Source organism: Elephas maximus, chromosome 21, assembly GCF_024166365.1.
Source record: "Elephas maximus indicus isolate mEleMax1 chromosome 21, mEleMax1 primary haplotype, whole genome shotgun sequence".
NCBI classification, from domain to species: domain Eukaryota; kingdom Metazoa; phylum Chordata; class Mammalia; order Proboscidea; family Elephantidae; genus Elephas; species Elephas maximus.
Window position 1 is genome coordinate 43,507,286 of NC_064839.1, and position 72,089 is coordinate 43,579,374.

General features: G+C 41.6%; 1 protein-coding gene across 2 annotated transcripts; it reads left to right on the forward strand.

Moving 5' to 3' along the window:
- The first annotated feature begins 27,125 nt into the window (after positions 1-27,125).
- On the forward strand, positions 27,126-46,096 carry NUDT7 (nudix hydrolase 7). 2 transcript variants are annotated; one of them, XM_049863959.1, is made up of 4 exons: positions 27,164-27,243; positions 28,178-28,331; positions 35,551-35,709; positions 42,922-46,095. In XM_049863959.1, exons 1-4 carry the CDS (start codon positions 27,206-27,208, stop codon positions 43,288-43,290), a joined length of 720 nt encoding a protein of 239 aa, XP_049719916.1. In that variant the 5' UTR covers positions 27,164-27,205; the 3' UTR covers positions 43,291-46,095. The 2 variants fall into 2 exon arrangements, with proteins under 2 accessions (XP_049719917.1, XP_049719916.1); XM_049863960.1 differs by lacking the exon at positions 28,178-28,331 and having other exon boundaries at positions 27,126-27,243; positions 42,922-46,096.
- Positions 46,097-72,089: the final 25,993 nt, after the last annotated feature.

Consider the following 72,089-nt stretch of genomic DNA (forward strand, 5'->3'; position numbering starts at 1 on the left):
ATAACTGAAAACAACAATGATATACTGAATTTGTTTGTTTTAATGATATACTGTTGTTATGTGCTGTCAAGTTGATTCCGACTCACAGTGACTCTATAGGACAGAGTGGGACTGCCCATGGATTTCCAACAATCGGTTCGAATCCACCAGCTCTGAGGGAGAAAGATGTGGCAGTCTGCTCCTGTAAAGACTAAAAAAAAAAAAATTTTTTTTTTTTACAGCCTAGGAAACCCTATGGGACAGTTCTGCTCTGTCCTATAGGGTTGCTATGAGTCAAAATTGACAGGATACCACACAACAACAATCTTTATGGGGGCAGACGGCTAGGTCTTTTAACCCTCGGAGCAGCTGGCAGGTTCTAACCACCGAAGTTTTTTAGCAGCCAAGGACTTAACCGTTGTACCACCAGGGCTCCTTTAATGATGTACTGATTCCTGCTATTGTGTATGTTCCACAGAGACGCAGAGAAATTCAGTAACTTACTCACACTGGCTCTCCTAGTCAGTCAGAGACAGACTCAGGATTAGACTCCAGGCATTTAGATACCACAGCCTTGGCTCACAACATTACTTTAAACCAGTAGTTCTCAAAAAAATTCAGGAAGGAGGATAATTTTGCCCCTCACCCCCCACCCAGGGGACATCTGCCATTGTCTGGAGATATTTTGGTTGTCACACCTGGAGGGTGCTACTGGCATCCAGTGGGTAGAGGCCAGAGATGCTACTCAACATCCTACAATGCATAGAACAGCCCCTCACTAAACAGAATTATGTGGCTCAGAATGTCAATAGGGTCAAGGTTGAGAAACCCTGCTCTATGCCACTTTTGTACCCTTTCACTAGGTGCCTTTTCTACCTACGCTCACAGCTTTAAGTTCAACCTATACACTGAATACAGTACTCCAGAATTTAGCACCGACCTCTCCTTTGGCTTTTACAACTTTCCTACAGATGGATATACAACTTGGCATTTCCATTATGTCCAGAACTGAACTCATGAACTTTCCCCTGCATATGTCCTTCTCAGGGCTCCTGGTCTCTGCAAAGACCCCACCATCCAACCAACTGCACAAATCTGGCTCTTGTCTTACTAAGCATCTCTCCCCTAACTGCCTTTCCAACTCCAGAATCTTCTCCCTTGCAACTTTTCTCCACACTGTTGCTAGATAAATTTGTCAAAACATAGCTCTTGCATATTGCTCCCTTGCTAAAAAACTCTCTGCTACCTTTGGCAAAAGAGGACAAATGCATTAGCAGGGCATTCAAGATCCTGTACAATCAGGCATCAGTCTCTGTCCTGAGCAGTGCAAGTCAACTTGGGGGGTATATATCCTCTAGATAAGCTCACACCTGCTGGGCCTGCAGATGTGAGAAACTCATGTCTGGATTCTGTGAGGGCTTCATCTTGAGACATTCACTCACTTATGCGTTCACGCATTTCTTCAGTAGAGGGAAGGTTAGAGTAGGGTTAGCAGCATGGACTTAGAATCAAGTTGACCTCCCAGTCCTGTTACCTACTTGCTTGTGTGACCTGAGTCATCTTAACCTCCTCAGGCTCAGTTTTCTCAACTGTAAAATGAGGATGGTAATTGTGTCTACCTTAGGGGTAGATGTGTGTATGTGATTTTTATCATGCTTAACACTGTACCTGGCACTTAGTAAGCACTTAATAAATTAAAAACAAAATGACCAAAAGACCTCAGGTATATGTCAAGCAGTTACTAAGCACCAGGCCCTATGCCGAGTGTTGGAACTACATTGGTGAAAAAGACAAGCATTGTCCCTGGTACCAGAGACCTTACAGTCAAAGCCTTTTCTGATCATGAACCAAACATCTCCCCAAAGAAACTGTTCCAACACGGAAGTTATTCTACTTATTCGTGGTAGTCAGGGTACCACCAGCCCTACACTGATCATCTCCAGAGAAGAGTGTCTCTGGGTCCTCTCTCTTTTACCTTAATTCTTACACTAATTCTTCTCACTTATACTGACGTTTAAAAGGAATGATATTTACAATTTTCATTTTTTATTTATCCCCTCCAGGATTGAACGCGTGGCCAGAGACATTGTGCAGGGTATGAAAAATCGATGCTTTTGTTGCACAAGTGTCGTCAGAGGGGGTTAAGCTCCCTGCATTGATTTACTGGACCATGTTAAATTCTAAAGCAAAATACTAACAAACCTTTGCTCGTTGTTATGGATTTTATCAGGCTAAAGGGCTATTTTGTAAGTTTTCTGCTATAATAAAATTCTGCAGCCTGCAAGAGCTTCTGGTTTCAGACGACCAAAAGAATTTCATTTGAATAAACCCACTATAAGATGCTCCAGAGAGTAATTGATTTATGACTGAATGACTTCCCAAACACAGTATGTTCTAAGACAAATCATCTTCAGAGAACATGTTGTAGTTGAGTACAGAGAAAAGTTGTGTTAAGGATTATTAGTGCCTGTTCTTGATGCCAGGAAGCCCTGGTTGCATAGTGGTTAGGTGCTATGGCTGCTAACCAAAGGGTCAGCAGTTCGAATCTGCCAGGCACTCCTTGGAAACTCTGTGGGGCAGTTCTATAGGGTGTCCTATAGGGTCACTATGAGTCGGAATCCACTCAACGGCACTGGGTTTGGCTTTTTTGGTAGTTCTTGTTTCCAGAAATAGTGTAATTGCTAAGCACTTAAATATGACCCTCGGCACTTGATTGCAGAAATGTCTCCGGTATTCATATTTCGCTGCATATAGCTTAAATTTAAGGATGTTGCTTGCTTTCAATGCAAAGTCAAAATGGCTAGAAAGAGTATAACTAAAGGGAAAGCATGGTGGAATAGGTGTAGAAATAAATTGAAAATCAGGAGACCTGGCTTCAATCCACAAATACTTTCATTCACTATCTAAAGTACACACGGATGTCACCTTTCTCCTCAGCATCCTCACCTGCAAAATGAAGTGGTTGGACTAGATCAGAAATATAAATTGGCAGCCAATTGGCAGGGTTTGGTTTGCAAACATGTTTATTTTGGCCTGCACATTAAAAAAATAATAACTAAGATTTTAAAGTCACAAGATTTCCAATCAAAATCCAGGATTCCAGGTTCTCTTGAAAAATTGGATTTGACCATATGTACATACATTCCTCATGGACCGCTGTTAGTGCTGTATAGCTACTACCCATTTTAGATGGGGTCCTAGCTCTTCAATCTGCCAATTCACTATGTCCAGAACTGAACTTGTGAACTTTCCCCTGCACATATCCTCCTCAGGATTCCTGATCTCAGCAAAGACCCCACCATCCAACCAATTGTACAAATCTAGCTCTTGTCTTAATGAGTATCTCTCCCCTAACTCCCCCTATTGGTCCCTGATATTAGAACAGAAGCTATTTTTCATGTATATTCATATTGTTCTGTTGTTCTCTTGTAATAGACAACCATTTCACTTTGTAACTAGTGATAGAAAAAAATATGTATTAGTGAAGATAGACTGCGAAAGTCACATGCATCAATAAAAGTGAGGAAGGGATATGTTTTCATGGAACTAAAGACTATTTGACCTTGATCATATTCCACCTGAATTTGGAGACATCTAAAAATAAATTTGATGGACTGAACACTAATGACCAAAGACCAGATGAGCTAAGGGATGACATCAAGGACACTATACATGAAGAAAACAAAAGGTTATTAACACAGACAAGAAAGAAAGAAAAGAGTGAATGGATATCAGAAGAGACTCTCAAACTTGCTCTTGAATGTAGAGTAGCTAAATTGAATGGAAGAAATGATGAAGTAAAAGATCTGAACAGAGGATTTCAAAAAGCAGCTCAAGAAGACAAACTAAAGTATTATAATGAAATGTGCAAAGACGTGGAGTTAGAAAACCAAAAGAGAAGAACGTGCTTGGCATTTTTCAAGCTGAAAGAACTGAATAAAAAATTCAAGACTTGAGTTGCAATATTGAAGGATTCTATGGGCAAAACATTGAATGATGCAGGGAGTATCAAAAGAAGATGGAAGGAATACACAGAGTCACCGTACCAAAAAGAATTGGTTGATGTTCCACCATTTCAGGAGGTAACACATGATCAAAAACCGATGGTACTGAAGAAAGAAGTCCAAGCTGCATTGAAGGCATTGGCCAAAAACAAGGCTCCAGGAATTGACAGAATATCAACTGAGATGTTTCAACAAGTGGACGCAGTGCTAGAGGCACGCACTCATCCATCCCGTGAAATCTGGATGACTGGAAGGGGTCCATATTTGTGCCCATTCCAAAGAAAGGTGATCCAGTGGAATGCGGAAATTATCAATATCGTTAATATCATGCACAAGTAAAATGTTGCTGAAGATAGCTCAAAAACGGTTGCAGCAATACATCAACAGGGAATTGCCAGAAATTCAAGCCAGATTCAGAAGAGGATGTAGAATGAGGAATATTTTTGCTGATGTTCAGTGGATCTTGGCTGAAAGCAGAGAATATCAGAAAGATGTTTACCTGTGTTTTATTGACTATGCAAAGGCATGCAACTGTGTGGATCATAATAAATTATGGATAATATTGTGAAGAATGAGAATTCCAGAACACTTAATTGTACTCATGCAGAACCTGTACATAGACCAAGAGGCAGTCATTTGAACAGAATGAGGGCACACTGCATAGTTTAAAATCGGGAAACATGTGTGTCAAGGTTGTATCCTGCTGAGCAAATAATCCAAGAAGCTGAACTATGAAGAAGACCGAGGCATCAGGACTGGTGGAAGATGTGTTAACAACCTCCAATATGCAGATGACAAAACCTTGCTTGCTGAAAGTGAAGAGGACTTGAAGCACTTACTGATGAAGATCAAAGACTACAGCCTTCAGTATGATATGTTGAGCAACATAAAGAAAACAAAAATCCTTACAACTGGACCAATAAACAGCATCATGATAAATGGAGAAAATATCGAAGTTGTCAATGATTTCAATTTACTTGGATCTATAATCAAAGTCCATGGAAGCAGTAGTCAAGAAATCAAAGGATATCTTGCATTGGGCAAATCTGCTGCAAAAGACCTCTTAAAAGTGTTGAAAAGCAAAGATGTCACCTTGAGGATTCAGGTGCACCTGACCCTAGTCATATTTTCAATCACCTCATATGCATGGGAAAGCTTGACAATGAATAAGGAAGACCAAAGACTTGATGCCTTTGAATTATGGTGTTGGCGAAGAACATTGAATATACCACGGACTGTCAGAAGAACGAACAAGTCTGTCTTGGAAGAAGGACAGCCAGAGTGCATCTTGGAAGCAAGGATGGCAAGACTTTGTCTCATGTGCTTTGGACGTGTTTTCAGGAGGGACCAGTCCCTGGAGAAGGACATCATGCTTGGTAAGGTAGAGGGTCAGCAAAAAAAAAAGGAAGACCCTCAATGAGATGGATTGACACAGTGGCTGCAACAATGGGCTCAAACTTAACAATGATTGTGAGGATGCTGCAGGACTGGGCAGTGTTTTGTTCCGTTGTACACAGGGCCACTGTGAGTCAGAACTGACTCAACAGCACCTAACAGCAACAATAACAAGAACTATTTTAATTTAAATATATATATATATCACTCTTCTTTTAAAGAGCAACTCACCTACCAAGAAAATTGGTACCTTTGGGTAAGAGGTTTTTACCCTATTCAACAGAAACATTTGCCCCTTGTCTAAATGGAGTACTGGCTATGTTCAGAACACATACAAGTTCATCCATACACATCCTACCTCCATGGGTAAAAATCACCTATGCTTTTCAGTAGAGGCAGAGATGAAATTGCCAGAATGCTGGGTAGCATATTGATAAACTGTAGACAGAGATACAGTGCATTTCTATATGTGTACATCAACATCCATCATCCAGGGAAGGAGTTGTTAATCTGGAGTCCAAGAATCCTACTAGGCCCTAAAATGAAATGGGCCTAAGAGAGTCTCTAAAACTCCCTAGAAAAATGCAAATGTTTGCATTTCTATGCACATGTGCATTTTTCTGATTTATAACTTTCACCACATTCTCAAAAGACCCATGACATTCCTCGCCCTACATACACACAAAGGTTAAGAACCACTGAGATACACAGAGCATCAACTAAGCAAATTGTTTATGTGTTCTTGCTGGGGCATAATTCCAACGATCATATTTTTTAAAACCAAAAGTTGGGATACCAATTTGAGCACATAGCTGGACACCAAGACAAAATATTGAAATAAGGATCATTCCAGAAAATGTAGGACATAAGGTCACTTTGTAAATACGTGATCTGGATCCAGCTGTGGTCAGGGAAATGGAGTTTATGAGAGGTTGTGACAAACAAGTTAGAACAAGTTGTCCTGGAGACCATAGTGTCACAGGCAAAAGCAGGGCTGCCACCAAGGTCTCTAACTTATCTCCCTTTGCCATGATATTTCTATAACTCTGCCTCCTTGGATTTATTCTAGCACCATCCCCATCCCCTACAGACACACACACCTACACACAGACATAAACACCTCTTGTTCTGTCCTCATGGGAGAAATCCTAGCAAAACACCTCCAAGTGTGGCCTCCCACCTCTGGCTCTTCTCCTAGGCCAAGACAACATGTTTCCGTAGCAAGTGTAGAGCCTAGATTTTTTTTTTTTTTTAGCAGCTGTGATTTCAAAGATCCTTTTCTGACATTAAACTTTGTTTAAAACCTCACAACCCAAATTTTGACCAGTCAATGAGGCTGTAGCAGTGTGTCAATACAGAAAAGTGGAAGGAAAAAGGAAAATCTCTCAGACTTTAAGTTCTTATTTGTCAATCAACCCATGAAAGACTCTTCAGTTCCTTGCTCTTGAACTAAAGTAACTCAAAATGTTGTCCCAGAACCAGAAGCAACTGCACCACCTGGGAACTAGCCAGAAATGCAGAGTAGCAGGCCCTCCCTCAGACTTACTGGATGAGAATCCGCATTTCACAGGACCCCAGTGTGATTTGCATGGACATTACAGTTTCAGACACTCTGCACTTAAGGCAGGCACCTATCTGGTTATTAGAGCGCCCCCACTGGCCAAATGTTGTTATCGCAGTCATTTTAGCCTCATTGCTATTGTTCGCCCTCCAGCAGATTCTGAGATTAGAGAATCCCAACACAATCAAACATGCGAAGTGTGAATTAGCCATACAAATCACAGGCATGTTCTTTTTTCCTCCATAAAGTGCCCATCATGCTCCCTCTCCAGCACGTGTAATGAAGCATGATGGATGAGCAAAAGGAGCGCTAGTCTGAAAGTCCAAAACCTGGTTCCAGTTGCAGCCTTGCCACAAACCATATGGGTCACTTTATTTCTCTAATCCTTGATTTCCTCTGCTACAAAATGGAGTGAATATTACTTTCCTGTCCAGAGACAGCATTTCTGTAGATGTGAAATGGAAGCGAGTGCAGTATCATGGTTAAGAACGTGGACTCTGGCGCTAAACAGACCAGAAACCAAATTCTATTTCTAGTGCTTCTTAGCTGAATAACCTTAGGTAAGTAGCTCCCCTCTGTAATAACAGTACCACTCCCATAAAGTAGTTGTGAAGATTAAACGGTATCACATTTAAAAAGGAAACAACACTCTCTAGACATTGTTGATGGCTGCCGTCAAGTCAGCACAAAGTTGTGACTTAAAAGGTTTCCATCAGCTAATTTTTGGAAGTAGATTGCCAGGCCTTTCTCCCTAATCTGTCTTAGCCTGGGCGCTCCACTGAAACCTGTTCAGCATCCTAACAACACGCAAGCCTCCACTGACAGACGAGTGGTGGCTGCGCTTAGAGTGCATTGGCTAGGAATTGAATCCAGGTCTTCCACATAGAAGACAAGAATTCTACCCCTAAGCCACCATTCCCCTCTACACAGATATACACGTTTGTCAAACCTCATCGAACTGACCACAACACACATATAAGCAATTTATAAGCACAATCACCTGTGTGTGGAGTCCCTCAGCTGTGAACCAGAAGGTTGGAGGTTCAAGTCCACCCAGAGATGCCTCAGGAGAAAGGCCTGGTAATCTACTTCTGAAAAATCAGCCACTGAAAATCCTATGGAGCTCAGTTCTACTTGTGACACAAATGGGGTCACCCAAGCAAGAGCTGATTCGGTGGCAACTAGTATCCCTAGCATTTTGTAAGCTATGAGGAGCTCTACAGATGTGGGAATTGACTCATTGCAGGCAGGCATACAAGGCTATTAGTCCCATATGGGAATTAAAGATATTGCCCACAGCTCACTAAGGAAATTCCCAGACCTCAGTCCCAGTAGCCCCAACTCATATAGTCACCACAACCTAACTTGTTTTCACAGAAACACAAGGGTTCTTCACTACTCTCAGGTAAGTCCCAGGGCTCCCTGTAAAAACCTACAAAATGGTATCTAATTGTGAGTATCTGCACCCATTTTATGCTCACAAGTGTTAAGTGCTGTTGCTATTTTATTTTTAGTTCTACAGAGAATTGTCTTGTGATAAACCAAGAAAACCAAACCCACTGCCATCGAGTCAATTCCGACGACCCTATAGGACAGAGTAGAACTGCCCCATAGAGTTTCCAAGGAGCGCCTGGTGGATTTGAACTGCTGACCTCGTGGTTAGCAGCTGTAGCACCTAACCACTACGCCACCAGGGTTTCCTATCTTGTGACAGATTCCAATAAACACAAGAGGTAGAGGGTCACCAGAGGGTTCATAGAATTTCCTCAATTTTCCACACGTGATTTTATAAAATTCATTTTGTGCAAATTAAAGAAAGAAACCCATTTTGCAAAGCGTTTGGTGATCACTGAAGTGCTTTGCACGCATATTCCCATTTTATTCTCACAATAATCCTTGAGTTAGGTACTGGTAACATCCTCATTTTACAGACAGTGAAGCTGAGACCCAGGGAGACAAAAAGATTTGCCCAACTGGTAGCCGGCGATAAAGCCAGGACTCTGGTCTGTGGAATTCCAAAACTACTGCTCTTTCTTTCTTTCACATGAGACGGCCTCACTCTATTGTTTGTTTTCAGCTGATGCCCAGTTCACTGAATATCCAAGAGAAAGGAGTGTGAGAATCCCCAGGGAGATCGGCCTGTTGCATAGCAACCCTTTGCTTGAGCCTGGTGAGCAGAGATAGCCTCCTTAAGTTTTTAAATCACCATCACTAAAAATAGCCTGAGATATGACAGCTGAGCGTGAGGTCTCATCTGAGAAGAAAAACTGCCTTGGCACAACTGAATGTCTTTGCTATGCTGTCCTTGAGAAAAGCACGTGAAATTATGGGAGACTGGTGGGCTGCAGGTTTCTCAGGAAACACACTACTTCATTCTACTCTTAGCTGAGGGTGCCTCCATTTGTATGGTACTCATATAATATCTATCTCCACGTTTTTCCCACTCGGATGCTAGAATTCAATCCAGGTTGTCTTAGTAGTCAAGGCAAGCGCTCCCTACTTGATTGCAAAATATGACCTTCAGCTTCCCTGTATTAATCTCCCAGAAATTAATCACCTTGGTTGGAATCACCTAGGTCCAAGCATTTATAATGCCTACATTTGTCACTCTGGGAGATATCAGGCCAATTACAGTGACACCAACTATAAATCTAATGCCTTCCAAAGACTATTAGATATTTAATTAGATCTTGAAAACCCTCTTCACCTGGCACCTCAAGGGTCTACAGGTCCTCTGTTGGGCTAATAATTAAAAGAAAGACTCATCTCTGAGCCCTTCCTACCCTTTTGAGAATCAAAGTGCCCATCAAAGTAATTACAAAACCTGAATACTGGCATAAGAAGCAACAAAAGAAATGTAAATACAGCCATTTGACCACAAAGAACTTCCTAGATGGTTGGACATTTATTTATTCAAAGATTCCATAAATATTTATTAAGGCAGAATAATCATCCCCCAAAGATGTCCAAGTCCTACTCCCCAGGACCTGTGAATACGTTAAGTTGCATGACAAAAGGGGAATTAAGGTTGCTAATCTGCTGACCTTAAAATAGGGAGAGTAGCCTGGATTATCCAGGTGGCCCTAAGGTAATCACAAGTGTTCTTCAAAGTGGAAGAGAGTGGCAGAGGAAGATGTGACTAGGAAAGAAAGGCAAAGACAGATGCAACTTTGCTGGCTTTAAAGATGGAGAAAGGAGGCCATGAGCCAAGAAGTGCAGGCGGCCTCTAGAAGGTGGAAAGGACAAGGAAGTAGATTCTCCCCTAGAGACTTCAGAAAAGACCACAGCCTTGCCAACACCTTGATTTTAGCCCAGTGAAACTCATGTCAGACTTCTGACCTCCAGCACTGTAAAATAATAAACTTGTGTTGTTTTAAGTCACTGAGTTTATAGCAATTTGTTATATCAGCCATAGAAAACTAGCATACTTAGTGCTTAATTAATAGCTTAGTGCTCAGTCTTGGCAACACAAGGAACAAGACAGCCATTGCCTCTGTCCTCCCAGAGCTTACACTCTAGCGGTGCAGACAAGAGTAGAAAACAAATAATCATAGCCTGTAATACATGCAGTGAAGGAAAACAAAAGAGGGGTTGGCAGAGGGACTAACAGGTATCGCTTCAGTTAGATGGGGGTGGTGGAAGGTATCTCTGCAGAGACCACATATCACCCTAAAGGAAGAAAAGGAGCTGAGGGGAGAGAATTCCAGGTTGAGGGGACAGCATATGCAGACACTGAGGTGGAAAAGAGTTTGGCCAGCTGCAGGCACTAATGGAAATCCACTGTGGCCGAAGCACAATAAGTAAGCACAAGAGAAGTATGAGATGACATTAAGAGCAAAGCAAGGACACGCCATGCTAGGCCTTGTGGCCTCCACTCCAGTTTGGATTATATGCTAAGTGTTTTAGGTTTTAAGTGGAAGAATAACAAGGATGCAATACAAATTTAGGAGAATTCTTTGGCTGCTTTGTGGAGGAATGGATTGAAATGGAGGGAAGCAGAGACACCATTAAAAAGGCTTTGACCTTTCTCACCTGCAGAGATGAGATGGTTTAGATTTAGACGGTAGCTATGGAGATGGTCAGGCCCAAGATGTATTTTGGAAACAGAACAGACTCTCTGATGGGCTGCCTGTGAAAAATTAAGCTTCAGGAACCTATGGCACTTGTTTGTTTGTTGTTTTTATTGCTACTGCTGCTGTTTTCTTAAGCAAGAGGGAGACAAGATGTAGAATGTCATCTTCCTCTTATGTACTAGTCAATTCTTTCATGTATGTTCATTTAACAACTGCTTATTGAGTATTTACAATGAACAGTTTCAGGCACTGTTTTAATTCAGATGCTGAGGATATAGCAGTAAACTCTATATAGGCTCTCTTCCCAAGGTGCTTATATTCTAGTCGATGAGCTTGACAATGAACAAATGAATGCATAATAAAATTTCAAGTAGTCATAAGCTATGAAGAAAAATAAATCAGGGGACTGCTATTTTAGACAGGATAGAAATCCTGGCTGACTTATGGAAATCATGAATTATCTATTTAGCCTAATTAGTAAATAGAGATGTTAATTGTGTGGTTAAAATAATGAGTAATGACTGCAAAAAGGTGTTGTCATCAGCCCTGAGACAGCTCCCTTTTTTCCTATCAAAAAGTGTTCCACAGCAAATCTTGAATTGTACATGGAGAATGGCTTTGTTTTTAGTAAAAGGAAAGGAGTAGATTTAGAAGACTAAGAGTAAGGGGGTGGAGGTGAGAGGGAGGGAAGAAGATGGGACTCCACCAGGCCTCAGTTAGCATAGACTTTTCCAGCCTAATCATTGATAACTTGATCACTGTACCCTCTCCTAGTTACACATTGCACCCATTTCTCTTTATTTCCACAAAAGGTAGAAGTGGGTACAAAGTCCAACCAGGTTGATAAATCTATTTTAATGAACATGCCTGAACTGTATAATTCTTGTAGAATATGTAAATTCAGAATTCACTCGTAAGTGTCGTGTTGTTGCTAGTCGCCATAGAATTGGCATGGAGACCTTATTATGTATAACAATGAAATGCTTCCTGGTCTTGTACCACCCCAGTGACGAGCTGTGGGACGGACTGTTGTGATCCATAAGGTTTTCACTGGCTTATTTTTTGGAAGAAATTGCCCGGCCTTTCTTCCTAGTGGTAGCTGCTCATGAGGTGCATTGGCCAGGAGTCAAACCCAGGTCTCCTGGAAGGCGAGAATCCTACCACTGAAAGAGTTGTTAGTTGCCACTGAGTTGATTTCGACTCATAGTGACCTCATGTGTGCAGAGTTAGCTGCCATTTTTCCCTCGGCCTTCCGGGCTCACCCAGGTATTGCTGATTCTAGAGGATGCATGAGTTAAAATGCTTTTATTCTAATACATCTGACTGCACAGCCTTTAAAAGGAAATCAAAACAGCATTCCTTCAGAATTTAACCAGTAGCCCATTGTAGAAACACATAATGTGAGCACCGTGTGTGTTCAGGTAACATGTTCAAATAACATTTCCCTCCCCAAACACGGTCTTGAGAAGCTTCCCAAATGTGCAGCATGAGGAAGATTATTAAAGCAGTTCTTTTAAAATGACTTTTTAATTCCAAAATGATCATATCCCAGCGTCTCTGGCTCAGTGAGTTTAGGGAAATAATTTAGAAAGCCTTTTTGTGTCCTAAGAGAAACGCTGGCACATAATTGCAAATTATTACCCCCTTTGCAGGTCATGCTGACAAAATCATCTCCCAGCAGGCTGACAATCAGAAATCTGCTTCTAATCTGGTGGTCTCTCACAGCTGGTAGCCTTTTCTTTTATTCCTGGATAGCGTGGAAATTAGCCTTGTATGCCTACTCCTTTAGCTCCTATGGACCATTTATCATATCAAAGCCCAGTTGTCTGTGTACCAGCCTAACCCAATTAGGTAAACAGAGTCCTAGGAAGAACCAACAGCTGTTAGCCAGACACGTAATCACAAAACACAAAGCTTCCTCACAGCAGCTGCTACAGAAACACAGTTCTTTCTCAAAATATGGCAACTAAGGGGCATTTAAGGAAAGACTCTTCAAGAGGCATCTTTTCCTCATAAGATTAGTTTGAGATGGAGACTTAGGATCACTGCCTAAAGCTCTGCATGCTCTGGCCCTGTCCTCTTCTCCCAGCTCCCCTTCACCCCTCAGTCCTCCCTCCAAGTTCACTCAGGTCTTGTTTTTTGTCTTCATATGCTCTGAGCACCTTCAGGACCTTCCTAAGTACCCTGCCCGTTCTGCTCACCAGCAACTGGTCATTCAGCAGAACTCCACTTAAGTTCTTTTTTTAAAACCTGCCCCTTTTCTTTTTTCTTCTACAGTAGGCTTCTCCCATCATACTCTCTTAGAGCTCCTGTGGTTTTCTTCTTTAAAATACCTACTGAAGCATTCTTTAACCAGAAGGAAAAACTCATCACCAGCTTTAGATGGAAAAGAAAGAGGCCCCAGATAATTAAGCATTACTGAAGAATAACAAAGTAGAAGGCCTTACACTACCAGATCTTAGAGCCTGCTAGACAGCCAAGGTAGTCAAAACACCCTGGTACTGGTACAACAACAGACACATAGACCAATGGAACAGAATCGAGAACTCAGGTGTAAATCCATCCACCTATGGGCAGCTGACCTTTGGCAAAGGGCCAAAGTCCATTAAATAGGGAAAAAACATTCTCGTTCACAAATGTTGCTAGCAAAACTGGATGTCCATCTGTTAAAAAAAGAAAAGGACTCGTACACCATGTACAAAAACTGAAAACAGATCAAACCCCTAAATATAAAACCTAAAACTCTAAAAATCACGGAAGAAAAAAATCTTAACCCCCACCCCCCAAAAAAACAAAACCCACTGTCATTAAGTCAATCTGACTCACAGAGACCCCCTGGGTTTCCAAGGCTGTAAATCTCTATGGGAGCAGACTGCCACATCTTTCCCCCTCGAAGCCACTGGTGGTTTCAAATTGCCAACCTTTCGGTTAGCAATTGATCACTTTAAACACTTGCCACCAGGGCCCCTTATCCATTACCATTACCCATTGCCACTGAGTCGATTTCGACTCATAGCAACCCTACAGGACAGAGTAGAACTGTCCCATAGGGTTTCCAAGGAGTGCCTGGTGGATGTGAACTGCTGACTTTTTGGTTAGCAGCCCCGGCTCTTAACCACCAGGGTTTCCTAGGGCTCCTTAGGAGCCCTAACATATGGTATAAATAGAATACCAAACATACTAAAAAATGCACAAGCAGCAGAAGATGAACTAGATAAATGGGATCTCCTAAAAATTAAACACTTACGCTCATCAAAAGACTTTTCCAAAACAGTAAAAAGAGACTGGGAAAAGTTTTTAGATTTATTTCTGTGATTATCAGTCTAATTGTGATTATCAGTTTATAAGCTTCATGGGGGAAGACATGAAATCTGATCACTGTGTCTCGCACAGTTTACTCTCAGTTTATATGTGTCCAGTGAATAAAAAAATGAATAGATGCAAACCTACAGAGCTGTCTGTTTTGTGGATGATTTCAATTACTCCTCACCATACCCCTTGAGGCCCTCAACATAGGTATTATCATCACCCCCATTTTATGAAGAAGGAAACAGGGTCAGAGAGTGACATAATTTGCTCAAGATCGTGCAGTGGTGAGGTGAAATGCACAGTCCTGTATGACTTGAAAATCTATGATTTTCTGTGTTACTTTTTCTAAATACTTGCTTGGTGCCAGACCTAGTGCTAAATGCATTGCTTACATTATTCCACTTAATCCTCAAAATATCCCTGTTTTCCCCATTTTACAGATGGGGCAATTCAGAAAGGTTAAGTAATCCTCTGAGGTCACACAGATAGGCAGGGGTAGAGTTGGAACTGGCTACCTGAATCCAAACCCTATGCTATTATTAATGGTTCTCAAATTTTATTCTACACAGAATCACCTGGGGATCTTGCTAAAACAGAGATTCTGGTTCAGTACATCTGGGGTAGAAGTGCAAATTCTCAACAGGGGGTCAAACCAGACAGAACATTTTTGGAAGCCTTGTTTTAAACAGGACTTGCATTTGAATTGCTATCCAAGGTCAGAGGAGGACTCCTGTTCTGGAAACTATAAATATTTCCTTGGGACTATGTAAATTAGTATATTTGGCTCCGCAGCATCTATTTGGGGAACAAAATGATACTTTTAAGTATGAGGAAAGACAAACAACATTATAAGAAACATTTTCTGCTTTTTATCCCTGCCTGTAAAGCACGTCTGTATTCTGAATGACAAAGTGGAAAGGAAATACAGCCGGACAGCACAGCCCTCTTCCCAGAAGGATGACTCACCTCCTCAATAAATGTCTCCCGAGATATGTTTATAAGGACAGCATCCACTGAGAGCCTCTAGTTGTATATTTTTGTACGCTATGTATTTTTCTCCCATTTAGATAACAGTCAAGCAAGTTCATTTTGCATGCACAATCTTGTAAAAATTTCTAAAGGCAGAGGTGTGTATCATGCGTGTGTATACATCCTGTCTGTGTGTGTGTGTATGTCTGTGTGTGTGTGTGTATCAGAGGGTATGCTCATGGACTGGTTGTTGTTATTTGCTCTCAAGCCAGCTCTGACTCATGGTGACCCCACGGATAACAATGAAATGTTGCCCAATCTTGCACCATCCTCGTGATCCTTGGTATATTTCAGTCAATTGTTTTTGGCTATTGTGTCAATCCATTTCATTGATGGTTTCCCTAGGTTTTTGCTGACCCTCTACTTTACCAACCATGATGTCCTTTTCTAGCGATTGGTCTTTCCTAATGATGTGTCCAAAGTAAGTGAGCCAAGGTCTCACTATCCTCACTTCTAAGGAGCATTCTGGCTTTATTTATTCTAAGACTGATTTGTCGTTGTTCCAGCAGTTCATGGTATATTCCATATTCTTTGCCAACACCAGCAGACTGGTAACCTGGCCAAATTTTCAGCAGATGGAAAGTGGACCACACCTCACACTGTCTCGTCCTCAGTAGAGAACCCAGCACCCTCAGGAGACACAGAGATGCCTCCAACGTCTTGCCCCTCTTACAAGTTACTCCTGTAAAACGTCAGCTTTGCTTCTTTCTCACCTTAAGCTCTGGCTTCAACCTGTCCTTGCAGCATTACCTCCCACTACTGGGTTCTCACTCTTTCTTCAATCCAGCTAAGCCAGCTTCTACATGACTCACCAAGTGTCTTTCTTCTGTGCCTCTCCTCCCTCCTGGCATGAACTTCACCTTCATTCTAGCCCATCAAAGTCCTTCATCTCTTTCAAAGCCCAGTTGAAAAGCTCTTTTCATTTTTGTATTTAGACAACAGAGCTTGCTAAGTGGTGGGGTCTGGATTTAGGAAAGGCTGTGGGTTGCTGCCTCTCCTCAACAGGCTGTATAAGTGAAAGAGTTAACCAGGCTTCAGATATGTGTTGCTAGTGGGGGGCCTCAAGACCTAGATGAGGACACAGAGGGTGAATTCCCTGGGGAACAGGAGTCTGTGTTTCCTTCACAGACATTGAGCTGCCCACACCCACTGGAAAATCTTAAGCCAATTTCACAACTAATTTTCATGCTAACTGAGACCAGACAGCTCCTCATGAGGCCGAGCCTTCATTTAGACTATCAACTTCCCGGCACACTTGTTACTGGTAATTAAACCGACTTGATTGTCCTATTACACAAAGATTACATGACAGTAAAGGAATTGAACATAACTAATCTTTATCTCATTTGTAAAGGTGCACGGAAATGAGAACCAACAATGGCATAAAACATGGGAATGATGCTCGGCCATCAGTTTTCGTCAGGCTCAGCTCATGGCAACTCGAGATTTAAGGCATTTTAATATGCAAGCATATATCTGCTTTATTGTTCCCAGTGAAAATTAAACGTGGATGAAAAACACCATGCATTACTTTGAAAAATCACATTTGCAGTGCCTGAAAATATATTCCCAGCGTTTACACTTTGTAGTCCAGGCAATTTTAGAAGTCCCCCCCGCCGCCCCGTAAGCTGTTAGTATTGAATTTTACCTCAACCCTGTGATATTGGAAAACATCAATGACTAAAGAAATCTCCCCATCATTTCTTTTCAGGAAAATGGCTTACTGCAAATAACCACCCCTCCCAAAGGACTTAGAAAAGACTCTTGTTTACATACAACAAGGCCAGACACCCAACCTCCTGTTGCCTTTAAGTCAACTCTGACTCCGGGCGACCCATGTGTGTCAGTAGAACTGTATTCCATAGGATTTTCGATGGCTAATTTTACAGAAGTAGGTCATCAGGCGTTTCTTCTGTGGTGCTTCTGGGTAGACCTGAACCTCCAACACTTTGGTTAGCAGCCGAGTGAGTTAACAGTTTGCACCACCCAGGAAGTCCAGGCAAGACACAGACCCTCCAAATTCCCACTGGCTTGCCTCTTTTGCCTCATACATGAGTAACTGAATTGTCCCCAGTGATCAATCAGAAGCAAAGTACTTGCTAACTAAACTTTGGTTAAGTTTCCCTATTTCATCCAAGTCCTCAAACTTTGGCCCTCCCTCAGCCTGAGCCAGCAGACCAAAATGACCAAACCCGTTGTCCTCAAGTCAGTTCTAATTCATGGCAACACCATGTGTTGCAGAGTAGAAGTGCTTCATAGGGGTTTCTTGGCTATAATCCTTACAGAAGCAGATCACCAGGCCTTTCCTCCATAGCACTGCTGGGTGGGTTTGAACTGTCAACCTTTAGGTTAGTAGTTGAGTGCAAACTATGCCACCCAGGGACGTCTGAACCAACATACAACGCCCCCCTAATGGTCCCTCCTGGAGAATAGGCTGAGCTCAGCATAAAACATTCTGATTTACTATCCAATGACATCACCTGCTCATCCCACTTCCCCACACCTGAGTTTTTTCTATCCTTGTTTACTCTTAAACCAAAAAAACCAAACCCATTGCCATCGAGTCAATTCTGACTCCTAGCGACACTATAGGACAGAGTAGATCTGCCCCACTGGGTTTCCAAGATTTAAACTACAGACATTTTCATTAGCAGCCAAGCTCTTAACCACTGCACCATCAGGGCTCCAGTTTACTCTGAGTCTTTATAAAAGAAAACACTTTCCCCCTAATTCTTAGAAAGGCTTGCAGATTTCATGGTCAGAGTACTCCCCCTATCATAGGAGTCTCCTCCCCCACTGCTACAATAATCCCTTTCCCCCCTGTTACAGATTGAATTGTGTCCCCAAAAACATGTGCATCAATTTGGCTAGGTCATGATTCCCATTATTGGGTGATTGTCTACCATTTTGTCACCGCATGTGATTTTCCTACGTGTTGTAAATCCCATCTCTATGATGTTAATAAGATGGATTAATGGCAGTTACGTAGACTCAATCTACAAGATTAATCTACAATTTAAGCCAATCTCTTTTGAGATATCAAAGAGAGAATCGAAAGACAGGGGGACCTCATACCACCAAGAAAGCAGCGCCAGGAGCAGAGCACGTCCTTTGGATCCGGGGTTCCTGTGCCTGAGAAGCAACCAGACCAAGCGAAGATTGATGACAAGGACCTTCCTCCAGAGCCAACAGAGGGAGAAAGCCTTCCCCTGGAGCTGATGCCCTGAATTTGGACTTGTAGCCTGCTAGACTGTGAGACAATAAATTTCTCTTTGTTAAAGCCATCCACTTGTGATATATCTGTTATGGCAGCACTAGATGACTAAGATACCCCTTTTCTTTCAGAATAAACCTTCTCCCTATCCAAGTCCGGATTCGTGTTTTACTTGACAAAGCCTTATACAACCTTTACTTTCCAGTCCACATCTACTGCCAGGAAATCAAAGACTGACAGTCTCAGGTCACTGACTTCTTGGCGAAAATATCTACCCAGAATTCCTGAGCCTGGCTGATGGGTACATTTTTTTCCCGTATTCAAGTTTCTTTTTTCCCCTTTTTTGAAGTGTAGGTTTATATCACAATCACCTATGGGGCTGGTTACAAATGTTGATGTTTGGGTCTCACCTAAGTCAGCAGCCCTGAGGCTAGGGCCCAAGTATCTGAATGCTTAATCAGCCACCCAGGAGAGTCCTGTGCAGACTAAAGTGACTCACCCCCTTACTTGACACTAAATGTCTCAAGGGCAAGGACCAACTATCATGTGTCTCTGTATCTTCAACACCCAAAATAATGCCTAGCCTAGTATGGGGACTCAAGCAGAGTACCTTGAACTAAACCAAACACGTAAGCCCTTTCCTTTTCAATGAAAACTCGACTGCTAAACAAAAGCTCAGCAGCTCACATCCACCAACTGCTCTTTGAAAATCCCATGAGGCAGTTCTACTCTGTCCTAGAGGGTCACGATGAGTCAAAATAGACTCAACAGCAATGGATATGGGTATATTAAAACAAGAAGGAGCCCTGGTGGCACAGCAATTAAGAGCTCAGCTGCTAAATGAAAAGTTGGAAGTTTGAACCCACCAGCCACCCCATGGGAGAAAGATGTGGCAGTCTGCTTCTGTAAAGACTGTTGTTGTTAGGTGCCACTGAGCTAGTTCTGACTCATAGTAACCCTATGTACAACAGAACAACTTCAGTCTTTTCTCCATTTATCATGATGGAGATGGTCCAGTTGTGAGGATTTTTGTTTTCTTTATGTTGGGGTGTAATCTACACTGAAGGCTATAGTGTTTGATCTTTACCAGTAAGTGCTTCAAATCCTCTTCATTTTCCTCAAGGTTGTGTCACCTGCATATTGCAGGTTGTTAATGCCACGTCGTTCTTCAAATAGTCCAGTTTCTAGGATTATTTGCTCAACTTACAGACTAAGTATGGTGAAAGGATACAACCCTGATGCATACCTTTCCTGATTTTAAACCATGCAGTATATCCCCTTGTTCTGTTTAAATGACTGCCTTGAGGCCTATGTTCCTCATGAAGACAATTAAGTGTCCCAGAATTCCCATTCTTGGCAACGTTGTCCATCAATTGCTCATATGCAAGTTCAAGTTGAAGCTGAAGAAAACTAAAACAAGTCCACGAGAGTCAAAATACAACATTGAGCTTATCCCACCATAATTTAGAGAGCATCTCAAGAATATATTTGACACGTTGAACATTAATGGCCAAAGGCCAGATGAGTTATGGGATGACATCAAGGATGTCATACATGCAGAAAGCATAAGGTCATTAAAAAAACAGGAAAAAAAATAAGAGGAAAATAGATGTCAGAAGAGACTCTGAAACTTGCTCTTGAACACAGAGCAGCTAAAGGGAATGGAAGAAATGATGATGTAAAAAAGCTCAACAGAAGATTTCAAAGGGTGGCTCAAGAAGGCAAAGTATTATATGTAATCACCTGTGCAAAGTCCTGGAGTTAGAAAACCAAAAGGGAAGAACACGCTCGACATTTCTCAAGCTGAAATAACTGCAGAAAAAATTCAAGCCTCAAGTTGAAATATTGAAGGATTCTATTGGCAAAATATTGAATGACACAGGAAGCATCAAAAGAAGACAGAAGAAATACACGCAGTCACTCACTGTACCAAAAATGATTGGCTGACATTCAACCATCTCAGGAGACAGCATACAATTAAGAGCGGATGGTACTGAAGAAGGAAGTCCGAGCTGCACTAAAGGCATCGGCGAAAAATGACTATGCAAAGGCATTCAACTATAAAGGTTACAGCGTTGGAAACTCTGTGGGGCTGTTTTACTCTGTGCATACAGTCGATATGAGTTGGAATTGACTATATGGAAATGGGTATTAAAACAAGCAAAGGCCACACTATGTAGGAATCTGTCCACCCAGCCCACCATCTGCAAAACAATCAACTCAGCATCCCTGAAACCTTAGATCTGCTCAAGATGCTAACACCTAAGACCTTGTTAAATGAAATAAAAATGGAGTCATGTAGTTGACAAAATGGTCAGTGGTCAAATGGACAATGCCCCTAAGACTTATCTTTACCGAAACTTAAGCCTTACAGTACCTCCACCCTAGCTGACCAATGAAATCTTGACAGCACTTCAATAGTACATTGAATAAGCCAATCAAAAACAGGCTTCTTTGCTTCTGGCTTTGTCAATAAAGAAGCCTGTCACTGGCGATACTTAGAGGTGGAGTACCTTTACACTTTGGGTTTGGTGCTACTAGATTCACAAATCTTTTTTTTTTTTTTTTTAATATATTATTGTGTTTTTTGGTGAAAGTTTACATAGCAAATTAGGTTACCATTTAATAATCTGGGTACCCTTTTCACAATGTATCAGCATTCTCACTATTTCTATTCTAGTTGTTCTATTTCCATTAATCTAGCTTCCCTGTTCCTCCTTACCGTCTCATCTTAGGTCTATGGTAATTGTTTACCATTTGGTTTCATTTGGATGTTTATTTAGAGGAGCACAGTACTCACAGGTGATATTATTTATTTGATGAGGCAATCTGTTTTTTGGATACAAGGTGATCTCCAGGAGTAGTCTGAGTTCCAAGTTTAAAGGGTATCCCGGGGTAATAGTCTCAGGGTTTCCTCTAGTCTCTACCAGTCCAGTAAGTCTGGATTTCTTCTTGGTAATTTAAATTTTATTCTACATTTTTCTCCCATCCTATCCAGGACCATCTATTGTGTTCATGCCTGGAATGGTTGGTAGTGGTAGCCAGGCACCATCTAGCTCTTGTGGTCTCAACTGAGGCCATGGTTTGTGTAGACTGTTAGTCCTATAGGCTTGTTTCTTCTTTGAATCTTTGGTTTCCTTCTTCCTCTTTTGCTCCGTACAATTAGAGACTAATAGTTATATCTTCTGAGCCCTGGTGGTGCAGTGGTTAAGTGCTCAGCTGCTAAACGAAAGGTTGCCGGTTCAAATCCACCAGCTGCTCTGTGGGAGAAAGATATGGCAGTCTTCTTTAGTAAAGGTTACAGCCTTGGAAACCCTGTGGGGCAGCTCGATTCTGCTCTATAGGGTTGCTGTTAGTTGGAATCTACTCAGAGGCATACAACAACAACAGTTGTATCTTAGATGGACACTCACAAGCTTTTAAAACACTACTCACTAAACTAGGATGTAGAACATTATCTTAATGAACTATATTGTGCCATCTGACCAAACTGCCCCACAAGACTATGGTCTTAAGCCCTCAAGCCCAGTAAACCAATCCCATGAGGAACAGGAAGTATCTATAACTGTGCCCCCTATTTGATTTATTTTATATATGAATATATATGCAGTCAACCCTGGTGGCATACTGGTTAAATGCTACGGCTGCTAACCAAAAGGTAAGCAGTTCGAATCCACCTGGCGCTCCTTTCGAAATTCTATGGGGCAGTTCTACTCTGCCCTATAGGGTCACTATGAGTCAGAATTGACTGGATGGCAGTGGGGCACACGAAAACATATGTACATATACCTACAGACAGACCTACACATGCACATATATGCCTTCCTATACATATGTATGGACCCCTGGTGGCACAGTGGTTAAGAACTCAGCTGCTAACCAAAAGGTCTGCAGTTCTAACCCACCAGCCGCTTCTTAGTAACCCTATGGGGCAGTTTTACTCTGTTCTACAGAGTCACTATGAGTCAGAATCAACTCGATGGCAAAGGGTTTGGTTTTGTTTTATACATATACATACACATCTATGTATGTAACAATACACATATTTTTTAATTTTTTATTACCGTTGTTCCAAAATTGTATATATTATAGCATTTACAAAATTGTCCCTTATTCTTGTATACTTCTTAGTGTCATCATTTACCTTGTTCAAGTTATGCCGATTTCACCCTTATTCGGTATTGCCTTACCCATCACCAAAACTAACAAGTGTCTACTCTCTAGAGGGTATTTCCCCTCCTGCTCCCTCTCATCCCTGGTCACCACCAAAGAACATTGCTTCCTATATATATATATATTTATTTACTTATTCTTGTCTTTTTATAATAGTGAGATCATACAATATTTGTCCTTTTGTGACTGACTTATTTCACTCAGTACAATGTCTTCCAGATTCATCCACATTGTAATATATTTTATGAGCTCATCATTAGTCCTTACGGCCGCATAGTATTCCATTCTGTGTTTATACCATAATTTGCTCATCCATTTATCTGTCGATGGGCACTTGTTCCCATCTTTTTTCTGTTGTGAATAATATTGCAATGCACATGGGTTTGTATATGTCTATTTGCATCACTGCTATTAGATCTCTAGGGTACATGCCTAGGAATGGGATTGCTGGATCATAAGGTAATTCTATTTCTAGCTTTTTGAGGAAGCATCATACTGTTTTCCACAGGGGTTGAAGCAATTTATAATCCCATCAGCAGTGGAGCAGGGTTCCAATATCCCTGTAACCTCGCCAGGATTTATTGTTTTCTGTTTTTTTTAATCAGTGACAATTTTGCCAAGTCATGAAACTTCTGCTCAAATAAACCTCATCTAATAAATTAGTTTTATTATCGACTTAGCTTCTTTTGATAACCTGAAAGGAAGATTGTTCCAATGCTACCAGGAATGGTGACCATCTCCCATTCCCTCTGGGGCTGCTAAACCAAGTGTTAGAAGGAGGTGGCTTTGTCTTTTTAATATAAAACGTGTCGCTTTGGAGCACTTATACCAGTATCTTCAACTTTTATATCTGATTCACCCAGAAGCTAGCTTAGAAATGCATGCTCCTGGGTGAACTGTACTCAGAGATAAGTACCCGTGGGGTGAGATTTGGGGCACTGCAGTGTTCACAAGCAGCATCCCAGATCCCAGGTGATTTTGATGTAAAGACCCCTGGCCTAGTTTGAGAGAAATTCTGATCAAAACCTCAAGTCTTCAGAGAACTCCCTCAATTCCCTCTCCTTAGAGGAGGGCCTGGTCCTTTGATTTAGAAATAGGGGGGATAAGCTGGAGGGGGACAGAGAAGGAAGTGTCTGCTTTATCAGATGCTCAACCAAGCAATAGTTACAATTATACTCTGATGGACTAGTAAAACGTAACGTAGAAAACTTCACCCAAGGCCTCTGAAAGCCCTCGCCTGATAGCTTCCCTCCAAGAGCTTTGAGATCGTCCTCCAAATTGAGGAAGGAATGGAGGAAATGCTTTTATTGAGCACCATTTTCTTGTTGTTAGCTGCCCTCAAGTTGCCTCCTGACATGACGACCCCATGCACTATTGAAAGAAACACTGTTGGGTCCCGCGCCATTCCCACAATCCAACCGCTGTGATCCATAGGGTTTTTATTGGCTGACTTTCAGAAGCAGATCACCAAGCCTTTCTTCCTAGTCCATCTCAGTTGCAGCATCACAGCAACCTGTAAGCCACCATTGACAGACCAGTGGTGGCTGCAAATGAGGTGCACAGGCCAAACCCAGGTCTCCCACATGGAAGGCTTGAATTCTACCATTGTTTTCTCAGGAATCTACTAAGTGTTCACTGTTGTCTTACCACTTCTCCACAGCCTACCCTGACCTCATTGGCCTCCCCACAGGCAGAATTAATTACTTCCTTGCTCCTCACTTCCTAAAGCACTTATCTTGCATTAAAGCTAATTGTTTGTTGGAGGACTCTTATCCAGGTATGTTTTGCTCCCTAAGGCTGGTGGGTGTTTTCTTTGTCTCTGTACCACCAAGACCTGGCAGGAAGGTACTGCTCAAATAAAGGTTGGAAGAGGGTGGACTCCAGATAAGGTCCATCATGGCCCAGGGCCATGCGTCTTGGAGATTTAGATTTGGCTTTGCAGGTTAGCCCAGACCTTTTTATAGCTTTGTGTTTCTTCAATGCATTTTCCAGAATTATGTTACTACCAATAAATCAGTGTGCAAAAGCTACAGAGACAATTCATTTATTCTGAAAGACACTGGCAATTAACCTTGAAGGCTGTGTTGTTTTGCAAGTAGGGAGATACATACACACACGTATGGATATAAATTATCTTACTGCCATGCATTTCACATCGTGATGCTCCCTGTGCTGTGTTTGTAGGTTTATTCCAACCTTACAAAAGCCATAAAAGCAGGATTTCTGATCTCGAAAGAATATGCTATGCATATAGCCTTGTTATACAGGAAAACATCTCAGGATGCTGCTTTTTATATTAAAGCCATCCAAACCCATCCTGCACTCTGACTTCCTGATGCTGGGACTCTGGGGATTTTTCAGAAGGTTTAAGCATCTTTTTTCTTGTTCTTTGAGCCCAGACTTTTGGAAAATCCTCCTGACTGATTCTAGTCTCCCGTCCACGCTGCTTCCACAGAGGTTATTTCTGAAACCCAGACCTGCCACTCTTGTTCCTTTAAGAAGGGCAACCTCCATCTTGCTGTGGCTTCTCATCTGCTCCAGAGCTGTACTCCTCAACACCATTTCTTGTTCCAGTCATGCTGTACTAGCTGTCCCTCTGAACATGACTCTTCACCCAAGCCTGGGCTTCTCCGTTACCTCTGCCCAGAATGCCATCCTCCCCACCTTGGCCTCCTACAATCCCACCTATCCCTCAAATCCCAACCTGAGTGCCAGCTGCAGTTCAGCAGACGGGTTCAACACCTGGATCTACCATTTGCTCACGGTGTGACCATGATGAGGCATTCGACCACTCCAAGTTGCAGTTTGCCCATCCTCAAAACGCAGATAAAAATATTTACCTTATAAAAATGTGCTAAGGACTCAAAGGTTGTCTGAAAAAAGAAAAAGTAAAATCTCCCAACAATAATTTTCAGCTCCAAACTCAATCCTCTGAACCACCCTCCCTTCTCTTTTCATCCAGAGCCATTAGTCCTCTGTGGATTACAATTGAGGGTCATGTCTATGGCCTCTATGAGGTCCTAGAGGTCAAGGGGCCACGTTCTAGTCATCCTTCTGCCCCATGCCCAGCACATAGTAGCTAATATGTAATGAATATTAGATGGACTGTGAAATTAATATATTTCCTTCTCATTCACAATCAGATCTACATAATTCAAAGGCTAGTTGCTACCAAGAAGTGGTGTTGAAATAAATGGACTCAGAGGTCAGACTGATCTAGCCTTGAAGCCTAGCTATGTGGCCTTAAGCAATTAATGTTTTACTTTCTCACATGAAGAACAAGGGTGGTAATACTTATTTCATGGGGTTCCTTCAAGGATTAAGTACCATCATCATCATTATTAGGATGTCATAGAGCTTTTGTTTCTAGCTCTCCGTCAGGACTGCCCAGATGAACCTTTGAGCTTGGTGGTTTTAAAGGTCTTAGGAACTGTGACCCAACTTTCCCAGTCACCCAGTTTCCATTATGACTTTCACAGGCCTTAGGCACATTTGTTTCCATGAGCCCTTACCTATAATAACAAGACGAAGAATTATATTTTACAACTGCATTGTTATAAAAATGAATGTAATCCAGGCTGGATTCATTATTATGTATTCTTTATTATTATATTCATTTTTCTTCTGATTTTAACAGAAATTAAAGCAGTTTTGTGGGCCCAGGCAATGCGCTTTTTAAGTTTCTTCTTGCACCAGTCTCTCTCTCTTTCTCTCAATCTCTCTCTGCTCCAACCACTACTGGCCTTTCCAGCTAGCCCTGTTCCTAGAACTCTCCCTGCCCCTGTCCCTGTTTACTTCCTACTCATCCCTGAGAGCAGTGGCTCTCAAGAGCATCAGAACACCGAAGGCTTCTTGCAACACAGATAGCTAAGTCCCACCAATAGCTCCTGGTTCTGCATTTCTAACGGAAATCTGGTGATGCCGATGCTGCTGGTACAGAATGCTACTTTGAGAGTCACTGCTTCGGAGGCCAGCTCGGTTCCCATTCCCTCTGGTAAGCCTTCTCTAACCTCCTGGTTGGTCTCCAAGGACGCTTTGTCTCTACAATTACTTGATTCATGTCTCTCTCTCCCGTTTGACTGTGAGCTCCACGTGTCTTTTCGCTGTTCAGCAAGGCTTCTGCACCCAGCTACTACGAGCTCAGTAAACGTGTGCTAAGTGCTGTTCAGAAAAGTTGAACCAAGTTCACATTTCTCTCACCTCACCAGCATTGCATTACGACATTTTTTAATCTTGTGTATGTTTGTCATTTTCAGAATCACACTCCTTGTCCTCTTGAGTAAGAACACGTTGCGGGGCAGAGACTGCCCCACCGAGGAGGCCTGGCCTAAGCCCCGCCCCGCTCCGACCTTGGCTCGCCCCGCCCCCTGTCCTTGCTAGCCCCGTCCCAGGACCAATGCTGCTCTGCGCATGCCCGTCAGGCCGAGCCCCTCCGAGGACAACCTGGAAAAGAACTTTGCTGAGGGTAATGTTGCCAGCCCATCCTCTCCAGGATCCCTCAGTCAGGTAAAGCTTCCCCAGCCTCTGGCACTCCGAGGTCGTCTGCTGGCCTTGGTCGCGGCAGGGGCCCGACCCTGGTGTCCTGGCGGCCGGAAGTTTCACGGTTCGCGGGGCCGAGGGTCGCCCGGGCCTTTTTGCTTGGGGTTTATGCCTGTCAACCTGCCAAGCCTCCGCTTTGTGCAGCCAGCCACCTCTGGGCCAGCACGAGAGCCCTGAGGCCTGTGCTCCTTCTCTGGCCAATAACAGAGCCAGACCTTTAGGGAATCTGGGTTCAGATACCGATTTGTTTAACCTTCCCTGAGGGCAAAGCGTTTCCCTCCTTCCAGCGCGGAGGTTCTGCAAACCACGTCCCCGTGGTGGGACCTCAGGGACCCCGATGGTGGCAGCCCCTTACCACGCAGCCCTGGGTTTAGGTTCCCCGACGGCTACTTCCAGTCGGTGTCCCAAACCTACAGAATCAGAAACTGGCAGTGGGGCCCAGCAATTTGTGCTGTAATGAGTTCTCTAGCTGATTCTGATTCCACTAGAAGCTTGGGAACCATTGTTGTAAGGCACCTGAAGACATAAGGGTTTGATATCATGGTCAGGTTAAGGGACAGTGCATTAACCATGAAATGACTTGTTCAAACATATCTTGTCTGAATACAGTTATTGATTTCAATATTTAACGACTGCATTATTTAACAAATATTTAACCATAATTTGATTTTAAAAGGTTTCAGAGTGAACCCATGTACTAAACTGTTCTTAGTAGTTTTTTGCCTCATTTAATCTTGTCAACAACTGTGATTTAAATACTATTATTTCTGCCATGTTATTGATAAGGAAACAGACTCAGAAATGGTTAACTCCAAGATGCACAGCACAGCAGAGACGGGCTGGACTAGGAACTTCTTAACTCAGGTTACTAAAATATTTGCTTGGTATCTTTCTATTTTAGAAACAGCTTGATAGATGATGCTAAGGCCCGCTTAAAAAAGCATGACGTTGGGACCAAATTTTCTCACTTGTTGTCTAACAAATGTTCCGTCCTTTTACCATTGTTGGTTAAAGAAGGAAAATTCCATCTGTTATTCACTCTCCGGTCAGAGAAGGTACGTGGACAAGAAGGCTTTGGCCATCAACATCTCAGGACATTGAAATCTTCACTAAGGTCTGTCACTTGCACACATTTTGAGGCCACAGTTCTCAAACTGACTTTCAAAATTGTTATGTTGCAGAGGTACAAGAAGCCACAGGATAACATGGCGTTTTGGGAGAGATTTTGGTAGGAAAATTACCATATTTTTATACAAATAAGGCACATCTTCTACATTTGTTTGCCGACCACGAAGTACTGTAAACTCAGCCATGCCAGTTTTTTTTACATTGCTTTGAAAAAATTAGCATAGTACACTTACAAAAATACCTTGGGGGGAGGGGAGGGCATTGTTGGCAGAGAAGGTACATGTTATTGTGTAAAAATATGATATTGTAGCAAATCGAACTCATTTCTGTCCAGTCGATTCCGACTCTTAGCAACCCTATACGACAGGGAAGAAGTGTCCTGTAGGGTTCTTTATAGAAGCAGACTGCCACATCTTTCTCCCATGTAGCAGCTGGTGGGTTCGAACCGCCGCCAAGTGTTTTAAGTGTGCCACCAGGGGGCCTCTAGTATTTTTAACTAGCACATGATTTAAAATACTTTTAGACCAGCATTTCTTAATCTCAGCATTATTGCCATTTGGGGCTGGATTTGCTGTAAGGCAGCTGTCCTGTACCTTGTAAGATGTTTAGTAGCATCCCTGGCCTTTACTCACTACATGTTAATAGCACCTTCCCCCTAGTTGTGACAATCACAGATTATGTTCAAACATGGCCAACTGTTTTGGGGGGCAAAATTGCCCCCACTGAGAACCACTGTTTTGGAGAAATCCCACCCCAGGTATAATGTGAAAATACTAGAGCACAGAAGTTAACAGCCTGTGCCCTGGGGCCCACCTGCCCATGTTTGAATGAAGGCTCTCCCCCTTCCTGCTGTGTGATGTTGTCCCAGTTACCTAATCTCTTTGTGCTACAGTCTCTTCACTTGTAAAATGGGGACAAAATATTAGTCCCTGCTTCACAGGGTGCTGTGAGGATTACACAGGTTAACAAATGTTAAGCACCTAAAACAGTCCTGACATTTGGAAGGATTCAATAAATGTCAGCTATTATTAGTGCCAAGTGGCAGATGTGGCCTGAAGTTTTAATATAAGCGTGCCACTTTATAGAAATCTCAGCTGTGATCACTCTCCCCTGCTGTTGGGGATATTTTAGAGGAAAAGTTGGGGAAACAATAATTTCAAGGTTATCCAAGTACAAAAAAGAAAATGGGACATAATAATGTCCCATTATTTAAGCAGAATAATGAAAAAATACCTCATTAGCAAAAGAAGCTGAGGAACCAGCTGATATTATGGGGATCTGGGATTAGACTTGTCTGGATTCTTTTTAGTCTGAGTCAGGCAACAGTGACTTAAACACAGGTGATGAAAATCCAGGTTCTAAAGGAAGACACAGTCCTGGGTCTGTTCCCAGCTCTGCCAGTAAGCACAGGTGGAGCAATATAGACAAACAAGAAAGTAATAGGTGCTCATTGTAGGAAATCTAGACAAGACCAAAACCCCAAGCAAGTGGGTCTCTTATGTTTCACCCAGAGCAGCTAATCGCATTGATTATTAAATGAGCATGAACTTAGACTATAAATTCTGGTATACAGAGGTCACATTAAAAAAAAATATTTAAACAATTTAATTGGGCTCTAAGCCCTATCTGGCTGTGCTGGTGAGAAATTCTACCTCGGGCAGTACTGGAGCTCCAATACTGGAGAAATCATTTTAAAGACAGAGATAAGAAGGAAAAGTATTTAGGATGCTATGAATGGAGACATAATCCGTGCTACTGAAGTTAGGAAGAAATGGAACCGGGTTATAGGTGGAAAGCATCAATGCAATAAAAGGAGAGGCCGTTGTTCCTATACAGACGTTTGCAAAGAGACACCACGCTGCCAACGTAGGTGTCTTAGTCATCTAGTGCTACTGTAACAGAAATACCACAAGTGGATGGCTTTAACAAAGAGAAGTTTATTTTCTCACAGGCCGGTAGGCTAGAAGTCTGAATTCAGGGCACTGGCTCTAGGGGAAGGCTTTCTCTCTGTTGGCTCTGGAGGAAGGTCCTTGTCATCAGTCTTCCCTTGGTTTGGGAGAATCTCAGCCCCGGAACCTCAGGTCCAAAGGATACACACTGCTCCTGGCACTGCTTTCTTGGTGGTATGAGGTCCCCATATCTCTCTGTTCACTTCTCTCTTTTATATCTCAAAAGAGTTTGGCTTAAGACACTACCTAATCTTGTAGATCTCATCAATATAACTGCCACTAATCCATCTCATTACATCGTAGTGGTAGGATTTACAACACACAGGGAAATCACATCAGATGACAAAATGTTAGACAATCATACAATACTGGGAATCATGACCTGGTCAAGTTGACAGATATTTTGGGGGAGACACAATTCAATCCATGACAACACGTCAATCCTAATGCATCCAGTAACCCTATTTTCTGTGTTTTAAGTAAGTTCTTCTTAAATATAGGGTGTGCTGATTAGGAGCAAGGGCTCTAGCATTAAACACTGGTTTACATTCCAGCTCCAGTACTTATCCATTGTGTTAACTTGGTCAGGTTATTTAACTTCTTTGAGCTTTAGTTCCCTCGTCTAAAAATGGCAATAAAATAGTAGCTTACAGAACTGTTCTGAGGACTCTGTGACAAAAGTCCTTTGAGGCAGCCTTCCCAGAACATCGCAGATAACTCAAGGTTGTCTATTGCTAATATTGCCCATTTTATTATCTTTTCTTTCAGCTTTCCCCCATCACCGTAAATTTGTTGGTATATCTGAATGATGTCTTTTGGGACACAGAAAAACTGAGAGTCAGGGAAATTTTTAAAGTTCCTTTTTTTTTATATAATTTTTATTGTGCTTTAAGTGAAAGTTTACAAATCAAGTCAGTCTCTCACAAAAAAATCCATATACACCTTGCTACACACTCCCACTTACTCTCCCCCTGATGAGACAGCCTGCCCTCTCCCTCCACTCTCTCTTTTTGTGTCCATTTCACCAGCTTCTAACCCCCTCCACCCTCTCATCTCTCCTCCAAGCAGGAGATGCCAACATAGTCTCAAGTGTCCACCTGATCTAAGAAGCTCACTCCTCACCAGCATCCCTCTCCAACCCATTGTCCAGTCCAATCCATGTCTGAAGAGTTGGCTTCGGGAATGGTTCCTGTCCTGGGGCAACAGAAGGTCTGGGGACCGTGCCCACCAGGGTCCTTCTAGTCTCAGTCAGACCATTAAGTCTGGTCTCTTTATGAAAATCTGGGGACTGCATCCCACTGCTCCTGCTCCCTCAGGGGTTCTCTGTTGTGTTCCCTGTCAGGGCAGTCATAGGTTGTAGCCAGGCGCCATCTAGTTCTTCTGGTCTCAGGATGATGTAGTCTCTGGTTCATGTGGCCCTTTCTGTCTCTTGGGCTTGTAATCGTCTTGTGTCCTTGGTGTTCTTCATTCTCCTTTGATCTAGGTGGGTTGAGACCAGTTGATGCATCTTAGATGGCTGCTTGCTAGCGTTTAATACCCCAGATGCCACTCTTCAAAGTGGACTGCAGAATGTTTTCTTAACAGATTTTATTATGCCAATTGACTTAGGTGTCCCCTGAAACCATGGTCCCCAGACCCCTGCCCCTGCTACGCTGGCCTTCAAAGCATTCAGTTTACTGAGGAAACTTCTTTGCTTTTGGTTTAGTCCAGTTGTGCTGACCTCCCCTGTATTGTGTGCTGTCTTTCCCTTCGCCTAAAGTAGTTCTTATCCACTATCTAATTAGTAAATGCCCTTCTCCCTGCCCCCCCTCGTAACCACAAAAGAATGTTTTCTTCTCAGTTTAAACTATTTGTCAAGTTCTTATAATAGTGGTCTTATACAATATTTGTCCTTTTGCAGCTGACTAACTTCACTCAGCATAATGTCTTCCAGGCTCCTCCATGTTACGAAATGTCTCACAGATTCCTCACTGTTCTTTATCGATGAGTAGTATTCCATTGTGTGAATATACCATAATTTATTTATCCATTCTTCCGTTGATGGGCTCCTTGGTTGCTTCCATCTTTTTGCTATTGTAAACAGTGCTGCAGTAAACATGGGTGTGCATATATCTGTTTGTATGAAGGCTCTTATTTCCCTAGGATATATTCCAAGGAGTGGGATTGCTAGGTCTTATGGTAGTTCTATTTCTAGCTTTTTAAGGAAGTGCCAAATCGATTTCCAAAGTGGTTGTACCATTTTACATTCCCATCAGCAGTGTATAAGTGTTCCAATCTCTCCACAGCCTCTCCAACATTTATTATTTTGTGTTTTTTGGATTAATGCCAGCCTTGTTGGAGTGAGATGAAATCTCATGGTAGTTTTGATCTGCATTTCTCTAATGGCTAATGATCGTGAGCATTTCCTCATGTATCTGTTAGCTACCTGAATGTCTTCTTTAGTGAAGTGTCTATTCATATCTTTTGCCCATTTTTTAACTGGGTTGTCTTTTTGCAGTTGAGTTTTTGCAGTATCATGTAGATTTTAGAGATCAGGCGCTGATCAGAAATGTCATAGCTAAAAACTTTTTCCCACTCTGTAGGTAATCTTTTTACTCTTTTGGTGAAGTCTTTGGATGAGCATAGGTGTTTGATTTTTCAGAGTTTCCAGTTATCTAGTTTTTCTTCTACATTCTTTATAATGTTTTGTATACTGTTTATGCCATGTATTAGGGCTCCTAACATTGTCCCTATTTTTTCCTCCATGATCTTTATCGTTTTAGATTTTATATTTAGGTCTTTGATCCATTTTGAGTTCGTTTTTGTGCATGGTGTAAGGTATGAGTCTGGTTTCATTTTTTTTGCAGATGGATATCCAGTTATGCTAGCACCATTTGTTAAAAAGACTGTCTTTTCCCCATTTAGCTGTTTTGGGTCCTTTGTCAAATATCAACTGCTCATATATGGATGGACTTATGTCTGGATTCTCAATTCTGTTCCACTGGTCCATGTATCTGTTATTGTACCAGTACCAGGCTGTTTTGAATACTGTGGCGGTATAATAGGTTCTAAAATCAGGTAAAGTAAGGCCTCCCACTTTGTTCTTCTTTTTCAGTAATGCCTTATTTAACCGGGGCCTCTTTCCCTTCCATATGAAGTTGGTGATTTGTTTCTCCATCTCATTAAAGAATGTCATTGGGATTTGGATCGGAATTGCATTAAATGTATAGATTGCTTTTGGTAGAATAGACATTTTTTTTTTTAATAATTTTTATTGTGCTTTAAGTGAAAGTTTACAAGTCAAGTCAGTCTGTCACATATAAGCTTATATACACCTTACTCCATACTCCCAGTTACTCTCCCCCTAATCAGTTAGCCCGCTCCCTCCTTCCAGTCTCTCCTTTCGTGACGGTTTTGCCAGTTTCTAACCCTCTCTACCCTCCCATCTCCCCTCCAGACAGGAGACGCCAACACAGTCTCAAGTGTCCACCTGGTACAAGTAGCTCACTCTTCATCAGCATCAGAATAGACATTTTTATAATGTTAAGTCTTCCTATCCACGAGCAAGGTATGTTCTTCCACTTATTGTAAGTCTCTTTTGGTTTTTTGCAGAAGTGTACTGTAGTTTTCTTTGTGTAAGTCTTTTACATCTCTGGTAAGATTTATTCCTAAGTATTTTATCTTCTTGGGAGCTACTGTAAATGGCATTGATTTGGTGATTTCCTCTTTGATGTTCTTTTTGTTGGTGTAGAGGAATCCAAATGATTTTTGTATGTTAATGTTGTATCCCGATACTCTGCCGAACTCTTCTATTAGTTTCAGTAGTTTTCTGGAGGATTCCCTAGGGTTTTCTGTATATAAGATCATGTCATCTGCAAATAGAGATACTTTGACTTCTTCCTTGCCAATCTGGATGCCCTTTATTTCTTTATCTAGCCTTACTGCTCTGGCTAGGACTTCCAGCACAATGTTGAATAAGAATGGTGATAAAGGGCATCCTTGTCTGGTTCCGGATCTCAGTGGGAATGCTTTCAGGCTCCCTCCATTTAGGGTGATGTTGGCTGTTGGCTTTGTATAAATGCCCTTTATTATGTTGAGGAATTTTCCTGCTATTCCTATTTTGCTGAGAATTTTTATCATGAATGAGTGTTGAACTTTGTCAAATGCCTCTTCTGCATCAATTGATAAAATCATGTGATTCTTGTCTTTTGTTTTATTAATGTAGTGGATTACATTAATTGTTTTTCTAATGTTGAACCATCCCTGCATACCTGGTATGAATCCCACTTGGTCATGGTGAATTATTTTTTTGATATGTTGTTGAATTCTATTGGCTAGAATTTTGTTGAGGATTTTTGCATCTACTTTCATGAGGGATATAAGCCTATAATTTTCTTTTCTTGTGGTGTCTTTACCTGGTTTTGGTATCAGGATATGGCGGCTTCATAGAATGAGTTTGGTAGTATTCCGTCCTTTTCTATGCTCTGAAATACCGTAGTAGTATTGGTGTTAACTCTTCTCTGAAAGTTTGGTAGAGCTCTGCAGTGCAGCCGTCCAGACCAGGACTTTTTTTGTTGGGAGTTTTTTGATTACCTTTTCAATCTCTTCTTTTGTTATGGGTCTATTTAGTTGTTCTACCTCTGTTTGTGTTAGTTTAGGTAGGTAGTATGTTCCTAGGAATTCATCCATTTCTTCTAGGTTTTCAAATTTGTTTGAGTATAGTTTTTCATAGTAATCTGATACGATTCTTTTAATTTCAGTTGGGTCCATTGTAATATCGCCCATCTCATTTCTTATTCGGGTTATTTGCTTCCTCTCCTGTTTTTCTTTTGTCAGTTTGGTCAGTGGTTTATCAATTTTGTTGATTTTTTTCAAAAACCAGCTTTTGGTCTTGTTAATTCTTTCAATTGTTTTTTGTTTTCTGTTTCATTCAGTTCAGCTCTAATTTTTATGATTTGTTTTCTTCTGGTGCCTGTGGGTTTCTTTTGTTGCTCTCTTTCTATTTGTTCAAGTTGTAGCAATAATTCTTTGATTTAAAGTTCCTTTTTTTAAAGGATTCAAGGAAGAATTTTTTTTGGTCTAGTTCACCACTTATTACCACCAGCGTGGGAATGGTCACTGGCAGAAAATAGAAGTTCAGTAAACATTTGTTGAATGAATGAGTACATGGCTCCATAACTGGAATCACACATTGTGGTTTTGCTCTTTCAATATCTAGCTAAGAAGGTCCCCAGGAGAAGTTTGCTTCCCCGGAGGAAAATTTGAACCTGCAGACGTGGATGAAGTAGCCACGGCTCTCCGGGAAGCCCAGGAGGAAATGGGGCTGTGTCCTCATCAAGTGGAGGTTGTCTGCTGCCTGGTGCCACATATTTTTGATGTAAGGGTTGGAATGGAACTGGGTTTTGCAATCTCTCACGGACCTCCCAGTAGATCTGCCATCCTTAGGATTCCACATTTGGCCAAACATGGCCCTTGAAAGTGCTGCCCTTAGACTCAAGAGACAAGTTCTTATATGGACTTTCCCTCATAAGCTAAGTGGCCTTGGGAAAGCCCCCTTTCTTCTCAGGGCCCTTCTTTCCCCATCCAGAAATGAAGGGGTTGAACTTGAACAATGGTTTCCAGACTGGGTACTGGGACCCTGAAGGTACTTCAGAATTATTTCATTCACATTCAATTTACGTTTACTCTTTGTCAATATATATTTATTTTGAGAAGTCAGTCAAAAAAATCACATGCGATCAAGTGTGCTACATACCAAACTTTAGCCACTTGGAGGCTACTAAAGGTGATTCAGTCCATAACATACTATGGAGTAAAGCTTTTCCAGATCACATTAGTTGAACAGCACCCTGAGATCACTAAGCAAGCCATGAAAACCTATTACCATTCATAACTGCATTTCCTTGTGAATTAGGATTTCTTTAACAGTATACACAAAAAAAATAACATACAAGAAACAAAATGAATTCTGGGACTGAGACAGCCAGATCTTGTTTTTTATGAGTTCGTCAAAACAATCTTATTGTTCTATTAAATGACTTTAGAAGAAGTAAATATTGTAAATTTTAACTTAGATAACAGCATCATTTTATTGGTATAAGTTTTTAATATAAACTTTTAATTTTAGAATAGTTTTAGATTTACAGAGAATTACAAAAATAGTACAGAGAGTTCCTGTAAACTTAAAACCCTACACTCAGTTTCCCCTGTTGTTAACATCTTAGCACTGGTCACAAGTAAGAAGCCAGCATTAGTGCTTTACTATTAACAAAATTCCACTCTTTATTTGGCTCTTACTAGTTTTTCTGCTAACGTCCTCTTTCAGTCCCAGGATCCCACATTACATTTAGTTGTCATGTCTCCTTAGACTCCTCTGGACTGTCATAGTTTCTCAGATTTTCCTTGTTTTAGATTACTGTGATAATTTTGAAGTGTACTGGTCAGATATTTTTAGACTGTCCCTAAATTTGGGTTTGTCTGATATTTTTTTTTCATGGTTAAATTAGAGTTATACATTCTGGGGATAGCTACCTGGAGTCCCTGGGTGATGTTAACAGTTAAGATGCTCAGCTGCTAACTGATAGGTTGGCAGTTTGAGTCTCCTCAGAGGCACTTTGGAAGAAAGACCTGGCAATCTACTTCTGAAGAATTAGCCACTGAAAACCCCATGGAGCACAGTTCTACTCTGACACACATGGGGTTAGCATGAGTGGGAACTGGTTTGAAGGCAACTGGTTTGTTTTGTTTTATTTTACTATAGAAGTAACCCAGTAAAAACACCCACTGCCGTTGAGTGGATTCCGACTCATAGTGACCCTACAGGACAGAGCAGAACTGCCCTGTAGTTTCCAAAGAGCACGTGGAGGATTAGAACAGCCGACTTTTTAGTTAGCAGCCGTAGCACTTAACTACTACACCACCAGGTTTCCTATAGAAGTAAAGTGCACTTCTAATCACATAATGTCGGAGGTAGGTATAAACTTTTTTTATGTTTTATATATTGGGCTTTCAGGTAAAATTTAGTTTCCAAAGAAGCATTGTACTGATGCCTAACAATTAGAAAAACTGAATTAAGTGTCTGTTCTGTCTGTCTTAAAAACATGGTACAGTGTTGTAAAGACCAGTGATGCTGAGATAAAATCTGTCCTAATGGGGTCAATTTTAAAGATAGAAAGGTCACCGCTCAAGGGAGGTTTAGTTTGGAAATGCTAGTGGCCACTCAATAAATGCTTGCTAAACGAGAGAGAGAAGAAAAAAAGGAACATGGGATTAGAACAAGAAATATGTCATTTACTTCCTCCTTAATTATGTTTTCTAACTGGGACTCTTTTCAGGTAATTTCTGAAAATCCTTCAGCACATTTTGGGAGTTTATTTTTGAGCTCTATTGACAAATTGAGTCATTACAATTAAATGTTCCCAAAGTGATAGTAACTCCATTCACAAGGTCACTGGGAGCTACTGTGTTCTGCATGTGAGTGGACAGAATACATCAATATTCACAGGCAATACATCAGATTTCCTGGGTCTTCAGGAAATTCCTGCAGGCCAGACTCTGCCTGTGGTCATTTCTAAAATGACCTGCTCTTAAGAGAATGCTGATCACTTTATGGAGAAATTAGAACAAATGAAGGCCTTAAAGAAAGGTGTATTATGTTTGGAAGTGCTAAGGAGAGTTGTTTTGTTTTTTGGCTCTTGCTAGTTTTTTTAATATGACACAAAAAATGCCATTTATTGAATGCTTATAAGCATAATCTAAATCAATTCTCAACCAGGGAAATACCACCCCCCTACCCCAGCAACCCTGGTGGCATGGTGGTTAAGAGCTATGGCTGCTAACCAAAAGGTTGGTGGTTCAAATCCACCAGGTGCTCCTTGGAAACCCTATGGGGCAGTTCTACTCTGTCCTGTAGGGTCGCTATGAGTCAGAACCTACTCAACGGCAACGGGTTATGGATACCTCAAAAACTGTCAATTTCTGGAGGAATTTTTGGTTGTCACAACTGAAGCGGGGGGTAGGTGCTACCAGCCTATAGTGGGTAGAGGCCAGAGATGCTGCTAAGCACCCTCCAATATTCAGGACAGCCCCCACCACAAAGAATGATCCAATCCAAAATGTCAACAGTGCCGAAGTTGCAAAAACCTGATCTAATTTAATCTTTACAACAACTCTAGAAAGTAAAATACTTTTATTACTGCCATTTTATAGATGAGGAAATTGCAGAAAAGAAGAAAGGATTGTACTGCCACCTGTCTGATCTGGGCACTTGCTCTTAACCTCTACACACGCTACCCACTAATTTCCAAGGCAGAGCGTGCTTTTAGAGACCACACGTCCACAGATGCTGCATCGCCTACGCATTTCCAAAGTCCTCCCTCACTGTTCTAAGCTCGAATGAACCCCGTTGAACATGCCCAGCATCCCATCTGAAATATCCAGCCTAAACTGTGTATCTCCCTCGTAGTCTTTGATAAAGCTCCTCCCCGCCCTGGCTCCCAACACACACACACACACTGATTTCCTCAGACCTGAAAGTTTAGTTCAAAGAGCAATACTTCTCCACCACGTGCTTTATGGTGACGATAAGAATGTGCTCTTAGCTCAGCCCTTGGGAGGCAATGAAAGCTGAGTTGCAGCTGGGTACTCGCTATAGCAGCAGTCAGGCTGTCCCCAAGGATAGTGCGCCCTTCTGTTTGAGATAAGATGACATTCCTGTCTTCCCAGCACGTAAGCATTGCACTTGGAAGTACGGGCAACAGGCCCGTGGTCGAATCTTGGCTTCTGCCATATACTAGCTGGGTGTGACCTTGGGCGAGTTACTTGCTGTCTCCAACTTTCAGTTATTAAAGTTTCTTTAAGGTCAGATGGTTGTGAGGATCAGAGAGATGGAGCTGGACACTAAACTGCTTTATTTGCCCACAGGATGTGTTCACTAAATGGCAATTGTTTGCTGCAGCGGAGCCACCCGCAACTCATAGTGACCCAAGTATTATAGACTAGAGCTGCCCCTTAGGGATTTATGGGCTGTAAATTTTTTTTTTTTTTTTAATCTGTACATAGACCAAGGGGCAGTCATTTGAACAGAACAGGGGATACTGCATGGTTTAAAATCAGGAAAGGTGTGTGTCGGGGTTATATCCTTTCCCCATACTTATTCAGTCTGTATGCTGAGCAAATAATCCGAGAAGCTGGACTATATGAACAAGAACGTGGCATCAGGATTGGAGGAAGACTCATTAACAACCTGTGATATGCAGATGACATAACCTTGCTTGCGAAAAGCAAAGAAGACTTGAAGCACTTACTGATGAAGCTCAAAGACTACAGCCTTCAGTATGGATTACACCTCAACATAAAAAAAACAAAAATCCTCACAACTGTATCAGTAAGAAGCATCACAATAAATGGAGAAAATACTGGATCCACAGTCAACGCCCATGGAAGCAACAGTTAAGAAATCAAAAGACATATTGCATTGGGCAAATGTGCTGCAAAAGACCTCTTTGGAGTGTTAAAAAACAAAGCTGTCACTTTGAGGGCTAAGGTGCACCTGACTCAAACCATGGTGTTTTCAGTCATCTCATGTGCAAGCAAAAGCTGGACAATGCATGAGGAGGAGGAAAGAAGAATTACAGTGTTAGCAAAGAATAATGAATATACCATGGCCTGCCAGAGGAACAAATCTGTCTTGGAAGAAGTATAGCCAGAATGCTCCTTAAAAGGGAGGGTGGCGAGACTTCATCTTACTTTGAACATGTTATCATGAGGGACTAGTCCCTGGAGAAGGACATCATGCTTGGTAAAGTAGAGGGTCCATGAAGAAGAAGATTTTCAACCAGTGGACTGACAAAGTGGCTGCAACAATTGTCTCGAACATGGCAATGATTGTGAGGCATAGGACTTGGCAGTGTTTCATTCTGTTGTGTACTGCTATGAGTCAGAGGCGACTCAATGGCACCGAACAACAACAACAATCTTTAGAAAAGCAGACCACCAGACCTATTTCTGTTGTACCGCTGGGTGAGTTCGGACTGCCAACCTTTAGTGAACACACACTGCAGGGGTTCTTTCCAGACAAGACCATATTCCCACCGGCTCTGTGTGCTTTGCTTCTGATACCGCTGACCCGGAGTTTTCTCCCAAGGAACTCTGAGGAAGTACCTCACGGTACCGGAGGTTCTTGATGCTGCCCCCTGCCACACACACACACACAAACACACACACACACACAGCGGAAGTGCCTGGGAATGTATTTCTGGCCAAGTGTCCCTTAGCCAATAGCTGACTGGTGCTGCAGAGCTCATAAAGCCCAGCCCCCTTGTCTGTGGGTGAGACAAACTCTGAAGTGTAATTTACAGAACACCCAGCAGGATCTGCCAGAGGCCAGGCCTTTGCCTGAAATCACAGTTTTGCCTGATTTCTTCTCTCCTCTCTTTGTCTTTGTCTTTGCCCCCGACTCCCCTTGCCAGTTTCTCCTAGTAGCGAGAAATCTCTTACATCTGAGTTTTCCCTCTGATCTTGGGTAACTTGTTGCTGCTGTGTGCTGTGGAGTTACCTGCGACTTAGAGGGACTCTATAGAACAGGGTAGAACTGCTCCATAGGGTTTCCTAGGCCAAAATCTTTACTGGAGAAGACTGAACCAATCACTGGTGGCTTCAAATCACCAACCTTTCAGTTAGCAGTCAGTGGCTTAATCATTGCACCATCAGGACACCTTCAGGTAAATTATAACCCCAGATTCCCCTGCCCTAAGAACTTCTAAATCCCAGGTTGCCACTGTCCCCTCAGGATCCAAATGTTTACTTTTACTGCTAATTCAGTAATTGGTCTGAGCTGTCTCTGTTCTTAAACATGTTTTGGCTGTCCCTTCTCTGAGGATTTCTAAAAAATCTGTTTATCCTTCTTTAGTGTCTCAGCCTCACAACTTATTGCTGGCTTCTTCCACCCACTTTCTTCTGGAAAAATTTCTAATTCAAGGCCCTGCAGCTCGTATCAGCTCCTACACCCACACTAAACCCCAGGCTGCCCTCTCAAGATTCCCAATAGAACAAAAGGGCCTTTCATTTAACAGAACCCGTGGTTATTTGCAGTTGCAGTTTTAAATAGCAATCCATGCCCCATATATAACATAAGCATATATTATATAAAATATATGTGTGTATGTGTGATTTTCTCATAAATGCAAATATTCAGCGGTTAATGTTATGTAACTTTAGGAAATCCTGGTGGCATAGTGGTTAAGAGCTACAGCTACTAACCAAAAGGTCAGCAGTTCAAATCCACCAGGTGCTCCTTGAAAACTCTATGGGGCAGTTCTACTCTTTCCTATAGAGTCGCTATGAATCAACTCACCGGCAATGGGTTTGGGTTTGGTTTTGGTTTTGGTTTTTAACTTTAAGTTGATAATGTAGCATGCCTCTGTCTATACTGACATGGAAAGATGTCTGTCTCACTTTTTTTTTAAGGGCTGCATAGTATCTCTTTATACCTAAGTGTCCATCAGTTGAAGAATGATAACTTTATAGAGTTTTAGACTATTGCAAATAATGCTTCAAATGGAAATTGTTCTACATTCTACATTGGTGAGTAGTGTCTAGGGTCTTAAAAGCTTGTGAGCAGCCATAATAAGATACTCCACTGGTCTCACCCCTTCAGGAGCCAGGGAGAATGAAGAAGACTAAAGATGCAGGGGAAAGATTGGTTCAAAGGACTGATGGACCACAACTACCATGGCCTCCACCAGACTGAGTCCAGTGCAGCTGGATGGTACCTGGCTATCACCACTGACTTCTCTGCAGGGATCACAGGAGAGGGTCCTGGATAGAGCTGGAGAAAAATGTAGAACAAAATTCTAACTCACAAAAAAAGACCAAACTTACTGGCTTGACAGAGACTGGAGAAACCCCAAGAGTATGGCCCCCAGACACCCTTTTAGCTCAGTAATGGAGTCACTCCTGAGGGTCATCCTTCAACCAAAGATTAGACAGGCCCATAAAACAAAATGAGACCAAAGGGGCACACCAGCCCTGGGGCAAGGACGAAAAGGCAGGAGGAGACAAGAAAGCTGGTGATTGGGAACCCAAGGTCGAGAAGGAAGAGTGCTGATGTGTTGTGGAGTTGGTAAGCAATGTCACAAAACAATATGTGAACTAATTGTTTAATGAGAAGCTAGTTTGTTCTGTAAACCTTCATCTAAAGTACAATAATAATAAGTAATGCTTCAAATGTGTACTTTTATTTTTTCTCACTGGTAGGGATTTATTATATAGATATACTCACACGAATGCAATTGCTAGGTCAAAGGGACCACATCTTTATAATATTGCTAAATTTCCCTTCCAGAAGATTTTATCAGTTGATATTTACAAAAGGTATTCTTTTCAGAGTCATCTCATAGATGCCACCTCAGGTAGGGCATATCCCCATTTCCTGGGGGACACAGCTTATTCTGGAGTAAATTCTTGCCCCTTTCCTACCCACCTTTGGCCTATTAACTTACATAGAAGTGGCATGATTTTAACATTTGAATTCAAAGTGAAACAAAAACACTTTGTTTCTTAATTTGTGTATTTTGTCTTTTGCTTTCAGAAAGAGATATTGATAACCCCGGTTGTGGGATTTATAGACCAAGACTTCCAGGCCAAGCCTAATCCTGAAGAAGTGAAGGATGTGTTCCTTGTGCCGCTGGACTATTTCCTGCATCCACGTGTCTACCGCCAGAGCTACCTGACATATTCTGATCACCGTCTTGTCCTTCATTGCTTTGAGTACACAAACCCTGAAAATGGCGTGACTTACCAGATCAGGGGAATGACTGCAAGATTTGCAGTGTTTGTTGCTTTAATTATTTTAGAAAAAAGACCCACTTTTGAGGTTGAATATAATCTCGACGATCTAATATCATCTTCTGAAGAGTCCTTACTGAAGCTATATAAACATGTCACAAGCAAATTATGATTTATGAGACCCACATCCAAGTAACTATCCAAGGGGTTTTTTGTGTGTACTTGTGCACAGAATAACAATAATGCCAGCTCTTGGGATTTAACAGGTTTCTGCAATATGAAGGTAAAAACATGGCCTTTTTACCAGTTGCCTTCTATCATCTGAAAGAGCAAAAGTCTTTTCAAAAGTGGAAAAAGTGTGTTTATAGTGTTGCATAATTTCACCCACAACGTGTTAGTATTTTTCTTACACATGTAAGAAGTAGTACAGGGCGCATGGAAGGCAATTAATAAATATTTGTTGAGTATATGACCACGTGGCACTCCTCTAATTTGTTAAGAGGCAATGGAAACTTCTGCCCAGCCATCCAAACCTATCCTCCCTTTCTTTCTCCCATGGCAGTAGAGTTTAAGTTGGGGCCATAGCTCCCCAGTTAGAAATGACATTAGCCAGGATTCCTTGCAGTTAGATGCAGCTCTGGGACTAAGTAAGTTTAGGCCAATGGGATATGTATGAAAGTTGTCCTTTCAGGTCATTGTCAAGAGATATGCCAGCTTCCCAGGAGTCCCTCTCCCATTCCACGAACTACAACATGGACTTGTCTACAATCCAGCAGACGATACGGGTGAGGACAATTTCTGAGGGAATGACAGAACCAAAATATGGTAAGGGCCTGGATCTCTGAAAGACTCTATGGAGCAAAGCAACTCACCAATCTGGACTGCTCATTTGGGACTATTACATCATAGATGAATAAAATTCTGTCATCCTTCTGTCACTTTGTGGTCACTCTGTTACAGCACAGCTGTAACCCTAAAAGTAACTTGAAAATACCTGGATGGATATTTACCCAAACTTGGTGTTGCCAGCAGGAATTTAAGATGATCTAACAACATGTGGGTTCTGTGACATACACACAGAATGCTCTCTGGTGGTGATGGAGTTTGGCAGTCATCCCCCAGAGCAGCTGAAATTAAGAAATATGAGAGGCCAATATGCCTACCAGCTGGGAAAGAGAACAGTATATATGTCTTAAGGTGATGAAGGCAGAAAAACCCTGATTTCAAGCATGAGCTCCAAATCAATAATCATAAAGACAAACATTCTGAACTGCCCACCTTGGATTGAGTTCTACCACTTCTTCCATGGGGATCTCCATAAATCATGCTTTAGATTTAGCAGAGATGCTTTGTTTAGTTATGATATTAACCATCCCTGGTCAGGGAGGCTAGTTAGTAAACCGGCATAACCACCCTTCTGTGATAGCACTTTCACATCGTTCTGAGTCTTGTTACTAGGGTTTTTTTTTTTATTAATGCACTTTATTTATGAGAGCAGTTTTAGGTTTACAGAAAAATTGCACATTAGGTACAGAGAGTTCCCATATGCCTCCTTTTCTCCCTGTGCATAATTTCTCCTATTATTAACATCTTGCTGTTACTAGAATTTTAGAAAGCTAAACTGTGGACTGCCAGAAGAATGAGCAAACCTGTCTTGGAAGAAGTAGTCAGAATGTTCCTTAGAAGGGAGGATGGGGAGACTTCATCTCACATACCTTGGACATGTTATCAGGAGGGACCAGTCCTTGGAGAAGGACATCACGTGTCTTAGTTATCTAGTGCTGCTATAACAAAAATACCATAAATGGGTAGCTTTAACAAACAGAAATTTATTTTCTTACAGTTTGGGAGGCTAGAAGTCCAAATTCAGGGTGCCAGCTCTAGGGAATGGCTTACTCTCTCTGTTGCCTCTGGATGAAATTCTTGTCTCTTTGAGCTTTGGCTCCTGGGTGATCTTCATGTAGCTTGGCACCTCTCTTCCCCATCGCTGCTTCCTTCACTTCCTTGTCTAATCTCTTTTTATATCTCAAAAGAGATTGATTTAAGGCACGGCCTATAGTAATCCTGTCTCATTAGCATAACAAAGACAACCCATCCCCAAATGGGATTATAACCACAGGCATAGAGGTTAGGATTTCCAACATATTTTGAGGGGACACAATTCAATACATAACATCATGCTTGGTAAGTAGAGGGTCAGCACAAAAGAGGAGGACCCTCAAAGAGACAGAGTGACACAGTGGCTACAACAATAGGCTCAAACATAACAGGGATTGTGAGGATGGCCCAGGACCAGGAAGTGTTTCGTTCTGTTGTGCATGGGGTCAGAACCGACTGGATGGCACCTAACAACAACAAGAAATCATTTTCATCAAGACTTTGTTAGAACTGAAAACGCAATGCCCACACTACACCTATCAATCAGCCATTCAACTGTCCATTGCTGCAGAATTTCTATTTTCTGAGAGTTGGCAGAGGCAAATACCCATTTCCCTGCTTTATACCCATGAACATTTAAATGGCACAAATCTGGCTGCAACCACAAAAGCAGATATTGGGTAAGCAACCCCATTAACATTCTGTAACGAGCCCTGCCTGAGCAGGCCTAAACTGTTTCTGAACAATTATAGAGGCATTTACAAATGTGTATTTACAATCTGATGGCAGTGTAATTGCTGGGTGGATTGTTGACCTCTCTGGCAACGCAGAAAGCTTTCTTTCTGAATGGTTTATGTGTACTCCACAGACCTGCCTGGTTTCTGAGAAGAGTTGACACAGTTTACGGGGCAGGATATTTAGTGAAGGAGGTATTGCTCCCTTTTCCATTTAGTGCTGTATTTTATGACATCTCTGTTCAGGGTAGGAGTCTCTGGGTGGTATGAAGGGTTAAGTGAGCACTCTACTACTAACCGCAAGGTTGGGAGTTAGAACCCACCCAGAGGCACCTTAAAAGAAAAGCCTGGTCATCTCCTTTCAAAGGGTCACAGCCTTGAAAACCTATGGAGCACAGTTCTACTCTGCACCATGGGAGTGCCATGAGTCAGAATTGGCTCAATAGCAATGGGTCTGGTTTTGTTGTATGTTCAGGGTTCTAGTCAGACATCCTTTGGTTAAAAGGAACAGAAGCCTACCACATCTGGCTCAAATAAAAGGGGAACTTATTGGCAGGGTACAGCTCTCAGGGAATCTACAAACCTAGTGGACGAACCAGCCCTAAGAAGGATAGCAATGGGAAGCAGCCCCACCTCGCTATCTCAAAAGCAAAAGTTTGTGACCCTTCTCTTTTGAATCGTGCCATTTTTGTGACAATAACCATCTATTTGAATTGATTGATACAGACATGGAAAAGCAACAGAAACTCAGTGCCTCAGCTCCTAATCCCTTTGAGAAAGCTCCATTTTACCTAGGTTGGGTCAGCTGGCATGTTTCCAGTAACCTGGAAATATGTTCAAGGGCAGAGGTCCATGACCAGGGCCATGACTACACACATATCCCCAAGCCCACTGGGCCAATAGGGGCTGCGGGTGGCAAGCATTTCTGGAGAGAGCACAAGCTAGTCAGACATCTTGAAACATCTACTTTCTCTAGTCCCTGAACTTTGGAAGATCTTCAGAATTGGAAGAAAATAAATTTCTGTTCTTTAAACCCACCCACTTTGGGTATTTTGTCCTAGCAGCACTAGGTAACTAAGACAATTAAATGGTGTCCCCCAAAATTCATTGCCTTTTTGGAACATCATAATGTGAACTTATTTGGAAAGAGGGTCTTTGCAGATGTAACTGATTAAGATAACATGAGAACATACTAGAGTAGGCTTAGCCCTAATCCAATATGACTAGCATTCTTATAAAAAGAGAAGAGACACAGATACGGGGCACAGAGGGAAGACGGTCATGTAAAGACAGGGACAGAAATTGGAGCCATGCTGCTACAGCCAAGGAACGCCTGGAGCCACCAGAAACTGGAAGAGGCAAGGAAGGATCCTCCCTTAGAGCAGCCATCTCAGGGGGTATGGCCTGGCCAACACCTTGATTTTGGTCTTCTGTGACAGAATACATTTCTGTTGTTTTAAGCCACCGAGTTTGTGGTGCTTTGTCATGGCAGCTCTAGGAAACTAATACATGTACATTGAAAAGAAAATAATATCTTCATTTTATTCTTAAATCATCACAATTGCTTACTAAGAGGATGTGTGCACCTGTTGGGCATACAAGTAAATAGAAGATTAAAATACAGTTGTAAGGTCAAAATAAACACCAAGATAGGGGAGGAGGCCTAACTCAGACTTGGGGCTCAGGGAAGCCATCCCTGAGAAGGTGATGACTGAGCTGAGCCAGCTGATGTGTGAGGAGGCGTTACTCCTGTGAATGGGGTGGTGGTGATAGTGATGGGGACTAATATTTATTAAGCACCTATTATATACCTGGTCCTTCACTCTGATTATTTTATTTAACCCTCACACCAATTCTCTGTACTGAGCACTGTTTTTATCTTCATTTTCAGATAGGAAAACTGAGGGCCACAGAAGTTAAATATTTTCCCATGGACACACAGTTTATTAATGGCAGCGCCATCATCCAAACCCAGATGTACGGATTTCAAATCCTGTACTTGTTCTACTACAGCCCCCTCGCTCCAAGATGCAGCCCACCTCACGGGGACAGAGGCAAAAATAGAAGATTAAATTTACGTTTCCCTTGATCACCACATATGAAAGGGAAAGCAGTACAAACTTAATAAATAGAAAGAGTGTAGAGTTTATTTTTGCCTAATCATGTCCTCCGGCTGATTCAGCTGGTGTTGCACACAGCGAAATGAGTAATTAACTCGAATGGTTTTAATTTAAATGGAAGATACCAATTAATAAATGAAAGTGCTGGGATACTTGCTAATTTAAAACTTCTTTCATGGTGCCCATTTTCTAGTTAAAGAAAAGCAATGGGGAAACTTTCCTTCCCCCTTCGACAAGATGATTAAATATAATTCAAGTCTTTCTTGATTCCTATTGGTTTCCGATCTGAGATTTGCACAAAGTTTTGATAAAATTGCTGAAGCAATCATCATCTAGTTGTCTAAGACATGGCATACTTAGGGTCCCTAATGAGGTTCAGAATTCAGGATTAACCTGACATCACCCCCAGCCACCTCCCTATGCCATTCCATTGCTGAACACTACTCAGGCTTTAGGCATTAGTTCTTCTATTTACACTCCTTCAATCACTACCATCTTACCCTGTGTAACCCTGAAGAAACATCTATTATAACATGGACACTACTTCATTACATGCCTTTGCATACCTGGGTAATGTACATGTCTCTTTGTGCTTATTCTAGCTGCCATGGATTGAACTGCGTCCCCCCCAAAATATCTGTCAACTTGGTTAGGCCATGATTCCCAGTATTGTGTGGTTGTCCTCCATTTTGTGATTTTCCTATGTGTTGTAAATCATAATTTCTGCCTGTGGTTAAAGGGGGTTAGGGTGAGACATAACATCCTTGCTCAGGTCACATTCCTGATCCAATGTAAAGGGAGTTTCCCTGGGGTATGGCCTGCGCCACCTTTTATCTTACAAGAGATATAAGGAAAGAGAAGCAAGCAGAGAGCTGGGGACTTCACACCACCAAGAAAGCAGCGCCCGGAGCAGAGTGCATCCTTTGGACCTGGGGTCTCTGCACAGAGAAGCTCCTAATCTGGGAGAAGATTGATGAGAAGGCCAGCAGAGAGGACGCCCTGAATTTGGACTTTTAGCCTACTTCACTGTGAGGAAATAAACTTTTCTTTGTTAAAGCCATTCATTTGTGGTATTTCTGTTATAGCAGCACTAGATAACTAAGACACTAGCCCTACCTCTGGAAGGGACAGATCCACATGCCATGAGACTCCTCAGTCTGTCTTCCCCTGGCATCAGGTGAAGGGACCAGGGATGGATGGCTGAGCCAAAGGTAGTCCCCTCATTTGATGACCAGTAATCTATGACTTGTGTGATCTACTTAAATAACTGAGCAACGTCTATTGGATTATCCAAAGATTTTGAACTCTGCCAGAGGATGATACATGCTAAGGACCTAGGGACGTCCTATGCTGGTGAATGGGCCCAAGTAGTCAGAATTTAAAGGTTAGTTGGCCAATAATTGAGGAAAATGTATCCTTGCTCTAAGCAGTAGTTGCTCTGTCATGCATTTCACCAGATGCAACTGGAAGAAGAAATATTTCCTGAAGCAATTTCAAGATCTTCTTTTAAGGTCTCATATTCAAGTCCATAATTTTTTATTTTATAGATATAGCCATGGCTTGATATTTCCTGGATTAAAACTTTAATTGTTTCTCATTTTACATCTTCAAGCCTTTATTCCCTACTTTTTCATGGTTGTGAATGACATTTTGCTTCTTTTTTTTTCCCCTTCACCCTTTCCACCTATGTAAAATTTGACATTTTCCTTTTTATCGTTTCCTTCTGCCTTCTTAATTCATTTGTGTTTCTTTATTAATTTGTGAATAGATTCTACTCTGGGTTCATTTTATCTCCTTCTACCAGCCTTGAGTTTCTCTTCTGAATCTGCTGTGTCTCTTGGAGCCCAAAAAGCATTCTGAGAAGTTGCTTAAAATTTTTTTTCCTCCACAAATCTGTATGACCGAACATTGGACCAAATGAAGATGGTGGAATCTTTTGCTAGAATTCTTAACCTGTTGTAAATATGCATCAATCCATCCCAGCCCCCTGCAGCAAATTGAATAGCGGTCCCAAAAAGATATGTCCAAGTCCTAGCCCTTGGTACCTGTGAATGTGACCTTATTTGGAAATAGGGCCTTTGCAGATACAATTAAGAATCTCTAGATGAGATCATCCTGGATTTAGGGTGAGCCCTAAATCCAGTGACTGGTTTCCTTATAAGAAAAAGGCAGAGGAAGATTTAAGGCACGAAGATGCAGGGAAGAAGACCATATTAAGACGGAAGCAAAGATTGGAGTTACGCTGGCCTAAACTGAGGCGTATCAGGAGCCACCAGAAGCTGGAAGAGGCAAGGGAGGATTCTACCCTAGAACCTTAGGAGGGAGTGTGGCCCTACCAGCACCTTGATTTTGAATTTCTGGCCTCCATAACTGTGAGGGAATAAATTTCTGCTGTTTTAAGCCAATAAGTTAGTAGTACTTTGTTAGGGCAGCCCTAGGAAATAATGTACTCTCCTTCTGAAAGCAGCCCCCCTTTTGAGGAATAGCTCTCCTCTCTGTCTCAGATTACCATGGAAGCAAGCCACCACTGGTTATCCAGGGATTGGCTCTCAAATCAGACTTGATTAATCAGGTTTATTCCCCCAGTAATTCCCTTGTGATTAGGACCTTGAGGCACCAGTGTCTGTCTCCCTGCTCTCTGGAAGGGAGAGTATGTGGGTGTCTGTGAAGGTCAGTGAGGGAGACTGGGGTGCAAAGGATGTAGGTGAGAGAGCGTAAGAAGTGAAGAATTTATACAGAAGAAATAGTGAGGAAGACCTTTAGGAGGCATGTGGTAAGAGGAATAACCTTGAAACAAAGAAAAACTGCACTGAGTTGCCAGCCAGAGGACCTGGGCATTTTCCCCAGCACCTTGGAGACAAATCAATTTTCTGAACCTCAGCTTCCTTCTGTGTAAAGCAGATTCGAACTTGATGGTCTCTAAACCCCTTCTGCCTCTGCAATCTTTAATGCTGGAATTTCTCCAGCTACATTTAAGCACACACAGGTATTTAAGTGGTTTTGCTTAGTGTTTTACAAAGGAAAAATCTGTGTGAGAAAAAGAAAAGAATTCCTCTTTGTCTGCTGTTTGAAGCTAGCAGCATGCAGAGAGTTTATTATGTGAAAATACCATTTGGGAAGATTAATTAACAATTCTGCCATTCAGAGCAGGGATTTGGGGCAGGATTGTACAAGTCCAGAAGGCTGAGCAGAATTAGACAGGCATCTAAACACTGAACTGCATTAAGCACTGTCAGTCATCAGGAGGGGACATTTGGAAGCCAATATTCCAAACCTAAGTGCCGGTTGGCTTTGTGCATTTTGTTTGAATTATTGCATGTTTAATAGGATTTAGCTGCAGTGCTTCTGTTTAATACTCTGTTTCCTTGGCAATGCAATCCTCAGAGGGGCAAAGGCCACGTGGAAAACATGGGTCATTTGGTAATTTAGTAAATGAGGTGAAAGGGACAGAATTTAATTCAGTGTACATCTGTGTACCCCCCAGCTCCACACAAGGTAAGGAGAAGAGCTGTCTGTACATGCTAGGTACTCAATAAATGGGAGGGACTACTATTATTATTAAATATATATATATATATATATGTTTTGTATTTTAATGGAGCCCTGGTGATACACGCACCTGTTAGGAGCTCAGCTGCTAGCCAAAAGATCAGCAGTTCAAATCCATCAGCTGCTCCTTGGAAACCCTATGGGGCAGTTCTTCTTTGTCTCATAAGGGTTACTGTGAGTTGGAATTGACTCAATGGCAGTGGGTTAGGTTTTTGGTTTGGGTTGTACTATACTATAATAGGCACCCAGATGTGCTATTACTCTACTGGTCCAAAAATAATCACCAGATAAAATAGGTATTCTTTTCAGTAGGTCCACGCCCCAGTGCACTATACCCAGTCACCTTTATTACAGGTGGCCTGTGTATAAAACACTCAGACAAGCTAGAGGAGGATTTCTAACTATAATAAATATGTGTGAGACCTGTGACCACTCTATCACTTGGACATCTATTTTCATCAAATGGAGGCTGAGCCATGTCCTGGTAAAGTAAACTGAAAGTTGCCAGCAATCAATCAACTTGACCTCATAGACATATATAGAACACTCCACCCAACAGCAGCAAAGTATATATTCTTTTCCAATGCGCATAGAACATTCACCAGGATAGGCCGCATTTTAGGCCACAAAGCAACCCTCAACAAAATCCAAAACATTGAAATAATATAAAGCATCTTCTCTGGCTGGGTCATAGAAGAAATCAAAGATGGAATAAAAAAAACTCCTAGAATCAAGGGAGAATGAAAACACATCAGAGGTCAATTTTAGTAACAGACACACACATCAAAAAAGGAAAACAGGCCAAAATCAAAATGTTAGCCCTAGAGAATAGTAAAAGAAGCCCACGGCCACCAGAAGAAAGGAAATTATAAAGATCAGAGCATAAATAAATGAAATAGAGAATAGAAAAACAATAGAATCAATGAAACCAAAAGTTTTTCTTTGAAAAGATCAACAAAATCGACAAACCATTGGCCAAACTGACAAAAGAAAAACAGGAGAGGAAGCAATAATGTAAATAAGAAATGAGATTGGGGGACATTACAACAGACCCAACTGAAATAAAAAGGATTATAACAGACTATGAAAAACTGTACTCCAATAAATTTGAAAACCTAGAGGAAACAGACAAATTTCTAGAAACACACTACCTACTTAAACTAACACAAACTGAGGTAGAAAATCTGAACAGACACATGACAAGAGAAGAGATTGAAAAGGTAAAAAAATAAAAATAACAACAAAAATCTTGGCCCACACGGCTTCACTAGAGAATTCTACCAAGCATTCAGAGGAGAGCTCAGACCAGTGCTACTCAAACTATTTCAGAGCATAGAAAAGAAAGAGATACTCTGAAATTTATTCTAGGAAGCCAGCATAACCCTGATAACCAAAAGCAGGCAAAGACACCACAAAAAAAGAAAATTACACATCAATATTTCTCATGAATACAAATGCAAAAATTCTCAACAAAATTCTAGCCAGTAGAATTCAGCATCACATCAAAAAAAATAATACACCACAACCAAGTGGGATTCATACCAGGTTTCCAAGGATGTTTCAACATTAGCAAATCAATCAACGTAATCCATCGCTTATATAAAACAAAAGAAAATAATCTCAAGATCATCTCAATTGATGCAGAAAAGGCATTTGATAAAGCCCAACATCCATGCTTGGTTTAAAAAAAAAAAAACTCTCAATAAAATAGTTATAGAAGGGACATTCCTCAACATAACAAAGGGCATCTATATAAAACAAACAGCCAACATCATTCTCAACAGAGTGAAGCTGAAAGCATTCTTCCCGAGAACGGAAATAAGACAAGGATGCCCTTTATCACCACTCCTATTTAACATTGTCATGGAAGTTCTAGCTAGAGCAATGAGGCAAGAAAAAGAAATAAATGGCATTCAAATTGGTAAGGAAGAAGTAAAGCTATCCCTATTTGCAGATGATATGATACTATACATACAGAACCCTAAAGACTCCACAAGAAAACTACTGGAACTAATAGACAGATTCAGCAGAGTAGCAGAATACAAGATAACATACAAAAATAGTTGGATTGCCATACTCCAACAAAGAGAACTTCAAAAAGGAAATCAGAAAAACAAAACCACTTATAATAGCCCTGAAAAAGATAAAATACTTACGAGTAAATCTAACCAGGGACATAAAAGCCCTACACAGAGACAACAAAACACTACTGCAGTAAACCAAAAGAGACCTACAGAAATGGAAAAAAATACCATGCTCATGGAGAGGAAGACTCAACATCGTGAAAATGTCAATCTTACCCAAAGCAATCTACACATATAATGCAATCCCTAACCAAATACCAACAGCATTTTTTAACCAGATAGAAAAACTAAAAATTAACTTTATATGGAAACAAAAGAGGCCTCAGATCAGTAAGGCATTATTGAAGAAGAAAAAAGCAGGAAACCTCACACTACCTGACCTCAGAACCTACTATATATTTATGATAGTCAAAACAGTCTGGTACTGGTACAATTACAAACACATTGACCAATGGAATAGAATTGAAAGCCCAGACATAAATCGATCCATCTACAATCAGTTGATCTTTAACAAAGGCCCAAAGTCCATTAAAGGGGAAAAGATAGTCTTTTTAACAAATGATGCTGGCAAAACTAGATATCCACTGTGAAAGTTAAAGTTATGTGTCAACTTGGCTGGGCCATGATTCTCAGTGGTTTGGCAGTTATGATGTAACTTGGAAGTCGTATGATGTGATCGCTTCCATGATGAGATTTGACATGATATGATCGCCTCCATGATGGGATCTGCTGTGAGTAGCCAAACAGCTGAAAGGGAGTTTCCTTGGGCCTGTGGCCTGCATCAAATATAAATGGACATTCTGGCAAGGCTTGTGGGCTTTTGCTCACTCTGGGTCCTGCAGCTGGCTCCTGTTCATTTGACCTCTGGTTCTTGGGACTTCACCTAGCAGCTCACCTGTGGTCTTGCCTGCCAATCTTGGGATCCATTGGTCTTTGCAGCCTATAAGCAAGAGCCCTGCTCTCCGACCTGCCAATCTTGGGTTCATCAGCCTCTGCAGCTACATGAATCAGAAGAAGCCTCTATCCTGACCCACTGACTTGGGATGTTCCAGCCTCTACAACCAAGTGAGCCATTTTCTTGATATAAATCTCTCTCTACATATATCTATATGTTTTACTGGTTTTGCTTCTCTAGGGAACTCAGCCTAAGATACCTATCTGTAAAGAACTGAAATAGGACCCATACTTTATACAATACACAAAAACTAATTCAAAATGGATCAAAGGCCTAAATATAAAACCAAAAACTATAAAGATCATGGAAGAAAAAAATAGGTCAATGCTAGGGGAAACAATATATGGCATAAATGGTATACAAACCATAACTAACAATGTGCAAACACCAGAAGAGAACTAAATAACTGGGATCTTCTAAAAATTAAACACTTAGGCTTATCAGAAGACTTTACCAAAAAAGTAAAAAGAGAACCTACAGACTGGGGAAAAAAAAAATTTGACTATGACATATTCAACTAAGGTCTAATTTCTAAAATTTGTAAGAAGCTCCAACACTTCAACAATAAAAACACAAATAATCTATTTTAAAAATGGGAGAAGGATATGAACAGACACTTCACCAAAGAAAACATTCCAGCTGCTAACAGACACATGAGGAAATGCTCACAATCATTAGCCATTAAAGAAATGCAAATCAAAACTACAATGAGATACTATCTCACCCCAACATTACTGGCACGAATCAAAAAAATAGAAAATAACAAACGTTAAAGAGGTTTCCAGGAGATTGGAACTATTATGCACTGCTGGTGGGAATGTAAAATGGTACAGCCATTTTGGAAAACGATATGGCACTTCCTTAAAAAGTTAGAAATACCATATGATCCAGCAATCCCACTCCTAGGAATATATTCTAGAGAAGTAAGAGCCATCACAGGAATAGACATATGTACATGCATGTTAATTACAGCATTATTTATAAAAGCAAGAACATGGGAACAACCTGAGTGTACGTCAACAGATAAATAGATAAACAAATTATGGTACACACACACAATGGAATACTATGTGTTGTGTAACAACCCAGTGGCACCTGAACCCAAGGTCGGCCACATCTCCAAGAGACTGAAGAAGGACTCCAGAACCAGTGATCATGACATGTGATTTATTTGGGGAGCTTACTTACAGGGCAGTCGGCCCAGAGCAGCAGCTGGACCAGTTTAGCACTCCACAACCACCTAGCAAGGGACACAAGCTTATATACCATTCCACCTGGGACTAAAGTTCATTTGTCTTTCTCCCAAGTCCTTGGGCAGCCAGTATTCCCAGGGACTTCACGTTGAGGCCCAGATATTTTTCTTCTTGTTGCTAAGGCATTCCTCCACCAGCCCAGTCACACCTCTCCCAGCCTTTTTTCTTAGCCTGAGTTCATCCCGAATTCATCCCCAGCATGCTCTGGGGAAGAGCAAAACTGACTCAATTAGGAGGGGATGCATATAGCTGAATAGTATTACCTACAATATGCAAAAATAAAGAACAAGGATGAGTCCACAAAGCATCTCACAACATGGATGAATCTGGAGGGCATTATGCTGAGTGAAATAAATTAATCACAAAAGGACAAATACTTTATGAGAATACTAGTATAAAAATTAAGAAAAGCTTTACACACAGAAAGAAACAATCTTTGATGGTTAAGAAGCGGGGGAGGGAAAACCACTAACTAGATAGAAGATATGTGGTAAATCTGGTGAAGGGGAAGACAGTGAACAATACAGGGGAAGTAAGTGCAACTTAATCAAGGCAAAGTCTTAGAAGCTTCACAGACACATCCAAACTCCCTGATGGACCAAGTTATTCAGCTGAGGGCTAGCAACCGTGGTCTTGGGGTACACCTAGATCAACTGGCATAACATAGTTTATAATAAAAAAAAAAAAAGTCCTACATCCAATAATGGTGAGTAGCATCTGTAAAGCCTGAAACTGGCCATCTAAGATACATCTACTTGTCTCATCCCATGCAGAGCAAAGGAGAATGAAGAAAACCAAAGACACAAGGGAAATATTAGTCCAAAGCACTGACAGACCACAGCCTCCACCAGCCTGAGCCCAGAAAAACTAGATGGTGCATGGCTACCACCACTGACTACTCTGACAGGGATCATAATAGAGAGACCAAACAGAGTGGAAGAGAAATGTAGAACGAAATTAAAATTCACAAAAAAAGACCAGACTTACTGGTCTGACAGAGATTGGAGAAATCCTAAGAATACAGCCTCTGGACAACCTTTTAACTCAGAACTGAATTCACTGCTGAAGTTCACCTTTTAGCCAAAGCTTACCCATTGCTGTCAAGTTGATTCTGACTCATAGAGGCTTTATAGGACAGAGTAGAACTATCCCATAGGATTTCCAAGGAGCAGCTGGTAGATTCAAACTGCCGACCCTTTGGTTTGCAGCCAAGCTCTTAACCACTACACTACCAGGGCCCCTCAGCCAAAGATTAGGCAGGTCTAAAGGGCAAACAGAGCCCTGGTGGCATAGGGGTTAAGAGCTCAGCAGCTAACCAAAAGTTTGGCAGTTCAAATTCGCCAGCTACTCCTTGGAAGCCCTATGAGTCAGTTCTACTCTGTCCTACAGGGTCTATATGGGTCAGAATTGACTTGACAGCAACGGGTTTTGTTTTTCTATAGGAAAAACAATAAATAATACACATGAGGAACGTGCTTCGTAGTTCAATCGTGTACACAAGATTAGTGGGCTCACCTGCCCGAAAGCAAAGGCAAGGAAGCAGCAAGGGACAGGAAAACTGGGCGATTGGAAACTGGGCGATTGTGGTAGGGAAGGGGAGAGTATTGACACATAGTGAGGTTGGCAACCAATGTCACAAAACAATAGTGTATTAATTGTTGAATGAGAAACTAATTTGATCTGTAAACTGTCACCTAAAGCACAATTTAAAAAAGGAGAAAGAAAGCTGTCAGCAGTGGGGTCCATAATACACAGACATGTCAGGCAGCTTGGCGGGAGGTTATCACTGCAAGGAAGTTGCCAGGAAAACCACAGGTCCCCTAACAGAAAATCAACTTGGAAAGAATAAAGTCAGGCATAACATGCTAAGCATGGACAAAAGAATCTGACTTAAAAGGGAAATCATGGTACAAAATGGACAGTGGAGGCCACTTTAGCAATGCACAGGTGCAGCTTCTGGGGAGAAAGGAAATATCTTCGCAGAGCCAAAAGTGTGAAATCTCTTCAGGGCTTGAAGTTTTTGCCGTTCATGTCTTAAACTGTTCATATATAACCCAAGACCATTCCGTAAAACTTGTAAACCTACATAGGGGGAAAATTGCTTTTAACCAAGCAAAATTTCCAACCCAATGGACAATCACAAGCATCCTGAACTGAAGATAAGGGTTAAATTATGGTCAGGTATGGGTAATTACATGAGAAAAAATACTGTAATTAAAAAAGAGTTTGAGCCTACACATGGAGAAGACACTTTTCTCTATCCCACAGATTTTCAATGTAAAACCAAGAGCAAGTACATGAGAGATGGATGGTGCAGTGGTAGAATTCTTACCTTATACGTGGGAGACCTGGGTTTGATTCCCAGCTAACACACCTCATGCACAGCCACCATTCAGCAGAGCTTCCAGGAAAAAAAGACTAGGAAGAAAGACTTCCAAAAATCAGCCAGTGAAGACCGTATAGATCACAACAGTCTGATCCGCAGAGGATGACAAGGATAGTGCAGAACTGGGCAGCTTTTTCTGCGTCTGGAGCCAACTCGATGGCAGCTAACAACAAGAACAGGAGCAAGTACTTTTATGTGACTCATAGATTTTGAAAATTCTCAGTCTTTTGCCCATATTGATTAGACAACTCTTTCCCCACTCCTTTATCCTTCACCCACTCCTATTGAAAGCAGTTGGGTGTTAAAGGATACAAATAATAATGAAATGAACAATTATGTGTGTTTACAGAGCGCTTCCACTTCTGCTTCTTGTTTAAACCAAAAACCCATTGCCATTGAGTAAATTCCAACTCATAGCAACCCTATAGGACAGAGTATAAACGCCTGACAGGATTTCTAAGGACTGGCTGGTGGATTCAAACTGCTGACATTTTGATTAGCAGCCTGAGCCCTTCAAACTGTGCCACCAGAGCCCCAGTTTTTGTTTAGGTGTCCTGGAATACAATGCCACTACTTGTCTGTCAGCTTACTCTAGTGGCTTGCATGTTGCTGTGATGCTGCAAGCTACATTACCGATATTCCAAATACCAACAGGGTCACCCGTGGTAGACAGGTTTCAGTGGAGCTTCCAGGGTAAGACAGACTAGAAGGAGGACCTGATGATCTTCTTCTGAAAACCTGGCCAGTAAAAATCTTATGAATAGCAGCAGAACCTTGTCTGATACAGTGATGGAAGATGAGCACCTCAGGTTGGAAGGAACTCAAAATAAAACAGGGGAAGAGCCGCCGCCTCAAAGCAGAGTCGACTTTAATGATGTGGATGCAGTAAATCTTTCGAGATCTTCATTTGCTGATGTGGCATGACTCAAAAAGAGAAGAAACAGCTGCAAGCATCCATTAATAATCAGAATATGAAATGTGTGAAGCATGAATCTAGGAAAATTGAAAATTGTCAAAAATGAAGTGGAACTTTTGCAGATCAATATCCTAGGCTTTAGTGAGCTGAAATAGATTTGTACTGGCCATTTTGAATCAGACAATCATATGGTCTACTATGTAAGAAATGACAAATTGAAGAGGAACAGCTTCTCATTCACTGTCAAAAAGAACACTGCAATATCTGTCCTGAAGTACAACACTGTCACTGACAGGATAAGATCCAAATGCCTACAAGGAAGACCAGTTAATATGACTACTAATCAAATTTACCCACCAATCACCAAAGATAAAGAAATTAAAGATTTTTATCAACTTCTGTGGTCTGAAATTGATCAAACATGCAATCAAAATGACGTGATAATTAATGTTGATTGGAATGAGAAAGTTGGAAACAAGAATCAGTGGTTGGAAAATACAAACTTGGTGACAGAAACGGCACTGGAGAGTGTGTGACAGAATATTATAAGACCAACAACCTATTCACTGGAAATACCTTTTTTCAACAACATAAATGACGACTATACACATGGACCTCGCCAGATGGAATACACAGGAATTAAACCAACTACATCTGTGGAAGAGACAATAGAGAAGCTAAATGGAGAAGTCAGAACAAGGCCAGTGGCCAACTGCAGAACAGACCATCGATGGCTCATATGCAAATTCAAGTTCAAGAGATATCATTGCTGATGTCAGCAGGATCTTGGCTGAAAGCAGAGAATACCACAAAGATGTTTACCTGTGTTTTACTGACTATGCAAAGGCATTGTACTGTATGCATCATAACAAATTATCAATAACACTTTGAAGAACAGAAATTTCAGAACTCTTAATTGTACTCATGCGGAACCTGTACATAGACCAAGAAGTAATCATTAGAACAGAACAAGGGGATACTACATGGTTTAAAGTCAGAAAAGGTGTGTGCCTTTTCACCATGCTTATTCAATCTGTATGCCGAGAAAATAATTCAAGAAACTGGACTATAAGAAGATGAATGGGCCAACAGGATTGGAGGAAGACTCATTAACAACCTGCAATATGCAGATGACACAACCTTGCTTTCTGAAAGGGAAGAGGACTTGAAGAACTTCCTGGTGAAGATCAAAGACTACAGCCTTCAGTATAGATGGCATCTCAATATAAAGAAAACAAAAATCATCACAACTGGACCAATAAGCAACATCATGATAAACGGAGAAAATACTGAAGTTGTCAAGGATTTCATTTTACTTGGATTCACAATCAAGGCCCATGGAAACAGCAATCAAGAAATCAGACGACACTGTGTTGGGCAAATCTGCTGCAAAAGACCTCTTTAAAGTATTAAAAAGCAAAGATGTCACTTAGAGGACTAACGTATGCCCGACTTAAGCCATGGCATTTTCAATTGCATCATATGCATGTGAAAGCTGGACAATGAATAAGGGAGACTGAAGAATTGATGCTTTTGAATTATGGTGTTTATGAAGAATATTGAATATATCATGAACTTCTAGAAGAACAAACAAATCTGTCTTGGAAGATGTGTAACCAGAATGCTCCTTAGAAGCAAGGATGGCAAAACTTCGTCTCACATTCTTTGGACATGTTATCAGGAGGGATCAGTCCCTGGACAAAGACATCATGCTTGGTAAAGTAGAGGGTCAGCAAAAAAGATGAAGACCCTCAATGAGATGGACTGACACAGTGGCTAAAACAATGGATTCAAGAATAATGATTGTGAGGGTGGCGCAGGACTGGGCAGTGTTTCGTATTGATGTACACAGGGTTGATATGAGTTGGAACCGACTTGATGGCACCTAACAACAAGTTCAAGGTGAAGCTGAAAAAATTAAAACAAGTCTATGAGCGTGTCTTAGTCATCTAGTGCTGCGATAACAGAAATACCACAATGGATGGCTTTAAAAAAGAGGAGTTTATTCTCTCATAGTCCATAGGCTACTAGTCTGAATTCAGGGCTTCAGCTCCAGGGGAAGCCTTTCTCCTCTCTGTTGGCTCCGGAGGAAGGTCTTTTTTGTCAATCTTCCCCTGGACTAGGAGCTTTTGAGGCACAGGGACCCCAGGTCCAAAGGACGCGCTCTGCTCCCAATACTGCTTTCTTGGTGGTATGAGGTCCCCATTTTCTGCTTGCTTTCCTTTCCTTTTATCTCTTGAGAGATAAAAGATGGTGCAGGCCACACCCCACGGAAACTCCCTTTACATTGGACCAGGAATGTGACCTGGGTAAGAGTGTTGCAATCCCACCCTAATCCTTTTTAACATAAAATTACAATCACAAAATGGAGGACAACCATACGACACTGGAAATCATGGCCTAACCAAGTTGACACACATTTTGGGGGGACACAATTCAATGCACGACACAGAGCCAATACACAACCTTGAGTATATCCCGCCTGAATTTAGAGACCATCTCAAGAATAGATTTGACGCATGGAACACTAATGACTGAAGACCAGATGAGTTGTGGGATATAATCAAGTATATCTTACATGAAGAAAGCAAAAAGAAAGAAAGAAAAGACCAAAATGGATGTCAGAAGAGACTCTGAAACTTGCTCTTGAACACAGAGTAGCTAAAGTGAATGGAAGAAATGACAAAGAAAAGAGCTGAATAGAAGATTTCAAAGGGCGGCTGGAGAAGACAAAGTAAAATATTGTAATGAAATGTGCAAAGACCTGAGTTAAAAAACCAAAATAGAAGAACATGATTTGCATTTCTCAAGCTGAAAGAACTGAAAAAAAATTCGAGCCTTGAGTTACAATATTGAAATTCTATGGGCATATTGAATGATACAGGAAGCATCAAAAGAAGATGGAAGAAATACACAGTTACTGTCCCAAAAAGAATTGGTCAATGGTCAACCATTTCAGGAGGTAGCATATGGTCAAGAACTGATGATATTGAAGGAAGAAGTCCAAGCTGCACTGAAGGCATTGGTGAAAAACAAGACTCCAGGAACTGACAGAATTCTGAGATGTTTCAACAAACGCATGCAGCACTGGAGGTACTGACTTGTATTATGTGCCAAGAAATTTGGAAGACAGCTACCTGGCCTGGAAGAGATCCATATTTGTGCCCGTTCCAAAGAAAGGTGATCCAACGGTACGTGGAAATTACTGAATAATATCATTAATATGACTCACAAGTAACATTTTCCTGAAGATAATTCAAAAACGGTTTCAGCAGTACATTGACAAGGAACTGCAGAAATTCAAGCCAGATTAAGAAGAGGACGTGGAATGAGAGATATCATTGCTGATATCAACTGGATCTTGGCTGAAAGCAGAGAATACCAGAAAGATGTTTACCTGTGTTTTATCGATAATGCAAAGGCATTCAACTGTGTGGAACATAACAAATTATGGATAACATTACAAAGAATGGGAATTCAGAACACTTACTCATGCTCGTGCAGAACCTATACATAGGCTGAGAGGCAGTCATTTGAACAGAACAAGGGGATATTGTGTGGTTTAAAATCAGAAAAGGTATGCGTCAGGGTTGTATGCTTTCACCACACTTATTCAATCTGTATGCTGAGCAAATCCGAGAAGCTGGACTATCTGAAGAGGAAAGTGGTATTAGGATTGGTGGAAGACTCAATAACAACCTGGGATATGCAGATGACACAACCTTGCTTGCTGAAAGCAAAGAGGACTTGAAGCACTTACTGATGAAGATCAAAGACTATAGCCCTCAGTATGGCTTACACCTCAACAACAACAAAAATCCTCGCAACTGGACCAACGAACAATACCACGATAAACAGGGAAAATATTGAAGTTGTCAAGAATTTCATTTTACTTGTATCCACAATCAATGCCCACGGAAGCAGCAGTCAAGAAATCAAAGGGCGTACTGCATTAGGCAAATGTGCTGCAAAAGACCTCTTTAAGGTGTTAAAAAGCAAAGATGTCACTTTGAAGACTAATGTGTGCCTAACCCAAGTCATGATATTTTCAATTGCCTCATGTGCATGGGAAAGCTGGACAATGAATAAGGAAGACCAAAGAAAAATCGATACCTTTAAACTATGGTTTGGGCGAAAAATATTAAGCGCACCATGGACTGTCAGAAGAATGAACAAATCTGTCATGGAAGAAGGACAGCCAGAACGCTCCTTAGAAGAGAGGGTGGTGAGATTTTGTCTTACATACTTTCTACGTGTTATCAGGATGGACCAGTCCCTGAGAAGAACAATATGCTTGATAAAGCAGAGGTCAGCAAAAAAGAGGCAGACTCTCAACAAGATGGACTGACACAGTGGCACAACAATGGACTCCACCATATCAATGATTCTGAAGATGGTGCAGGACCGGGCAGTGTCTTGTTCTCTCATACACAGGATTGCTGAGTCTGAACTGACTCAACGCCACCTAACAACAACATAACCCAATGTGCAGGAGCAGAGTGGTCAGCCCTGTTGTGCAGTGTGAAGTTCAACGCTTGCCTGAGCACACGAGGCTATCTCAGTAAGGCTCACTACTGCAGAATATGGATTACAGGTAACCTAAATCAAATTCCTGATGATGGACAAAGAGAAAAGAAATCAGGTACAACATTGAGGCCTTTGTGGCACCTGTGGTTTTGATCTGCCCAGCATGTTTTCATATCTCCCTTGGCCATTAATCATCAGTGAACTTCCCAGGTACATGTACCAATAAAATTATGTTTTGCTTACACGCTTCTTAATTGGATCACTGTTTCTTGCAACCAAAGAAACCCTAACGTCTAATGCATTTACCCTGAACCCTTTTAACTTTTCCCAGTCACTCCTTTTTGAGATTCCTATCATGGATCTCAATGTTTCTTCTCCTTCTCTGGCAAGAATTACAGAAATTTTAAAGGATACTATAAAACCCAAATAAAAACCCAACCAGTTTCTGCCAGTCAAGTCGATTCCGACTCATGGTAACCCCATGCATTGCGGACTGTAGAGTAGAACTGTGCTCCATAAGGTTTTCATGGACATGATCTTTCAGAAGCATATAGAAGAACACCAATAAGTTAGGGGAAATAAAAAGCTATTCACCCATTGTGCCCTGAGAATTCTAGGCAATATTAAGTTCAGAAGACCTTAAGAGTGATATTTTTAAAAATCCTAAGCAGATGACAGAATGGAAATTTACTGCAAAAGAATTCTGTCCTTTCCTATCTCTACTCGAGGCAATCTGAAAAATTCATTAATTTTGGCTTCCAGCTAATAACACACCCATAGATCAGCGCAATTATGAACTTTTTCATTTGGAACATGAGGCCACTGATTTTTGCAGGGCATGTAACACTGTTAAATTGACGCTTAAGCTCTGCTAAAAAAAAAAAATTTTTTTTCTAGTAGGGGGAAAATGAAGATGTGCTTCTTGGATGAAAATCATCAAATAAATTCTCTTGGCCATAGTACACAGACCTCAGGGATAGCTAAAAGTAAACAATTTTATTATCTTGATCTACTAACATTTAGCAGTTAATTATTCCCATATAAAATTTCTCTTTTCCTGCTATGCAGTTGAATCTTGGCTCTGTTAATGAGAAGTGAACCACGCTATCTATTATTTATTTCTCAAATTATCCTCAGTTACCCTAACATTGGATCAATGAAAAGTAAATCATTAAGAGGCCAACATATTAAAAAAGCAATATCAAAAACACTCAGATTACAGACTTTTGTTGGCAGGTTTAAAGCCAAAAGGAAAGAATCCAACCCCTCCCCACCAGCACTTCCACAAAAACAATTACTCCAAGGAGCATAAAAATGAATGGTACCAGCCCCATTTTCTGAGAACCTGGTAGCTGGAAGAATAAAGCCTCGGTGAATATAACAGTGCTTCTAACAATGACGGTATAGAATCATAATTACAGCCACCATTTTTGAATGCTTACTGATACTTTTCTAAAGCAGAGGTCAGCTGACTATGGCCAGAGGCCTGTTTTTGTACATAGTTTCATTGGAATACAGCCACATCCATTTGTTTGCAGATTGACTGTGGCTGCTTTCACACTTTTTAATAAAGTTGAGTAGTTGGCACAGAGTCCATATGGCCTGCAAAGCCAAAAATAATTATTCTCTGGCCTTTTATAGAAAAAAGTTTGTTGAATCCTGGTCTAAATACTCTTCCAGCATTATCTTATTTAATCCTCACAAACACTAGCAGTAGTTTCATGTTATTTCCCTCCCCATTTTACAGATGAAGAAACTGAGACGCAAAGAGCATTACTGTATTTTTCACAAACAGTGCGCCCACATAAATAATGTGCCAACACATAACGCATGATGGAATTATCTAGAAGGTTCTGGCATAGCGTCCATGCATATACCACGTATGTCTCGTGACATTTTCAGAAGTGAATTTCAGCCTCATTCACCCTCATTCAAGAGTCTGAAAACGTTACTTTTGATTACATTTATATAATAAGGTATATGCCATGTTCAAGAAGTCATGGATCTAGTTTGGTAGTACCCCGGCAATCCGAAAATAAGCAGTTGAAACCGTGCATTTGGTCTGGGGCAGTTCACCGTGGGAGCAGTGGTGTTCCTTGTAGGCGATCTGCGCCTAGGTACATCGCACCTGAGGTTGGTGATGGGCTGCATCTGGGACTTCCACAGCGCCAGCACAGGCTGGTCCCAGCGTGGGCGATGGTGGTTGCTGGCTCGTGCCTGGATCTGACAGTGCTTGCCCCACATGAAGCCGGGCAGCAGGAGGGTGTGGGTGCAGGCACACATCCACCACCCCTGTGGTGGGGGGAAGATTCAAACTGTCAGAAAGCAGCTACTGGACAGCTGGACAGCGGGGCCAAATGCCCCTGGCTGCACGTGCCAACCGCCCTGAGCGGCCTCTCTGCCCAGGGTATACAGACCCGTGCACCTCCTGGACTGGGGCTGACCGCCCTGGTGAGGGCCATTTCCTGGGCAAAAAAGTGATTTTTTCCTACATTAAAGAAAGGGGTTTGCAGAGTAAGGAAGGAATCCTGCCAGGAGAGAGGCTGCTTTAGAAACTAGAGGGTAGGCTGGTGAGGGTCTGCTGCTGGGAACCAAATCTCTGAATCAACAGACACCAAGACCAAAACTTAACATTAAGTACATTGGACAGAAAAGAAAAATTGAAATTGAAGTCAGCAACATGTAAAAAAAATATTGGTGTGACGTGTTTATAAAATAACGTCAGCAACATGTAAAAAACGCACTTATAATAACATGTAATATGTAATAAAAGGCATAACATGTGCATTATTTGCATAAAAATACAGTAACTTATCCAAGTGGAGCTGGAACTCAATCCATTTCTAATTGTAAAGCTTGGATTCTTAATGAATCTGCAATGCTGCCTCCTTAACAGCTACAAAAGTATTGTCTTTCCTAGTCTCTTCTAAACTATAAAACCTGCTGTCCAGACAACAAAAGTAGCTTTGCAGTCTAGGATAAACCACTAAACTAGTTGTCATCGAGCTAGTTCCAAGTCATGGCAACACCATGATGTCAGAGAGAACTATGCTCCATAGGGTTTTTCAATGGCTGATTTTTCAGAAGTAAATCCCCAGGCCTTTCCTCTGAGGTGCTTCTGAGTGAACTTGAATTGCCAAAGTTTCAATTAGCAGCCAAGCTCATTAAAAGGGTGGCCAACCCAGGGATAGGCGCCTCCAAAGGGTAGGTTGGGGGAGGGGGATGGAAGAAGTTAGAAGGAAGGTTCTTCTGTATTGCGCAAAATATAAATACCACCCAGTGGTCAAAGATGTCACTGAAAAATGAGATCTTCTCTGCCCCATCTTTTTTTTTTCTTTATATTAACTTTTATTGAGCTTCAAGTGAACATTTACAAATCAAGTCTGACTGTCACATATAAGTTTATATACATCTTACTCCATACTCCCACTTGCTCTCCCCCTAATGAGTCAGCCCTTCCAGTTTCTCCTTTTGTGACAATTTTGCCAGCTTCCAACTCTCTCTATCCTCCTATCCCCCCTCTAGACAGGAGATGCCAACACAGTCTCAAGTGTCCATCTGATATAATTAGCTCACTCTTCATCAGCATCTCTCTCCTACCCACTGTTCAGTCCCTTTCATGTCTGATGGGTTGTCTTCGGGGATGGTTCCTGTCCGGTGCCAACAGAAGGTTTGGGGACCATGACCGCTGGGATTCCTCTAGTCTCAGTCAGACCATTAAGTATGGTCTTTTTGTGAGAATTTGGGGTCTGCATCCCACTGTTCTGCTGCCTTAGGGGTTCTCTGTTGTGCTCCCTGTCAGGGCAGTCATCGATTGTGGCCGGGCACCAACTAGTTCTTCTGGTCTCAGGATGATGTAGGTCTCTGGTTCATGTGGCCCTTTCTGTCTCTTGGGCTCTTAGTTGTCGTGTGACCTTGGAGTTCTTCCTTCTCCTTTGCTCCAGGTGGGTTGAGACCAATTGATGCATCTTAGATGGCCGCTTGTTAGCATTTAAGACCCCAGATGCCACATTTCATCTCTGCCCCATCTTTATCTTTTTTTTTTTTTCTTCCTAACCTATGATTATCTTCAATAGCTTAGGAAAAATTCAAGGACTTTCCTACAACTTCTACACCATAAAACAAAACAGTAACAACAACAACAACAAAAAATCACAAATAAAGCAAAAAAAACCCTAACGACTAGCTAATCTAGGACTTGGCCATTCAGAAGTTGCATGAACTGTCTAGCAGACTTGTATCTTAGGTCATCCTGTTCCATCTCAGACCACTTGCCCAATAATCCATAAAGGCAAGCAGCAGACTCCTGGACTCTGTTTGACAGTGACAATCAGAATGACAGGAGCTTTATGTACATTGGGGTCAATCTTCGCCACCACCAAAGCATCGGTAGAACCATTCCCATGCTACAGATGAGGACCCCTGCCAAGGTCACAGAGCCACAGGGTGGCAAAGGGCATGTTCTACCTCTGTGGTCTCTGTTTGGTCTTGATCCCCCTGCTGTGCCATTCTAGTTCTAGATCTGGGCTTTCTCTTTGTGTCTTAGCCATGTTTCTGCTCCTTGGACTTGCTACATGCCATTGGTTTCCCTGATTCGACCGCTTGGAAGTTCTTAAGGGCAGGCTCAGGCTCAGTCCTCTACTCTCTCCTTTTCCACCAACAGGACAAAGGTGATTCTCACTTCTCTAGCCTCTCAGCCCCAAGCTCTGCCCAGGACTCTCTCTGCCCCCCTGAGCATTTGGACTATCGCTTTACCTAAGAGGATGCTGGCAGAAGACTGTGGTTCATCTCAGCCTGGGCTTGGCAGATCCAAATTCTGTCTCTGGAAAAATGAACATATTTCATCGGGGAATCTGAGTATCTCCATTTAGGTGGACTTCAAACATGCAGGACAATGGGAAATTATTGCTCTCTCTCACTCCCTGCAAAGCCCCCTACACCAAAAAAGCCAAACCTGTTAACAGTCCACTCAATTTCAATTCCTGATGACCCCATGAGTTTCAGAATAAAATTGCACTCCAATAGCTGGAATCTTATGGAACTAGATCCCAGGCCTTTATTTCATGGTGCCATTGAATAGATCCCAACCTTCAACCTTTTGGTTTACAGGTCGAGTGGAAACTGTTTGCGCCACCCAGGGAAGCCTGTTAAAAGCTCCTCAGCACATGCATTTTGTACAGTATGGAGGAAAGGCAATGAATAAAAGTAGGAAAAAAAACCCACATATTTTTGAGTTAGATAACTCTGGCCCCATCATGCCAGGGCCAAAATCATTTAATCCTCTAGGCCTTATTTCCTTATCAAATAAGAGTCGAGGCACCTACTCTGCAGGGTTGTTGGGAGTGACAGAAACATATAGTAAAAGTGAGAGGTCCTCCCCAATCTGTAACTAAGAGAGGCACTGAGTACTCCTTGGCACTATCATCACTCCCACCCCAGATGCATCACTGCAAAGATTACTGTTCATCAGATATTTTTGCCTCTATGTGTCCACAGCTGCCTTTCCAAAAGTCTTTATTCTGATCAAACAGGTTTATGTTCAGCACACTCTCTTCGATTTCCTTGCTACTCAAAATGTGGACCAATAGCATCATTTCACTTGGGAGCTTGTGAGAAATACAGAATCTCAGACCCTCCCACCAATCTAGTGAATCAGGATCTGTTTTTAGCAAGATTCTCAGGTGATTTGCAAGCATATTCAAGTTTGAGCAGCACTGCCCTATTTTACTTTCCTCCCTCTTTGTTACTATCTGTAATTTTTGGTCCTTAATATAGTATATGTTACCCAGGTTTCCAGTTTGGCACTTACCAAGCGGTTAAGAAAAATTGGTTGAAATCTTTATTCATTCAGTGGATGTCACAATAAGTAAATGCCTACGTGGAGATGCCTTTATGGGACAGGCAAGTAAATAAATCAACTATAATCTGTCATAACTGAGTATTATTGAACATATCTCAAGTTTAACCTCGAAGGTTTCATGAAGGAGGTGAAATGCAGGGCATGCAACACTGCATTCTGAAAAATGAATAGAAATTCATCAGTAATGGAGGGAGGGGGAGACACTCCAAGCAGAGAGAACAGTATTTGAAAAAGCCTGGAGATATGAAACAGCAATGCCTATTCAGGGCACTGTAAGATTAGGGAAAAAAGGGTGTAAGTAGGAGGTCAGGAAGATCAGAAGATGAAGCGAAAGTAGAGGGTCTGCAAAAAAGGAGACACTCAATGAGACAGACTGACACAGTAGCTGCAATGATTGCACGAGTAGTGCAGGACAGGGCAACATTTTGTTCTGTTATACATGAGGTCAGGAGCCCTTGTGGCAGAATAGTTAACCACTCAGCTGCTAACTAAAAGGTTGGTGGTTTGAACCCACCCAGCAGCTCCACGAGAGAAAGATGCCCCAATCTGCTTCCATTAAGATTATGGTTGTTGTTGTGGGCATTGATTCTGACTCACAGTGACCCTATAGGACAGAGTAGAACTGCCCCATTGGGTTTCCTAGGCTGTAATCTTTATGGTTGCTATGATTCAGAAATGACTTAAAGGCAATGGGTTTGGTTTCTGGAATCTTCATGGGAACTGATCATCAGGTCTTTCTCCTGCCGAGCGGCTCATGGGTTCGAACCAGCGACCTTTAGTTAGCAGCCAAGCACTTAACCATTTACAGCCTAGGAAACCCTACGGGGCAGTTCTGCTCTGTCACATGGAGTCATTATGAGGCAAAACTGGCTGGCTGACAGCTAACGACAACAGACCAGGAAGATGAGACAATGAAGAAGAAGGGGGAAGAGTCACATTAGGGAGGGCCTCACTAAGAAAATGGATGTTCGTGGTGTAGATAACAGGGTTGAAATCAGGGACTCGACAGGTTGGAGTCACACTGAAAAAAGGGCATTCTGTGATCGTGTTGAAGATATCTTGTAAAAGCTTAGAAAAATTCAATTAACTTTTCAGAGGAAGGTAGGTATTTGAATAAATATCTGCTCAGTGTCTCTCATATGTGCCATCACGCTCAAGCTACTATAATACAATAAAAAACCCAACCTGTGCCATCAAGTCAATTCCAACTCATAGGGACCCTGTCAGACAGAGTAGAACTGTCCCAAAGGCTTTTCAAGGCTATAATCTTTACGGAAGCAGGCTGCAGCAGCTTTCTCCCACAGAGATGCTGGGGGGTTCAAACCGAGCACTTAAACACTGTGCCACTAGGGCTCCTGCCCAGGGGCAGATGACCCAGTAATGAGGCAACCACAGACTTACCTGTGCTTACTTACTAATCTGTGGTGAAAGACTTCACGTGTTTTTCACCGTGCTTACCCATGCTTACTGCGTCACCCATCCCTGTCAGGGACTGTAGATTTGAAAAGATGCTTTGATTCTATGGGAAACTACTGTGGGTTTGGGAGAGAGACAGATACCAGCCATACTAGAAGTAGAATCCTTGATGTAGTTTTAAAAAAATATATGCAATTTTTCACTACAGATGATCTGGCAAGCAAGGTAACCATGGTGCTTACCTTGCCTATTAGATAATCTGCTGCTGCTCCTGCCGTAGAAATAGGGACTCAAGATAACACAATGTTCTGTTCCAAGTAGATGCCACTCTGATCTGAGCGTGGGGTACAGCTGTTCTGTGCTAATCAACACGCCAGTGGCTGTTTCAATCCTTTTTAACTAGAGAGGGGATGCCGGGTATTAAATGGCAACAGAGCTCTTGGCACAACATGCCTGGAAGGCAGCCCGATTCATTTAAGACATGCCCAGTCTGCTCAGTGGTCCTCAGATTCAGAAGGTGTGTGCTGGTCTTAGTCACCTGCATTTCTAACGAGTGTCTCTAGGCAGTTGTGGTAATAAGCTAGATTAAGGAGCACTGGCTCAGGCACTAAAACTTACCTCTGGTTGTTCAAGATCCATGTTGAATGTAGAAAGACAGCCATGGATTTCCCTGGGTTGTCTGGAGATAGACATGACGATGAGGAAGGTGATAATAATGATGATGACCATCTGATCACTTAATATGTGACTGGCATTTGCTTTATTCAAATTATCTCTAATCTTTACAACAGTATTCCTAAAACTTTTGAATACCACCATGGTAACAAATTCATTTTATACTGCAATGCAGTATATACATACATATGCGTGCATAACTGAAACAAACATTCCATAAAACTACATGCTGCATGTAATGTACTATACTATCGTCTATTCTGCTATTTTATTTTTTTAAATGTTGGTCATCACGCACTAAAATGATTTAGCGATCTGGAGTTTAAGACTAAAAAGTAAGTATGGCTGCCCCCAAGGAGCTCAGGTGGTGCAGTGGTTAAGTGCTTGGCTCTTAACTAAAAGGTTGGCAGTTTGAACCCACCAGCTGCTCCATAGCAGAAAGATCTTCAGTAAAGATTATAGCCTAGGACACCCTATGCGGCAGTTCAACTCTGCACTATAGAGTTACTATGAGTCGGAATCAATTCGACGGCAACAGGATGGCTGTCCCCATTATACTACTAAAGTAACAGAGTGTGAGAAGGATTAAGTGACATGCCTAAGGTAACACAAACCCCA

Bases quoted from the DNA above. Each gene is read 5' to 3' on its own strand.
- NUDT7 (XM_049863959.1), top strand. From the start codon at position 27,206: ATGTTGCCAGCCCATCCTCTCCAGGATCCCTCAGTCAG. The intron at 27,244-28,177 runs GTAAAGCTTCCC...TTTCTATTTTAG, and splicing joins CTCCAGGATCCCTCAGTCAG to AAACAGCTTGATAGATGATG. The intron at 35,710-42,921 runs GTAAGGGTTGGA...TTTTGCTTTCAG, and splicing joins TGGTGCCACATATTTTTGAT to AAAGAGATATTGATAACCCC.